The sequence below is a fragment of the Tenrec ecaudatus genome, chromosome 11 (genome assembly GCF_050624435.1).
Source record: "Tenrec ecaudatus isolate mTenEca1 chromosome 11, mTenEca1.hap1, whole genome shotgun sequence".
Classification (NCBI taxonomy): Eukaryota; Metazoa; Chordata; class Mammalia; order Afrosoricida; family Tenrecidae; genus Tenrec; species Tenrec ecaudatus.
The window spans coordinates 130,940,107-131,012,195 of NC_134540.1; positions in this window are offsets into that span (position 1 = coordinate 130,940,107).

Genomic DNA, 72,089 nt, shown 5'->3' on the forward strand with positions numbered 1-72,089 from the left:
ACCTAAACCTAATTCTAGGTCTAACGCTAACCATAGCCCTAACACTAACCCTAACCCTAACCTTAGGTATATCCCTAAACCTAACCCTTACACTAACCCTAACACTAACCCAAAAGCTAACCCTAACACTAGGTCTAACCCAACCTTAGACCTAGCCCTAAACATAACCCTTGGTCTAACTCTAAACCCTAACCCTAACCCTAAACCTAAACCTAACGGTAACCCTAAACCTAACCCTAGTCAAACCCTAGACCTAAACCTAAACCTACTCATAACCCTAACCCTAGGTCTAACCCTAAACCTAAACCTAGTCCTAAAAATAACCGTAACCCTAGGTGTAACCCTAAAACCAACCCTCACTGTAACCCTAGGTATAACTCTAACCCTAATCTTAACCCTTGGTCTAACCCTAACCCTAACCCTAACTTAACCCTAACCCTATCCCTATGTCTACGCCTAACACTAACACTAACCCTAAACCTAACACTAACTCTAGGTCTAACCCTAACCCTAACCCTAAAACTAACCCTAACCCTAACCCTAAGCCTAACACTAACCCTAACTCTAACCCTAGGTCTAACCCTAAGCCTAACTCTAACCATAAGCCTGGGTCTGAACCATACCCTCACCCTAAACCTAACCCTAACACTAACCCTAGGTTTAACCCTAACTCTAATCTTAACCCTAGGTCTAACCCTAAACCTATCCATTACCCTAGGTCCAACACAAACCCTAACCCTAACCCTAATCCTCACTCTTACCCTAATTCTTACTCTAACCATTACTATAGGTCTAAACCTACCCCTAACCCTAACCCTAAACCCAAAGCTAGGTCTAACCCTAAACCTAACCAATGTTAACTCTAACACTAACCCTAACCCTAGGTCTAACCCTAACCCTAACCGTAACCCTAAACTTAACCCTAGGTATAAACCTAACCCTAACATTCACCTAACCAGAGGTCTTACCCTAACCGTAAACCTAAGCCTAACTCTAGCCCTAAACAAGGGTCAAACCCTATCCCTCACCCTAACCCTAAACCAAACCCTAGTTCTAACCCTAACCCTAACACTATGTCTAAACCTAACCCTAAACCTAACCTTGGTCTAAGCCTAACCCTAACCCACCCAAACCCTAGGTCTAACCCGTAACCCAACCCTAAAACTAGGTCTAACCCTAACCCTAACCCTATCCCTAACCCTAAACCTAACCACAACCCTAACCTTAACCCTAACCCTAACACTACGTCTAACCATAAGCCTAACACTAACCCTAGGTCTAACCATAAACCGAACCATAACCCTAAATCTAACCCTAGGTATAACACAAAACCTAATCCTAACCCTACCCCTAGGTCAAACCCTAAACATAAACCTAACCCTAAACCTAAACCTAGGTCTAACCCTAAAACTAACCCTAATCCTATCCCTTACCCTAGGAATAATCTTAACCCTAACGCTAACCTTAACCCTAACCCTTACCCTAGGTCTAACCCTAATCCTAAACCTAGAACTAACCCTCACACTAACCCGAAACCTAAACCTAACCCTAAACCTAACGCAAACCCTAATCCTAACCCTAATCCTAAACTAAACCTAGGTCTAATCCTAGACCTAATGCAAATCCTAACCCTAACCCTAGGTCTAACCATTTCCCTAACCCTAACACTAACCCTAACCTTAACTCTAACCTTAAACCTAACCCTAAGCCTAGGTCTAACACTAACCTCAACCCTAACCTAACCCTCGCTCTAACCCTAACCCTAACTCTAACCAATAACCTATCCCTAATCAAAGTCTAATCCTAACCCTAACCCTAAACCTAACCCTAGCCCTAACCCTAACCCTTACCGTAACACAAGGTGTAACCCTAAACCTAAACCTAAGCCTAGCCCTAACCGTAACCCTAAAATTAACCCTAACCCTAACCCTAACCCTTGGTCTAACCTAACCCTAACCCTAACTTAACCCTAACCCTAACCAAGGGTGTACCTTAACACTAACACTAACCCTAAACCTAACCCTAACTCTAGGTCTAACCATAACACTAACTCTAACCCTAAATCTAACCCTATCTCTTGATCTAACCCTAAACCAAACCCTAACAACCCTAATCCTAATCAAAGGTCTACCTTAACACTAACACTAACCCTACCTAACCCTAACTCTAGGTCTAAACATAACACTAACTCTAACCGTAAACCTAACCATAATGCTAAAACTAACCCTAAGCCAAACCCTAACCCTAACACTAACCCTATGTCTAACCATAACCCTAAACATAAAACTAACCCTAACCCTAGGTCAAACCCTATCCCTAACCTAACCCTAACCCTAGGTCTAAACCTAATCCTAACCCTAACACTAACCCTAACAATAACCCTAACCCTAGTTCTAACCAAACCCTAACGCTAACCCTAACCCTGATCCGGACCCTAACCACAATCCTAACCTAAACCTTACCCTAGGTCTAACCCTAATTCTAACCCTATACCTAACCCTAAACCTAACCCTAGGTCTAACCCTAAATCTAATCCTAAACCTAACCCTAACCCTAAACCTGGCTCTTACCCTAACCCTAAGCCTAACCCTAACCCTACATCTAACCCTAACAATAACCTTAACCCTAAGTATAAGTCTAACCCTAACCCTCACCCTAACTCATGGTCTAACCCTAATCCTAACCAACCCTAACCCTAACAATAACCCTAACCCTAAATTTAACCCTAGGTGTAACCCTAACCATAACCCTTACCCTAAACCTAACCCTAAACCTAGATATAACCCTAATCCTAACCCTCGGTCTAAACCGAAACCTAAACCTAAAACTAACACTAGGTTTACCCCTAAACCTAATACTAACCCTAACCCTAACACTAACAGTAACCCTAATCATAGTTCTAACCCTAACCCTAACTCTACCCCTAACCCTAAACCTAACCCTAAACCTAGGTCTAACACTAACCCTAACCCTAACCCTAGGTCTAAACCTAACCCTAACCCTAACCCTAACCATAGGTATAACCCTAACCCTAACACTAACTCTATCCTTAACACTAACCCTAAACCTAACCCTAACCCTAGGTCTAACCCTAACCCTAACCCTAACCTTTACCCTAAGGCAACCCTAACCCAAGGTCTAACCCTAACACTAACCCTACATCTACCCCTAACCCAAATCCTAATCCAAGTTCTAAACCTAACCCTAACGCTAAACCTAAACCTAGGTCTAACCCTAACCCTAACCCTAAACATAAACCTAGGTCTAACCCTAACCTAACACTAACCCTAACTCTAACCCTAAACCTAACTCTAGGTCTAGCCCTAACCCTAGCCCTAACCCTAGGTCTAAACCTAACCCTAACACTAACCCTAACCCTAAGCCTAGGTATAATCCTAACCCTCACACTAACACTAACACGAACCCTAACACTAACCTTAAATCTAACCCTAGGCTAACCCTAAACTTAACCCTAACACTGACTCTAACCCTAGGTCTAACCGAAACCCTAAACCTAACCCTAACGTAGGTCTAACCCAAACCCTAACTCTAAATCTAATCCTAACCCTAACCCCAAACCTATCCCTAGGGCTAACCCTAGCTGATCCGTAACCTAACCTAACCCAAACCCTAACCCTAGGTCTAACCCTAACCGTAAACTTAACCGTATCACTAACACAAACCCCACACCTAGGTCTAACACTAACCCTAACCCTAAACCTAAACCTAACCCTACCCCTAACCCTAGGTCTAACCCTAAACCTAACCCTAGCCCTAACCCTTACCGTAACCCAAGGTCTAACCCTAACCCTAACCCTAAGCCTAGCCCTAAACGTAACCCTAACCTTAACCCTAAAACTAACCCTAACCCTAACCCTAACCCTTGGTCTAACCCTAACCCTAACCCTAAATTAACCCTAACCTTAACCAAAGGTGTACCTTAACACTAACACTAACCCTAAACCTAACCCTAACTCTAGGTCTAACCATAACACTAACTCTAACCGTAAACCTAACCATAATGCTAAAACAAACCCTAAGCCCAAACCTAACCCTAACACTAACCCTACGTTTAACCATAACCCTAAACATAAAACTAACCATAACCCTAGGTCTTACCCTAACTGTAACCGTAACCCTAACTCTAAACCTAAACTTAACCCTAGGTCTAACAAAAACCCTAACCCTAGGTCAAACCCTAACCCTAACCTAACCCTAACCCTAGGTCTAACCCTAATCCTAACCCTAACACTAAACCTAAACCTAACCCTGACCTTAACGCTAGGTGTAACCGTAATCCTAACTCTAATCCTAACCCTCACCCTAGGTCTAACTCTAACCCTACCCTAACTCTAACGCTAATGTTCACCCTAACCCTAAACCTTACCCTTACCCTAGGTCTAAACCTAACCCTAATCCTAACCCTAATCCTAACGCTCACCCTAGGTCTAACCCTAACCCTACCCTAACTCTAACCCTAATGCTCACCCTAACCTTATCCCTTACCCTTACCCTAGTTCTAATCCTAACCCCAACCCTAAAACTAATCCTAACCCTAATCCTAACCCTCACCCTAGGTCTAACCCTAACCCTAACCCTAACCCTAACCCTAGGTATAAACCTAAACCTAAACCTAACCCTAACCCTAACTCTAACACTAAACCTAACAGTAACCCTAATTCTCACCCTAACCCTAACTCTAACCCTTACCCTTACTCTAGGTCTAAACCTAACCCTAAACCTAATCCTAACCCTAACCCAAGGTTTAACCCCAACCGTATCCCAAACCCTAACCCTAAACCTAATCCTAACCTATCCCTAACCCTAACACTAACCCTAACCGTAACCCTAAACCTAACTCTAGGTGTAACCCTAAACCTAATCCTAACCCTAACCCTAGGTCTAACCCTAACCCTAACCATAACCCTAACTCTAACCCTTACCCTAGGTCTAAACCTAACCCTAATCCTAACCCTAAAGCTAGGTCTAACCCTAAACCTAACCCTAACCCTAGGTCTAAACCTAAACCAGCCCTAACCCTAAACCTAATGCTTTCCCTAGGTCTAACCCTAACCCTAACCCTCGGTCTACACCTAATTCTAATCCTAACCCTAACACTAGGTCTAACCCTAACCCAAACCTAACCCTAACATAACCCTAACCCTAGGTCTAACCCTAACCCTAACCTTAACCCTAACCCTAGGTCTAACCGTAAGCCTAACCCTAACCCTAGGCCTAACCCTAATCCGAACCCTACCCCTAATGTTCACCCTAACTCTAACCCTAAACCTAACCCTATCCCTAACCCTAAACCTAACTCTACCCCTCACCTTACTCCTAGGTCAATCCCTAACCGGAAATCTAACCCTAACCCTAAACCTAGGTCTAATCGTAACCCTAACCATAACCCTTAATCTAATTATAATCCTAACAGTATCACTAATCCTAGGTATAACCCTAACCCTAACCTACCCTACCCCTATCCCTAACCCTAGGTCTAACGCTAAATCTAACCCTAATCCTAACCCTAACCCTAGGTCTAATCCTAACCCTAACGCTAACCCAACCCTAGGTCTAACCCTAACCCTACACCTAACCCTAACCCTAACCCTAACCCTAAACCTAGACTTAACCCTCACCCTAACCTGAAATCTAAACCTAACCCTAAACTTAACCATAATCCTAATCTTAACCATAGGTCTAACCATAACCTAACCCTAATCCTAACTCTAACCCTAGGATTTATCCTAACCCTACCGCTAACCCTAACCCTAACCCAACCCTTAGGTCTAACCTTAACACTAAACCTAACCCTAGGTCTAACCCTAATCCTAACCCTAAAACTAACTCTAACCCCAATCCAAACCCTAAACCTAACACTAACCCTAACCCTAAACCTAAGTATAACCCTAAGCCTAACCCTAACCCTTGGCCTAACCCTAACCTTAACTCTAACTTAACCTTAACTCTAACCCTAACCCAAAGTCTAAACCTAACACTAACCCTACACCTAACCCTAACTCTAGGTCTAACCATAACCCTAACTCTAACCCTAAACCTAACCCTAACACTTAACCTAATACTAAGCCTAACACTAACCCTAACTCTAACCCTAGGTCTAAACCTAACACTAACCCTAACACTAACCGTAACCCTAGGTCTAAACCTAATATTAGCCCTAAACCTAACCTTAACCCTAAACCTAAATGTACGTCTAACCCTGACACTAACCATAACCATAACCCTAGGTCTAACCCTAAAACTAACCCTAACCCTAACACTAGGTGTAACCCTAACCTTAACCCTAACCCTAACTCTAACCCTAGGTCTAACCCTAACCTTAAACTTAGGTCTAACCCTAACCTTATCCCTAACCCTAGGTCAAACCCTATCCTAACCCTAACCCAAGGTCTAACCCTAATCCTAACCCTAACCCTAACGCTAACACTAACCCTAACCTTAGCCCTAGGTTTAACCCTAATCCTAACCCTATCCCTAGATATAACCCTAACCCTAACCCTAACACTAGGTCTAAACCTAACCCTAACCTAACCCTAACCCTAACCCTAACCCTAACACTAACACTAACCCTAACCCTAACCCAAACCCTAACGGTAACACTAATCCTAGCTCTAACCCTAACCCTAACACTACCACTCACCTTAAACCTAACCTTAGGTCTAACCCTAATCCTAACCCTAACCCTAGGTCTAATACTAACCTTAACGCTAAGCCTAAACCTAACCCCAACCCTAGGGCTAACCCTAACCGTAAACTTAACCGTATCACTAACACAAACCCCACACCTAGGTCTAACACTAACCCTAACCCTAAACCTAAACCTAACGCTACCCCTAACCCTAGGTCTAACCCTAAACCTAACCCTAGCCCTAACCCTTACCGTAACCCAAGGTCTAACCCTAACCCTAACCCTAATCCTAGCCCTAAACGTAACTCTAACCTTAACCCTAAAACTAACCCTAACCCTAACCCTAACCCTTGGTCTAACCCTAACCCTAACCCTAAATTAACCCTAACCTTAACCAAAGGTGTACCTTAACACTAACACTAACCCTAAACCTAACCCTAACTCTAGGTCTAACCATAACACTAACTCTAACCGTAAACCTAACCATAATGCTAAAACAAACCCTAAGCCCAAACCTAACCCTAACACTAACCCTACGTTTAACCATAACCCTAAACATAAAACTAACCATAACCCTAGGTCTTACCCTAACTGTAACCGTAACCCTAACTCTAAACCTAAACTTAACCCTAGGTCTAACAAAAACCCTAACCCTAGGTCAAACCCTAACCCTAACCTAACCCTAACCCTAGGTCTAACCCTAATCCTAACCCTAACACTAAACCTAAACCTAACCCTGACCTTAACGCTAGGTGTAACCGTAATCCTAACTCTAATCCTAACCCTCACCCTAGGTCTAACTCTAACCCTACCCTAACTCTAACGCTAATGTTCACCCTAACCCTAAACCTTACCCTTACCCTAGGTCTAAACCTAACCCTAATCCTAACCCTAATCCTAACGCTCACCCTAGGTCTAACCCTAACCCTACCCTAACTCTAACCCTAATGCTCACCCTAACCTTATCCCTTACCCTTACCCTAGTTCTAATCCTAACCCCAACCCTAAAACTAATCCTAACCCTAATCCTAACCCTCACCCTAGGTCTAACCCTAACCCTAACCCTAACCCTAGGTCTAAACCTAAACCTAAACCTAACCCTAACTCTAACACTAAACCTAACAGTAACCCTAATTCTCACCCTAACCCTAACTCTAACCCTTACCCTTACTCTAGGTCTAAACCTAACCCTAAACCTAATCCTAACCCTAACCCAAGGTTTAACCCCAACCGTATCCCAAACCCTAACCCTAAACCTAATCCTAACCTATCCCTAACCCTAACACTAACCCTAACCGTAACCCTAAACCTAACTCTAGGTGTAACCCTAAACCTAATCCTAACCCTAACCTTAGGTCTAACCCTAACCATAACCCTAACTCTAACCCTTACCCTAGGTCTAAACCTAACCCTAATCCTAACCCTAAAGCTAGGTCTAACCCTAAACCTAACCCTAACCCTAGGTCTAAACCTAAACCAGCCCTAACCCTAAACCTAATGCTTTCCCTAGGTCTAACCCTAACCCTAACCCTCGGTCTACACCTAATTCTAATCCTAACCCTAACCCTAGGTCTAACCCTAACCCTAACATAACCCTAACCCTAGGTCTAACCCTAACCCTAACCTTAACCCTAACCGTAGGTCTAACCGTAAGCCTAACCCTAACCCTAGGCCTAACCCTAATCCGAACCCTACCCCTAATGTTCACCCTAACTCTAACCCTAAACCTAACCCTATCCCTAACCCTAAACCTAACTCTACCCCTCACCTTACTCCTAGGTCAATCCCTAACCGGAAATCTAACCCTAACCCTAAACCTAGGTCTAATCGTAACCCTAACCATAACCCTTAATCTAATTATAATCCTAACAGTATCACTAATCCTAGGTATAACCCTAACCCTAACCTACCCTACCCCTATCCCTAACCCTAGGTCTAACGCTAAATCTAACCCTAACCCTAACCCTAACCCTAGGTCTAATCCTAACCCTAACGCTAACCCAACCCTAGGTCTAACCCTAACCCTACACCTAACCCTAACCCTAACCCTAACCCTAACCCTAAACCTAGACTTAACCCTCACCCGAACCTGAAATCTAAACCTAACCCTAAACTTAACCATAATCCTAATCTTAACCATAGGTCTAACCATAACCTAACCCTAATCCTAACTCTAACCCTAGGATTTATCCTAACCCTACCGCTAACCCTAACCCTAACCCAACCCTTAGGTCTAACCCTAACACTAAACCTAACCCTAGGTCTAACCCTAATCCTAACCCTAAAACTAACTCTAACCCTAATCCAAACCCTAAACCTAACACTAACCCTAACACTAACCCTAACTCTAACCCTAACCCTAAACCTAAGTATAACCCTAAGCCTAACCCTAACCCTTGGCCTAACCCTAACCTTAACACTAACTTAACCTTAACTCTAACCCTAACCCAAAGTCTAAACCTAACACTAACCCTACACCTAACCCTAACTCTAGGTCTAACCATAACCCTAACTCTAACCCTAAACCTAACCCTAACACTTAACCTAATACTAAGCCTAACACTAACCCTAACTCTAACCCTAGGTCTAAACCTAACACTAACCCTAACACTAACCGTAACCCTAGGGCTAAACCTAATATTAGCCCTAAACCTAACCTTAACCCTAAACCTAAATGTACGTCTAACCCTGACACTAACCATAACCATAACCCTAGGTCTAACCCTAAAACTAACCCTAACCCTAACACTAGGTGTAACCCTAACCTTAACCCTAACCCTAACTCTAACCCTAGGTCTAACCCTAACCTTAAACTTAGGTCTAACCCTAACCTTATCCCTAACCCTAGGTCAAACCCTATCCTAACCCTAACCCAAGGTCTAACCCTAATCCTAACCCTAACCCTAACGCTAACACTAACCCTAACCTTAGCCCTAGGTTTAACCCTAATCCTAACCCTATCCCTAGATATAACCCTAACCCTAACCCTAACACTAGGTCTAAACCTAACCCTAACCTAACCCTAACCCTAACCCTAACCCTAACCCTAACCCTAACACTAACACTAACCCTAACCCTAACCCAAACCCTAACGGTAACACTAATCCTAGCTCTAACCCTAACCCTAACACTACCACTCACCTTAAACCTAACCTTAGGTCTAACCCTAATCCTAACCCTAACCCTAGGTCTAATACTAACCTTAACGCTAAGCCTAACCCTAACCCCAACCCTAGGGCTAACCCTAACTCTAAACCTATCCCTAACCCTAACCCTAAACCTAGACCTAAACCTAACTCTAACACAAAACCTAAAACTAACCCTAAACCTAAATCTAACCCTAAACCTAACCCTAGGTATAACCCTAAACCTAACCCTAACCTTAGGTCTAATCCTAATCCTAACACTAACCATACCCTAACCCTAGGTCTAACCCTAAACCTAAACCGAACCCTAACCCAAAACCTAACCCTAACCCTAATACTAACCCTATCCCTAGGTCTAACCCTAACCCTAACCTTAGGTCTAACCCTAAACCTAACCTTAGTTTTAACCTAACCCTAGGTCTAAACCTAAACCTAAACCTAATTCTAACCCTAGGTCTAAGCCTAACCCTAATTCTAACCCTAACCCTAATCCTAGTTCTAACACTAACCCTAGGTGTAACCTAAACCCTAAACATAACCCTAGGTCTAACCCTAACCCTAACCATAACCCTAACCCTAATGCTAACGCTAACCCTAAACTAACCCTAACCGTAACCCAAGGTCTAACCCTAACACTAACCCTAAACCAAAACCCAGGTCTTACCCTAACCCTAACCCTAACTCTAACCCTAATCCTAAACCTAGGTCTAACAATAACCCTAAACCTAAACCTAGGTTTAACCCTAACCCTAACCCTAGATCTAAACCTAATCCTAACCCTAACCCTACCCCTAAACCTAAACCTAACCCTAGGTCTAATCCTAATCCTAAACCTAACCCTAAAGCTAATCCCAGGTCTAATCTAACCCTAAACCTAGGTCTAACCCTAACCCTAAACTTAATCCTAACCCTAGATCTAACCCTAAACCTAACCCTAACTCTAACCCTAATGCTAGATCTACCCCTAAACCTAATCCTAAACATAACCCAAACCCTAGGTCTAACCCTAACCCTAACCTTAATCCTAACCCTAGATCTAACCCTAAACCTAACCCTAACTCTAACCCTAATGATATATCTACCCCTAAGCCTAACCCTAAACATAACCCTAACCCTAGGTCTAACCCTAACCCTAAACCTAACCCTAACCCTAACCTTCTGTCTAACCCTATTCGTAACCCTAACCCTAACCCTAGTTCTAACCCTAACCCTAAACATAATCCTAACCCTAGGTCTAACCCTAACCATAACCATAACCCTAAACCAAACCCTAACACTAAACCTAACCCTAGGTCTAACGCTAACTCTAACCCTAACCCTAACCCTAGGTATAACCCTAACTCTAACACTAACCCTATCCCTAATACTAAACCTAAACCTAACCCTAACCCTAACCCTAACCATAACCATAACCATAACCCTAACCCAACCCTAACCCTAGGTCTAACGCTAACCCTGACCATAACCCTAAACCTAACCCTTACCTTAACCCTTAACCTAACCCTAAACCTAAGACTAACCCTAACCATAACCCTAACCTTAACCCTAACACTAACCCTAGGTCTAACCCTAACCCTAACCCTAACCTAACCCTAACCCTAACCCTAGGTCTAACCCTAACTCTAACCCTAACACTAACCCGAAACCTAGGTATAACTCTCACCCTAACATTAACCCTAACCCTAACACTAACTCTAATTCAAACCCTAACACTTAGTCTAACCCTAACACTAACCCTAAACCTGTGCTGTGCTTGCTAACTGCATAGTCAGCGGTTTGAAACCACCAGGACCTAAAAAAGGATTTCCACTAAACAGAAAATCTAGGGATCAGTTCTGCTCTCTCCACTTGATCGCTATATATTGGAATAGATTTAATAGCTGTAGATAATTATTAACCTCAAACAGAAACCCTATTGGTTCAAGGGTTTAACATCTGGATGCTAAATGCAAGTGTGGTGTTAGAAAAGCACCACACAACTCCTCAGGACAAAGATGAAGCTGGCTGCTCACATGAAGATCCCAGCTGATAAAATCCCATTGGGGTTTCCTACTATGTCCTGCAGAGTCACTTTCAATCAGAAGTCTCAACGAACGAGAAGGTGGCTATAAAGTAGAATCAGCAGGGTTATTGGGTAATAGAGACTGCAGGACATAGAGTACTAGGAATTTCAGAAGCCTACGGATTTGTGTGGAGACACTGAATGAGGCCAATGTGACTTAAACCGGGCTACCACTAAACAAGCGTTAACCAATCTGAGAAGCTCTAGTGTTTTCACTGGTCTCGGTTGTCTGAATTCCACTCACCTGGAACTTTTTTTTTTCACTTGTAGCTTTTGATTCTGTGTCTTCTCTTCTGCAGGCTAGTTTTTCAGAGTATTGACAGCTCTCTCTAGACTTTTGACAAACTCTTAATCTGCAGGTTTATGGTCTGGTGCTCGCTGTATGTTTTTCTATGGGAGGGAGAGGTGCACAGAATCAAAGGGTCTAATCAGGTGGTCTATGTGTCCTACTGTAGAAGTCAGACAGAACAGTCTGGTTACTGTCGTTGCCATCTGCCTGGGACTGAGTTTTTCTTGCATGAGAAGAATGATAGGGATAAAAATGATGTAAACACAAGTAGATATCTTTAATACATTGATCCCTGCAGATTTCAGCCTGTACATTGATCCTTTGTGGAGTCTTTACATACAGTCTCTCCTGACTCCAAAACAATTCTGAGTAGTCAGTGATTGTGAATGATTAGGAGGGCTCACTGCCTAAATAACAAACTTCCTAGTCCTGCGTGAGCACACTTACAACTCAAGCGGTGATTTAGTGTGCCTCAGTTTCCATGTTTGAAAAATGGGGTTGATAACCCTCCCGACATCATCCACATGTGGTTAGTCAAAAAATGTCTAATGACACCTATAGGTAATTTAAAGTTAAGGGGCTTGGCTACTAAGCAAAAGGCTGGATTTTAGAATCCATTCAGAGATCCCTCAGAAGAAAGGCCTGAGGTTACTTCCAAATTCTCAGCCCTGGGAAACCAATGGAGCAGAGTTCTATGAGAGACAGATTATCACCAAGAGTGGCAGCAGCCATGGGAAACCAATGGAGTAGAGTTCTATGAGAGACAGAGTGTTGCCAGGAGTGGGAGAAGCTAGATTGCCACATTTGTTCCCTATTTTAACACAATTGAGGAGGCCTCATGGTGGAATTGTTGTAAAATGAGCCTGCTAACCAAATGTTCAAAAATATGTAACCATTGGACCTATCTCAGGGGAAAGAAGAAGTCTGTTACGACCAGAAAAGTGTTACGGTCACAAGGGAAGTTCTACAATGTCCCATGGTGGCACTATAAATCACCCTCAACTGGGTTGCAGTGAGTGTTTAAGAGATCCACTTCCCTCTGGGTTAGACAGCAAGACTGCATGCAATCTGGATCCACCCTGCTCAAGTGTTTGGGTCAACATTAAGGAAACTGCTAGGCTTAAACTAACATCATTGTCTTCCTGCACACGTGACCAGTGGCCAGGTACCTAGCTCTCACCTCACCCATAGTTCTATGCTCACTCCTGCAGCATGATTCACTATTCACATGTGGATTGAAACCAAGAAAAGGAATGTAACTAAAGCTTTCCATTTTCAGCTGTTAATTCTGTGATAATATGCAGGCTCTAGATTTCACAGAACGTCTCCATCAACCAGGTTGCTGCTGCTGCTGCCTCCTAGGAAAGAATTTTATGAGTATTGCCACAATGGCCAGTCGGGCTTGCTGCTCAGGGGAGAGACTCTAGTCTCCCTTCCATTAAACCCTTTAGATAACATTTTTCCTCCACATATTTTCACCTGAGAGATGGTATCGGATGTCTACACACATTGATTTTCAGCCTTAGCACTCAACAGGAGAAATTCTACTCTATCAAAGAGGGTCACTAGGAGGCAACATGGACTCGATGGTAGTGAGTTTGGTTTGGTTTTGAGTCCTTACACAACACACTTGTGTAAGTGGATAACATGACGGGCTGCTAACTCTAAGTTCATCAGTTCGAACCACCGGATGCTTCTCTGGAGAAGAGGAGGCTTTCTATTTCCACAAAGATCTGCAATCTCAGAAAACCACAGAGACAGGTCTACTCTGATCCATAGGGACACTAAGCTTGAACCGAATCGATAGCAGTGATTTTTTGTTGGGCCCTCACACTGAGGAACACACGGTGTGTAGTGTGTTGTGCCTGCTAACTGCATGGTAAGTGGCTTTAAACCACCAAGACCAAAGGGAGGCTTTCCACTAACAAGAAAATCTAGGGACCAGTTCTGCTCTGTCCACTTGATCAATATATATCGGAATAGATTTAATAACAGTGGATGCATATAAATCTCAAAGAGAAACCCGAATGGTGCAGGGGTTTAACATTTGGATGCTAACTGCAAGTTTGGTGTGAGAAAAGCACTAGACAACTCCCCAGGACAGCGATGAAGCTGGCTACTCACATAAAGAACCGCAGCCTTGGAAATCCGGGTGGGGTTTCCTACTCTGTCCTGAAGAGTCACTCTGAATCAGATTTCTCAAAGAACGAGAAGGTGGCTATGAAGTAGAATCAGCAGGGTTATTGCGTAATGGAGACTGCAGGACACAGGGTACTAGGAATTTCAGAAGCCTACGGATTTGTGTGGGGTCACTGATTTGGGCAAATGTGACTTGAACCTGGCTACCAGTAAAACATCGTGAACCACTCTGTGAAGCTCTAGTGTTTTAATTGGTCTCGGTTGTCTGAATTCCACTAACCTGAAGCTTCTTTTTTTAATTTTTTTTCATTTGTACTTTTCAATTCTTTGTCTTTTCTTCTGCAGGCTAGTTTTTCAGGGTATTGACAGCTCTTTCTAGGCTTTTGACAAACTCTTAATATGCCGGTTTCGGATCTTGTGCTGGCTACAGTTTTGTCTATGGGAGAGAGAGGGGCACCGAATCAAAGGGTTTATTCAGATTGTCTATGTGTCCTACTGTAGAACTCAGAGGTAACAGTCTGGTTACTGTCGTTGCCATCCGCCAGGGACTGAATTTAGGTTGCATGAGAAGAATGATAGGGATAAAAGTGATGTAAACAAAAGCAGATATCTTTAATACATTGAGCCCTGCAGAATCCAGCCCGAACATTGATCCTTTGTGGACTTTCACATACATTCTTTCCTGACTCCAAACCAGTTCTGTGTAGTCGGTGATTGTGACTGATTAGGAGGGCTCACTGCCCAGAAAACAAACTTCCTAGTTCTGCGTGAGTGCTCTTACAACTCAAGCGGTGATTTAGTGTGCTTCCGTTTCCATGATTGAAAAATGGGGTTGATAATTCTCCCCACATCATCCACATGTGGTTAGTCAATTAAATAACTAATGACACATGTAGGTAATTTAAAGTTAAGGGGCTTGGCTACTAAGCAAAAGGCTAGCTATTTGAATCCATTCAGAGGTCCCTCAGAAGAAAGGTCTGGTGCTATTTCCAAACTCTCAGCCCTGGGAAACCAATGGAGCAGAGTTCGATGACAGACAGAGTATCGCCAAAGGAGGGAGCTGCCCTGGAAAACCAATGGAGCAGAGTTCTATGAGAGACAGAGTGTTGCCAAGAGTGGGAGAAGCTAGATTGCCACATTTCCCCCCTATTTTAACACAATTCTGGAGGTCTGTAGGTGGAACTGTTGTAAAATGGGGCTGTTAACCAAATGGTCAAACATATGTAACCATTGGACCCTATCTCAGGAGAAAGAAGAGTTCTATTACAACCAGAAAAATGTTCCGGTCACCAAAGCATACACAAGGGAAGTTCTACCATGTTCCATGGTGGCACTATAAATTACCCTCAACTCGGTCGCAGTGGGTGTTTAAGAGATGCACTTCCATCGGGGATAGGCAACAAGACTGCATGCAACCTGGATCCACCCTGGTCAGATGTTTGGGTCAACATTCAGGAAACTGCTAGGCTTCTACCAACACCATTGTCTTCCTGCAGACGTGACCAGTGGCCAGGTAGTTAGCTCTCACATCACCTATATTTCTTTGCTCACTCCTGCAGCATGATTCACTATTGCATGTGGATTGAAACCAAGGGAAAGGAATGTACCTCAAACTTTCCATTTTCAGCTGTTAATTCTGTTATAATATGCAGTCTCTAGATTACACAAAAGGTCTCCTCCATCAACCAGGTTGCTGCTGCTGCTGCCACCTAGGAAAAATGTTATGAGATTTGCCTCGATGGCCAGTAGGGCTTGCTTCTCAGGGGACAGATTCTAGTCACCCTTCCATTAACTGCCTTAGATAATATTTTTCCTCCACACGCCTTCACCTGGGAGATGGTAGAGGATGTCTACACTCATTGAGTTACAGCCCCCGCACCCTACACGAGCAGTTCTACTCTATCCAAGAGGGTCACTAGGAGGCAACATGGACTCGAAGGTAGTTAGTTTCGTTTGGTTTTGGGTGCTCACACAACACACTTGTGTAAGGGGATAACACGACGGGCTGCTAACTGTAAGGCCAACAGTTCAAACCACCGGATGCTTCTCTGGAGACAGAGGAGGCTTTCTATTTCCACAAATATCTGCAATCTCAGAAACCCACAGAGACCGCTCTACTCTGATCCACAGGGACAACAACCTCAGAACTGAATCGACAGTAGTTATTTTTTTGATGGGACCTCACACTGAGAAGAACAGGGGGTGTAGTGTGTTGTACCTGCTAACTGCATGGTCAGCGGTTTGAAACCAGAAGTAACAAGGTAAGGCTTCCCACTAAACAGAAACTCTAAAGATCAGTTCTGCTCTCTCTACTTGATCACTATATATCGGATTAGATTTAATAGCAGTGGATGAGTATAAAAGTTAAACAGAAAACCTATTGGTGCAGGGCTTTAACATCTGGATTATAAATGCAAGTTTGGTGTCAGAAAGCCACCTGACAACTCCCAGGACAAAGATGAAGCTGGCTGCTCCCATAAAGATTCGCAGCCATGGAAATCCTGGTGGGGTTTCCTACTCTGTCCTGCAGTCACTGTGAATCAGAAGTATCAACGAACGAGAAGGTGGGTATAAAGTTAAATCAGCAGGGTAATTGGGTAATAGGGACTGCAGGACACAGGATAGTGGGAATTTCAGAAGCCTAGGGTTTTGGGTGGAGACACTGATTGAGGCCAATGTGATTTGAACGTGGGTAATACTGAACCAGCATAAACAAATGTGTGAAGGTCTAGTGTTTTCCGTGGTTAGGTTGTCTGAATTCCACTCACCTGGAGCTTTTTATTTTTTTTTCCCTTGTCGCTTTTGATTCTTTGTATCCTCTTCTGTGGGCTAGTTTTTCAGGGTATTGACAGCTCTTTCTAGACTTTTGACAACTCTTAACCTGCAGGTTTCGGATCTGGTGCTGGCTACAGTTTTGTCTATGGGAGAGAGAAGGGCACAGAACCAAAGTGTCTTTCAGATGGTCTATGTGTCCTACTGTAGAAGTCACACAGAACAGTCTGGTTACTTTTGTTGCCATCCGCCTGGGGCTGAGTTTTGGTTGCATGAGAAGAATGATAGGGATTAAAGTGATGCAAACACAAGCAAGTATCTTTAATACAGGGATCCCTCCTGAATCCAGACTGAACATTGATCCCTTGTTGGGTCTTTACATACAGCCTCTCCTGACTCCAAAACAGTTCTGAGTAGTCGGTGATTGTGACTGAGTAGGAGTGCTCACTGCCTAGATATCAAACTTCCTGTTTCTGCATGAGCGCTCTTCCAACTCCAGCGGTGTCGTAGTGTGCCTCAGTTTCCTTGTTTGAAAAATGGGGTGGATAATTCTCCCCACATCCTCCACTTTGTGGTTAGTCAATTAAATAACTAATCACGCCTATAGGTTATTTAAAGTTAAGGACCTTGTCTACTAAGCAAAAACCTGGCTATTTGAATACATTCAGAAGTCCCTCAGAAGAAAGTCCTGGTGTAATAATTCCAAATTCTCAGCCCAGGAAAACCAAATGCAGCAGAGTTCTAGGACAGACAGGCAGTCACCAACAGTGGGAGCAGCTATATTGCCACTTTCCCCACTATTTTAACAGATCCAGCAGGCCTGGTGCTGGAATGGGTGTAAAATGGGGCTGCTAAAAATATGGTCAAAAATTTATAACCAGTGGCCTCTATCTCAGGAGGAAGACGAGGTCTACAACTCCCATTAAAGTGTCCCAACCACTAAAACGTACACAAGGGCTGTTCTACCTTGTTTTATGGTGGCACTAATAGTCACCATCAACTCGATGGCAGAGAGTGTTTGTGAGTTGCACTTCCATCTGTGTTAGGCAGCAATACTACATGCAACCTGGATCCAACTTGCTCAGATGTTTCGGTCAACATTCAGGCAACTGCTAGGCTTAAACCAACACCATTGTCTCCCTGCAGATGTGACCAGTGGCCAGGTAGCTAGCTCTGACCTCACTTATAGTTCTTTGCTCAATTCTACAGCATGATTCACTATTCTCATGTGGTTTGAAACCAAGGGAAAGGAATGTAACTCAAGCTTTCCATTTTCAGCTGTAAATTCTATGACACTATGCAGGCTCCAGATTACATAAAGGTTCTCAACCAACAAGATTGTTGCTACTGCTGCCACCAAGAAATATGTTTATGAGCATTGCCTCAATGGCCAGAAGGGCTTGCTACTCAGGGGACAGACTCTAGTCACCCTACCATTACCGTTAGGTAATATTTTTCCTCCACCGTCCTTACCTGGGAGATGGTTGAGGATGTCTACACGCATTAAGTTACAACCTCAGCACCCCACAGGAGCAGTTCTACTCTAACCAAGGCGGTCATACAGTCAACATGGACTAGAAGGTAGTAAATTTGGTTTGCTTTTGAGTCCACACACAACACACTTGTGTAAGTGGATAACACGACGGGCTGCCAACTCTAAGGTCAACAGATCGAACCACCGGATGCTTCTCTGGAGAAAGAGGAGGCTTTATATTTCCACAAAGATCTGCAATCTCAGAAACCCACAGAGACAACGCTATTGTGATCCACAGGGACACTAACTCAGAACTGAATCGATAACAGTGATTTTTTTGTTGGGACCTTACAATGAGGAGCACAGGGGTGTAGTGTATTGTGCCTGCTAACTGCATAGTCAGCGGTTTAAAACCACCAAGACTAAAGTGAGACTTTCCACTAACCAGATAATCTAGGGCGCAGTTCTGCTCTGTCCACTTGATCACTATATATCGGAATAGATTTAATAGCAGTGGATGAATATAAACCTCAAAGCGAAAACCTATTGGTGCAGGAGTTTAACATCTGGATGCTAACTGCAAGTTTGGTGTGAGAACAGCACCAGAAACTCCAGGGAGAAAGATGAAGCTGGCTGCTCACATAAAGATCCGCAGCCTTGGAAATCCTGGTGGGGTTTCCTACTCTGTCCTGAAGAGTCACTTGAATCAGAAATCTCAAAGAACGAGAAGGTGGCTATAAAGTAGAATCAGCAGGGTTATTGCATAAAGGAGACTGCAGGACACAGGGTACTAGGAATTTCAGAAGCCTACGGATTTGGGTGGAGACACTGATTCAGGCCAATATGACTTGTACCTGGCTACCACTAAACCAGTGTGAACCAGTCTGAGCAGCACTAGTGTTTTCATTGGTCTCAGATGTCTGAATTTCACTCACCTGGAACTTTTTTTCTTTTTTTCACTTGCAGCTTTCGATTATGTGTCTTCTCTTCTGCAGGCCAGTTTTTCAGGGTATTGACAGCTCTTTCTAGACTTTTGAAAAACTCTTATTCTGCAGGTTTCGGATCTGGTGCTGGCTGAAGTTTTGACTATGTTAGGGAGAAGGGCACAGAATCAAAGGGTCTATTCAGATGGTCTATGTGTCCTACTGTAGAAGTCAGACAGAAAGTCTGGTTACTGTCGTTGCCATCTGCCAGGGACTGAATTTTGGTTTCATGAGAAGAATGATAGGGATAAAAATGATGTAAACACAAGCAGATATCTTTAATACATTGATCCCTGCAGAATCCAGCCTGAACATTGATCCTTTGTGTACACTTTAGATATAGTCTCTCCTTACTCCAAAACAGTTCTGAGTAGTCGGTGATTGTGACTGTTAGGAGGGCTCTCTGCCTAGATAACAAACTTCCTAGTTCTGCATGAGCGCTCTTACAACTCAAGTGGTGATTTAGTGTGCCTCAGTTTCCATGTTTGAAAAATGGTGTGGATAATTCTCCCCACATTATCCACATGTGGTTAGTCAAATAAATAACTAATGACACATATAGGTAATTTAAAGTTAAGGGGCTTGGCTACTAAGCAAAATGCTGGCTATTTGAATCCATTCAGAGGTCCCTCAGAAGAAAGGCCTGGTGTTACTTCCAAACTTGCAACCCTGGGAAACCAATGGAGCAGAGTTCTATGACATACAGAGTATCGCAGAGAGTGGGAGCAGCCCTGGGAAAACAATGGAGCAAGTTCTATGACAGACAGAGTGTCGCCAAGGGAGGGAGCAGATAGATTGCTACATTTCCCCCTATTTTAACATAATTCAGGAGGCCTGGTGGTGGAATTTTTGTAAAATGAGGCTGATAATGAAATGTTCGAAAATATGTAACCAATGGATCTTATCTCAGCAGAAAGAATAGGTCTTTTACGACCAGAAAAGTGTTCCGGTCACCAAAGCATACACATGGGAAGTTCTAAAATGTCCCATGTTGGCACTATAAATCACCCTCAACTCGGTGGCAGTGAGGGTTTAAGAGATGCACTTCCATCTGGGTTAGGCAACAAGACTGCATGCAACTTGGATCCTCACTGGTCAGATGTTTGGGTCTAAATTCAGGAAACTGCTAGGCTTAAACCAACTCCATTGTCTTCCTGCAGATGTGACCAGTGGCCAGGTAGCTAGCTCTCACCTCACCTATAGTTATTTCCTCTCTCCTGCAGCAGGATTCACTATTCCCATGTGGATTGAAAATAAGGGAAAGGAATGTAACTCAAGCTTTCCATTTTCAGCTGTTAATTCTGTGATAATATGCAGACTCTAGATTACACAGAAGGTCTTCATCAAACAGGTTGCTGCTGCTGCTGCTACCTAGGAAATAATTTTATGAGAATTGCCTCGATGGCCAGTCGGGCTTGCTCCTCAGGGTACAGACTCTAGTCACCCTTCCAATATCCGCCATAGATAATATTTTTCCTCCACAATTCTTCACCTGGGATATGATAGAGGATGTCTACACTCATTGTGTTACAGCTCCCGCACCCCACAGGAGCAGTTCTACTCTATGCAAGAGGGTCACTAGGAGGGAACATGGACTCGAAGGTAGAGAGTTTGGTTTGGATTTGGGTCCTAACGCAACACACTTGTGTAAGAGGATAACACGACTGGCTGCTAACTCTAAGGTCACCAGTTCGAACCACCGGATGCTTCTCTGGAGAAATAGGAGGATTTCTATTTCCACAAAGATCGGCAATCTCAGAACCCTACAGAAACAGGTCTACTGTGATCCAGAGGGACACTAAGCTCTGAACTGAATCGATAGCAGTGATTTTTTTTTTGTTGGGACTTCACACTGAGCACCACAGGGGATGTAGTGTGTTGTGCCTGCTAACTGCATGGTCAGCGGTTTAAAACCACCAAGACAAAATGAGGCTTTCCACTAACCAGAAAATCTAGGGATCAGTTGTGCTCTGTCCTCTTGATCACTATATATCAGAATAAATTTAATAGCAGTGGATGAATATAAGCCTCAAAGAGAAATCCGAATGGTGCAGGGGATTAACATCTGCATGTTAAATGCAAGATGGTGTGAGAAAAGCACCAGACAAATCCCAGGACAGAGATGAAGCTGGCTGCTCACATAAAGATCCACAGCTTTGAAATCCAGGTGAGGTTTCTTACTCTGTCCTGAAGAGTCACTCTGAATCAGAAGTCTCAAAGAAAGAGAAGGTGGCTATAAAGTACAATCAGCAGGGAAATTGCGTAATGGAGACTGCAGGACACAGGGTACTAAGAATTTCAGAAGCCTAGGGATTTGGGTGGAGACATTGATTCAGGCCAATGTGAATTGAACCTGTCTACCACTAAACCAGCGTGAACCAATCTGAGAAGCTCTAGGGTTTTCATTGGTCTCGGGTGTCTGAATTCCACTCACCTGGAGCTTCTTTTTTAAATTTTTTTTCACTTGTAGCTTTCAATTCTGTGTCTTCTGTTTTGCAGGGTAGTTGTTCAGGGTATTGACAGCTCTTTCTAGACATTTGACAAACTCTTAATCTGCAGGTTTCGGATCTGGTGCTGGCAGCAATTTTGTCTATGGGAGGGAGAGGGGCACAGAATCAAAGGGTCTATTCAGATGGTCTGTGTGTCCTACTATAGATGTCAGACAGAACAGTCTGGTTATTGTCGTTGCCACCCGCCAGGGACTGAGTTTAGGTTGCATGAGAAGAATGATAGGGATAAAAGTGGTGTAAACAAAAGCAGACACATTTAACACACTGATTCCTGCAGAATCCAGCCTGAACATTGATCCTTTGTGGATTCTTTACATACAATCTCCCTGACTCCAAACCATGTCTTAGTAGTCGGTGATTGTGACTGAGTAGGAGGGCTCACTGCCTAGATAACAAACTTCCTAGTTCTGCATGAGCGCCCTTACAACTCAAGCGGTGATTCAGTGTGCCTCAGTTTCCATGTTTGAAAAATGGGGTTGATAATTCTCCCCACATCATCCACATGTAGTTACTCAAATAAATAACTAATGACACCTATAGGTAATTTAAAGTAAAGGGGCTTGGTTAGTAAGCAAAAGGCTGGCTTTTAGAATCCATTCAGAGGTCCCTCAGAAGAAAGGCTTGAGGTTACTTCCAAACTCTCAGCCCTGGGAAACCAATGGAGCCAAGTTCTATGACAGACAGAGTATGCCAAGAGTGGGAGAAGCACTGGGAAACCAATGGAGCAAGTTCTATGAGAGACAATGTGTCGCCAAGAGTGGGAGCAAGTAGATTGCCAAATTTCCCCAGATTTTAACACAATTCAGGAGTCCTGGTGGAGGAATTGTTTTAAAATGGGGCTGTTAACCAAATGGGCAAAAATATGTAACCATTGGACCCTATCTCAGGAGAAAGAATAGGTCTGTTACGACCAGAAAATATTACGGTCACCAGGAAAGTTCTAAAATGTCCCATTGTGGCACTATAAATCACCCTCAACTTGGTCGCAGTGAGGTTTAAGAGATGCACTTCCATCTAGGTTAGGCAGCAAGACTGCATGCAACCTGGATCTGCCCTGGTCAGATGTTTGTGTAAACATTCAGGCAACTGCTAGGCTTAAACCAACACCATTGTCTTCCTGCAGACGTGACCCGTGGCCAGGTAGCTAGCTCTCACCTCACCTATAGTCCTTTCCTCCCTCTTGAAGCATGATTCACTATTCCCATGTGGATTGAAACCAATGGAAAGGAATGTAACTCAAGCTTTCCATTTTCATCTGATAATTCTGTGATACTATTCTGGCTCTAGATTACACAGAAGATCTTCATCAACCAGGTTGCTACTGCTACTGCCACCTAGGAAAGAATATTATGAGAATTGCCTCGATGGCCAGTCGGGCTTGCTCCTTAGGGGAGAGACTCTAGTACCCTTCCATTAACCCCGTTAGATAATATTTTTCCTCCACAATTCTTCACCTGGGAGATGGTAGAGTTTGTCTACTCTCATTGAGTTACAGCCTCAGCACCCCACAGGAGCAGTCCTACTCTATGCCAGAGGCTCACTAGGAGGGAACTTGGTCTCGAAGGTAGTGAGTTTGGTTTGGATTTGGGTCCTAACACAACACACTTGTGTAAGTGGATAACACGATGTGCTGCTAACTCTAAGGTCAACAGTTCGAACCACCGGGTGCTTCTCTGGAGAAAGAGGAGGATTTCTATTTCCACAAAGATCTGCAATCTCAGAAACCGACAGAGACAGGTCTACTGTGATCCAGAGGGACACTAAGCTCTGAACTGAATCGATAGCAGTGATTTTTTTTGTTGGGAGCTTACACTGAGGAGCACAGGGGGTGTAGTGTGTTGTGCCTGCTAACTGCATGGTTAGTGGTTTAAAACCACCAAGACCAATGAGGCTTTCTACTAACCAGAAAATCTAGGGATCAGTTGTGCTCTGTCCTCTTGATCCCTATATATCAGAATAGATATAATAGCAGTTGATGAATATAAACCTCAAAAAGAAACCCGAATGGTGCAGGGAATTAACATCTGGATGATAAATTAAAAATATTTTTCCTCCACAAATCTTCACCTGGGAGATGGTAGAGGATGTCTACACTCATTGACTTACACCCTCAGAACCCCATAGGAGCTGTTCTACTCTATGCCAGAGGGTCACTTAAAGGGAACGTGGACTCGAAGGTAGTGAGTTTGGCTCGGATTTAGGTCCTAACACAACACACTTTGTAAGTGGATAACACGACGGGCTGCTAACTCAACTGTTTGAACCACCAATGCTTCACAATCCTGAAAAAAAGTTTATTGCACGACGAATAAATTACTTGAACCTTCATTTTAGAACTGTCATGTGAGAAGACAGATATTCGTTGATTAGGAAACTGTTCACAAATTGTGACGAATTCAGTTACAATGTTACGGATATTAATCGAGAATCAGGGAGGGTAACTGCTTCCCTTTGCAGTGTTGTTCTCTGCGTGAAGCATAACGACAAGAGGGCGGGACTGGGATTGAAATTCCATAGGGTATGTTTGTAAGAGTCATACACCCACATAGAGTAATGTGTACCTTCTGAGAATTGAATTGCATCCAATCAAAGCACCTCAGATTTATTTCTGGAACAGTCTCCAGTGACTGCATGCCCAATTAATTTCTTTGGGAAAAGTTTTTGATTGGAAATAGTAGGCGTTGACATAAAAATATGTAACTTTAAACCAAGTGGTGTTTTGGAGCAGAGAAATAAGAGCTAGAGTGACAAAGCATTTTGGGCAGTATTGATTCATAAGGCTTCTCCGGGAAATTCATAACCTGACACTGATATTGCTCACATACAGGATGACAGGGAGGAAGATTCTGGCCCTGAGCACTTTGATCTCTATACTCGTTGCTCTATTACGTGACAGTATGAATTAGCAAGCTCCACCAAGGTGCCTGTTCACTCGAGCACCTGTTATGGGAGTAGATGTTGACCAAAATAATCTTTTGTCGTTCATACAAATTTTTTTTGGATTGATGAGGTCATTGAAAAGTTACTACAGAAGAAACCAGTTCAAGAACCTCAAACTGCCACTTGACTTCAATACTGTTCAAGAAGAAGATATAAGGATTTAGTGCACAACGATTACATATGGAAAGTTCTTTGTCTGATCATGATTCATGGTTTGGTGGCACTAGCCTGAAGAAATGGTATTGAACTATGAATAAATTCCTGGAATCTTCATTTTGTAACCGTCATGTGAAAAGACTGATGTTCATTGATAACGAAATTGTTCGCTGCAAGAAAATTGACAAATTTAGTTACAATATTACTGTTATTATTAGAGAACAATGGATGCTATGTGCTTTCCTTTGCAATGTTGTTCTCTGAGTGAAGCATAATCCCAGGAGGGCGGGACTGGGCTGGAAATTCTATAGGGTATATTTGTAAGAGTCATCACACACATAGGGTAGTGTGTACCTTTTGAGAATTGAATTGCATCCAACCAAAGCACCTCAGATTTATTTCTGAAATAGTCTCCAGTGACTGCTTGCCCTCTTAATGTCTTTGGGAAAAGTTTCTGACTGGAAATTGTAGTCCTTGAGCCAAAAAATGGAATTTTAAACCAAAAGATGTTTTGGAGCAGAGAAATAAGAGGTAGAGTGACTCAGCATTTTGCGCAGTATTGATTCATAAGGCTTTTTCGGGAAATTCATAAGGTGACACTGATATTGCTCACATACAGGATGACAGGGAGAAAGATTCTGGCCATGAGCTCTTTGATCTCTATACTCGTTGCTCTATTATGTGACAGTATGTCCTAGCCAGCTCCACCAAGGTGCCCATTCACTCGAGCACCTGTTATCGGAGTAGATGTTGAACAAAATAATCTTTTGTCTTTAATACAATTTTTTTTCTGATTCATGAGGTCATTGAAAAGTTACTAAGGAATTAACCAGTTCAAGAACCTCAAACTGCCACTTTACTTCGAAACTGTTCAGGAAGCAGAAATAAGGATTCAGTGCACAACGGTTACATTTGGAAAGTTCTTTGTCTGATCCTGATGCATGGTTTGGTGGCACTAGCCTGAAGAAATTTTGTTGAACCATGAATAAATTCCTGGAATCTTCATTTTGTAACCGTCATGTGAGAAGACTGATGTTCGTTGATTATGAAATTGCTTGCTGCAAGAAAAATGACAAATTTAGTTACAATATTACGGTTATTATTAGAGAGCCATGGAGGCTATTTGCTTCCCTTTGCAGTGTTGTTCTCTGAGTGAAGCATAACCACAAGAGTGCGGGACTGAGCTGGAAATTCAATAAGGTATGTTTGAAAGAGACATGCATCACCATTGAGTAGTAGTGTGTACCTTTTGAGAATTGAATTGTATCCAAACAGAGCACGTCAGATTAATCCCTGGAGTTGTCTCCAGTGACTTCTTGCCCTATTAAAGTCATTGGGAAAAGTTTCTGTTTGGAAATTTTAGTCCTTGACATCAAAAAATCCAATTCAAATCGAAGAGGTGTTTTGGACCAGAGAAATAAGTGTGACAGTGACTCATCATTTTGTGCAGTATTGAAAAACCAAAACCCAGAAGCCAAGGAAACACTCTAAAGGCCATAATCACTCCAGCCAACACCCAAGAGACCCTAAGAGTCATAAACGTTTTAAAAGCCTTGAGAAAAAGCTTAGAAGTCCTAAATAAACCCCTTAAATGTAAGACAAACCATATGAACTGTCCTTAAATATTCCCCAACTTCCCTCAAAAAAACCTCTAAATATAACCCCAAACCCAAAGAAAGCACACAACTCAAACACTAAGAAATATTCACCCTTTAAACACCCTAAAGTCTGATTCGCCCTCAGTCCCGGGGGAGCAGCCAGGCGGCAGCTGGTCCTGGAGACCCAGCGCGGACCCAGAGGGAGCAGTGCGGAGGCCATGCTCAGGTCCCCGGCTGTGATGAGCAGCTCAGGACAAAAGCGCGCTAGCCAAGGGGACATGAATGCTGGGGCCAGCCTAGGCCCTGAGGAAATGGGGGCGCTGCTGAGGAACCCGCCAGAGCGCGGTTGGGGTCTAGACCTTCAGGAAAGTGGAACTTAATAGCGGGGGGGAAGGCGGTGCCTGAGCAAGCTGAGGCTCGCTGAGAAAGGGTGGGGATGGGGGCTGTCGGAAGTACTCCCCCGTGATTGGAGGATGGCAGGGAAATTGAACACAGTTGAGCGTGGGCAGCTGACAAACTGGGAACCCCTGGCAGAGTCACTGCCTTGTCTCCCTCCTCTTGCCTCTGGAAGCAGCCCCGACGAGCTCCGCCCCATTATGCCTTCTCATTGGCTAAGCTGAAAAGAACTCCGGCATGCCCCTTGTTTCCATGGGGTCACTTGACTGGCAGATGTATTGACCAATAAGCGTGCTCAACTCTGGTGAGATTGTTGGCTGATGCTCCCTTGGATTTCTGTTTGTGCCTTGGACTCAGCTTCAGGCTGTGGGTAGTCGCGCACTCACCCCCCAGGTCTCTGAGGAGTACTGATTACCCTCTTTTCTATTGCGCTGAGTGGTGGGTGAGGGTGGGTAAGGTGCTCCTCGAAAAGTGCCCCCTTAAAGGGACAGGAGAATTTGCGGGGGTCCTACGTAGTCTGAGGACCTTGTGGGGGCCGAGGGGGGTTCGCTGTATTTACAGAGGCGAAACATACCCCAGGGACCCGGGTGAGTGTGTGCGCAGACCAGGTGGCGGAGCACAAAAGTTACGTTTGGAAAGTTCTTCTTTTGGTCATAATTCAGTGTTTGATGGCACAAGCCTTAAAAAAAGGTTATTGGACCACGAATTAATTACTTGAACCTTCATTTTGGAACTGCCATGTGAGAAGACTGATATTCGTTGATTAGGAAATTGTTCACAAATTGTGACCAATTCAGTTACAATGTTATGGATATTACTCAAGAGCCAGGGAGGGTAACTGCCGCCCTTTGCAGTGTTGTTCTCTGAATGAAGCATGACCACAAGAGGGCGGGATTGGGCTGGAAATTTTATAGGGTATATTTGTGAGAGTCATACACCCACATAGAGTAGTGCATACCTTTTGAGAATTGAATTGCATCCAACAAAAGCACCTCAGATTTATTTCTGGAACAGTCTCCAGTGACTTCTTGCCCTATTAATGTCTTTGGGAAAAGTTTCTGACTGGAAATTGTAGTCCTTGACATCAAAAAATATAATTTTATACCAAAAGATTTTTAGAGCAGAGAAATAAGAGCTAGAGTGACTCAGCATTTTGGGCAGTATTGAATGATAAGCCTTCTTCGGGAAATTCATAACCTGACACTGATATTGCTCACATGCAGGATGACAGGGAGGAAGATTTTGGCCATGAGCTCTTTGATCTCTATACTCGTTGCTCTATTAGGTGACAGTATGAATTAGCCAGCTCCCCCAAGGTGCCTGTTCACTCGAGCACCTGTAATGGGAGTAGATGTTGAACAAAATAATCTGTTGTCGTTCATACAATTTTTTTTTTCGGATTGATGAGGTCATTGAAAAGTTACTACGGAAGAAACCAGTTCAAGAACCTCAAACTGCCACTTGACTTTCAAACTGTTCAAAAAGCATAAATAAGTATTCAGCGCATAACGGTTACATTTGGAAAGTTCTTTGTCTGATCCTGATGCATGGTTTGGTGGCACTAGCCTGAAGAAATTTTGTTGAACCATGAATAAATTCCTGGAATCTTCATTTTGTAACCGTCATGTGAGAAGACTGATGTTCGTTGATTACGAAATTGTACGCTGCAAGAAAAATGACAAATTTAGTTACCATATTACGGTTATTATTAGAGAGCCATGGAGGCTATATGTCTCCCTTTGCAGTGTTGTTCTCTGAGTGAAGCATAACCACAAGAGGGCGGGACTGGGCTGGAAAATCAATAGGTGAGGTTTGAAAGAGACATACCTCCACATGGAGTAGGAGTGTGTACCTTTTGAGAATTGAATTGCATCCAACCAGGGCACGTCAGATTTATCCCTGGAATTGTCTCCAGTGACTGCTTGTCCTATTGATGTCTTTGGGAAAGGTTTCTGTTCGGAAATTTTAGTCCTTGACATCAATAAATGTAATTGAATATCAAAGAGGTGTGTTGGACCAGAGAAATAAGTGTGACAGTGACTCATCATTTTGTGCAGTATTGAAAAACCAAAACCCAGAAGCCAAGGAAACACTCTATTAGCCATAATCACACCGGGCAACACCAAAGACACCCTAAAACTCTTAAAAGCCTTGAGAAAAAGCTTAAAAGTCATAAATGATAACCTCAAATGAAAGACAAACCATATGAACCATCCTTAATTATTCCCCAACTTCCCTCAAAAAAAAAAAACTCGAAGGATAACCCCAAACCCAAAGAAAGCAAACAACTAAAACACTAAGAAATATTTACCCTATAAACAACCTAAAGTCTGATTCGCCCTCAGTCCCGGGGGAGCAGTCAGGCGGCAGCCCATCCTGAAGATCCAGCGCGGACCCCGCGGGTGCAGGACAGAGGCCATGCTCAGGTCCCTGGCTGTGCTGAGCAGCTCAGGACCAAAGTGCGCCCGCCAAGGGGCCCGAATGCTTGTGCCGGCCTAGGGTCTTAGGAAATGGGGGTGCTGCTGAGGAACCCGCCAGAGGAAGGTTGGGGTCTAGAGCTTCAGGAAAGTGGGACTTCAGAGCTTGGGAGGAGGTGCCAGGACAACCAGAGTCTCCCTGAGAGAGGGTGGGGATGGGGGCCATCGAAAGCACTTCCCTGTGCTGGGAGGATGGCAGGGAAATTGAACACAGGTGAGCTGGCGCAGCTGGCAAGCTGCGAACCCCTGGCAGAGTCACTGTCTTGTCTTCTGGAAGCAGCCCTGGCGGGCTCCACCCCCAATATGCCCTCTCATTGTCTAAGCTGAGAAGAACTCCCGCCCCAGGCGTGCCCCTTGTTTCCATGGGGTCACTTGACTGGCAGATATATTGACTAATAGGCGTGCTCATCTCTGGTGAGCTTGTTGGCAGGTGCTCCCTTGGATTTCTGTGTGTGCCTTGAACTCAGCTTCAGGCTGTGTGTAGTCACGCACTCACCCCCCAAGTCTCTGAGGAGTACTGATTACCCTCTTTTCTATTGCGCTGAGTAGTCGGTGGGGGTGGGTAAGGTGCTTCTTGAAGAAGTGCCCCCTTACAGGGACAGGAGCATTTGCGGGGGTCCTACCTGGTCTGAGAACCTTGTGGGGACCCAGTGGGAGTCGCTGTATTTACAGAGGCGAAACATTCCCTAGGGACCCGGGTGAGTATGTGCGCAGACCAGGGGGCAGAGCACTAAAGTGACGTTTGGAAAGTTCTTCTTTGGGTCATAATTCAGTGTTTGATGGCACAAGCCTTAAAAAAAGGTTATTGGACCACGAATAAATTACTTGAAACTTCATTTTGGAACTGCCATGTGAGAAGACTGATATTTGTTGATTAGGAAATTGTTCACAAATTGTGATGAATTCAGTGACAATGTTATGGATATTACTCGAGAGCCAGGGAGGCTAACTTCTTCCCTCTGCAGTGTTTTTCTCTGAGTGAAGCATAATGCCAAGAGGACGGGAGGGGCTGGAAATTCTATAGGGTATATTTGTAAGAGTCATACACTCACATAGAGTAGTGTGTACCTTTTGAGAATTGAATTGCATCCAACCTAAGCACCTCAGATTTATTTCTGGAACAGTCTCCAGTGACTGCTTGCCCTATTAATGTCTTTGGGAAAAATTTCTGACTGGAAATTGTAGTCCTTGGCATCAAACAATGTAATTTTAAACCAAAAGATGTTTTGGAGCAGAGAAATAAGAGCTAGAGTGACTCAGCATTTTGGGCAGTATTGATTCATAAGGCTTCATCTGGAAATTCATATCCTGACTCTGATATTGCTCACATACAGGATGACAGGGAGGAAGATTCTGGCCATTAGCACTGTGATCTCTATACTCGTTGGTCTATTACATGACAGTATAAATTAGCCAGCTCCACCAAGGTGCCCATTCACTCGAGTACCTGTTATGGGAGTAGATGTTGACCAAATTATTCTTTTGTCGTTCATACATTTTTTTTTTCGGATTGATGAGGTCATTGAAAAGTTACTACGGAAGAAACCAGTTCAAGAACCTCAAACTGCCACTTGACTTCAAAACTGTGCAAGAAGAAGATATAAGGATTTAGTGCACAATGGTTACATTTGGAAAGTCCTTTGTCTGATCATGATTCATGGTTTGGTGGCACTAGCCTGAAGAAATGGTGTTGAACCATGAATAAATTCCTGGAATCTTCCTTTTGTAACCATCACGTGAGAAGACTGATGATCGTTGATTATGAAATTGTTCGCTGCAAGAAACATGACAAATTTAGTTACTGTATTATGGTTATTATTAGAGATCCATGGAGGCTATATGCTTCCCTTTGCAGTGTTGTTCTCTGAGTGAAGCATAACCACAAGAGGGTGGGACTGGGCTGGAAATTCAATAGGGTACGTTTGAAAGAGACATACATCCACATTGTGTAGTAGTGTGTACCTTTTGAGAATTGAATTGCATCCAACCAGAGCATGTCAAGTTTTTTTTATTTCTCCTCTTTTATCTTTTTATTTTATTTTTTAACATTTTATTAGGGACTCATACAACTCTTATCACAATCCATACATATACATACATCAGTTGTATGAAGCACATCCATACATTCCCTGCCCCAATCATTCTCAAGGCATTTGCTCTCCACTTAAGCCCCTTGCATCAGGTCCTCCCTGGAGTTGTCTCCAGTGACTGCTTGCCCTATTAATGTCTTTGGGAAAAGTTTCTGTTTGGAAATTTTAGTCCTTGACATCAAAAATTCTAATTGAAAATCAAGAGGTGTTTTGGACCAGAGAAATAAGTGTGACAGTGACTCATCATTTTGGGCAGTATTGAAAATCCAAAACCCAGAAACCAAGGAAACACTCTAAAAGCTATAATCACACCAGGCAACACCCAATACACCCTAAAACTTTTAAAAGTCTTGAGAAAAAGTTTAGAAGTCCTAAATAATCACCTTAAATGAAAGACAAACCATATGAACCATACTTAATTATTCCCCAACTTCCTTAAAAAAAAACTCGAAAGATAATCCCAAACCTAAAGAAAGCAAACAACTAAAACACTAAGAAATGTTTACCCTATAAACACCTTAAAGTCTGATTCGCCCTCAGTCTCAGGGGAGCAGCCAGGAGGCAGCCGGTCCATGAGACGCAGGGCGGGCCCAGCGGGATCAGTGCTGAGGCCATGCTCAGTTCCCTGGCTGTGCCAAGCAGCTCAGGACCAAAGTGGGCCCGCCAAGGGGCCCGAATGCTGGGGCCGGCCTAGGGTCTTAGGAAATGGGGGTGCTGCTGAGGAACCCGCCAGAGCAAGGTTGGGGTCTAGACCTTCAGCAAAGTGGAAATTCAGAGCAGGGGAGGAGGTGCCAGGGCAACCAGAGGCTCCCTGAGGGAGGGTGGGGATGGGGCCGTCGGAAGCGCTTCCCTGTGCGGGGAGGATGGCAGGGAAATTGAACACAGGTGAGCTGGGGCAGCTGACAAGCTGCGAACTCCTGGCAGAGTCACTGTCTTGTCTCCCCTGTCTTGCTTCTGGAAGCAGCCCTGGCAGGCTCCACCCACAATATGCCCTCTCATTGGCTAAGCTGAGAAGAACTCCCGCCCCAGGCGTGCCCCTTGTTTCTTTCTTTCTTTTTTTTTTATTGCAGCTTTTTATTTTATTTTTTTAAACGTTTTATTAGGGGCTCATACAACTCTTCACAGTTCATACATACACATACATAAATTGTATAAAGCACATCTGTACATTCTTTGCCCTAATCATTTTCTTTTCTTTCTTTCTTTCTTTTTCCCTTTTCTTTTTTTACATTTTATTAGGGACTCATACAACTCTTATCACAATCCATACATATACATACATCAATTGTATAAAGCACATCCATACATTCCCCGCCCCAATCATTCTCAAAGCAATTGCTCTCCACTTAAGCTCTTTGCATCATGTCCTCTTTTTTTCCCCTCCCTCCCCGCTCTCCCCTCCCTCATGTACCCTTTGTAATTTATACATCGTTATTTTGTCATATCTTGCTTTATCCGTGTCTCCCTCCCCCCCCCCCCTTCTCTGCCGTCCCTCTCCCAGGGAGGAGGTCACACGTGGATCCCTGTAATCAGTTCCCCCTTTCCAACCCACTCACCTTACACTTTCCCAGCATCGCCCCTCACACCCTTGGTCCTGAAGGTATCATCCACCCTGGATTCCCTGTGCCTCCAGCCCTCATATGTACCAGTGTACAACCTCTGCCCTATCCAGCCCTGCAAGGTAGAATTCGGATCATGGTAGTTGGGGGGAGGAAGCATCCAGGATCTGGGGGAAGGCTGTGCTCTTCGTCGGTACTACCTTGCACCCTGACTGACCCATCTCCTCTCCTAAACCCCTCTATGAGGGGATCTCCTGTGGCCGACACTTGGGCCTTGGGTCTCCACTCTGCACTTCCCCCTTCATTCAATGTATATATATATATATATATATATATATATATATATATATATATATATATATATATATATATATATACACACATACACACACATATTCTTTTTTTTTTTTTTTTGCATGATGCCTTATACCTGGTCCCTTTGGCACCTCTGATCGCACTGGCTGGTGTGCTTCTTCCATGTGGGCTGTTTTGCTTCTCAGCTAGATGGCCGCTTATTTATCTTCAAGCCTTTAAGACCCCACACACTATCTCTTTTGATAGCCGGGCACCATCAGCTTTCTTCACCACATTTACTTGTTCACCCACTTTGGCTTCAGCAGTTGTGGCGGGAGAGTGAGCATCATAGAATACCAATTTATTAAACGAAAGTATTCATGCATTGAGGGAGTGCTTGAGTAGAGGCCCAAGGTCCTTCTGCCACCTTAATATTAAACTTATAAATGTAGACAATTAGATCTATTTCCCCATCCTCATATATATGTTTGCATGTACACGTCTTTGTCTAGACCTCCATAAATGCCCCTTGACTCCCAGCTCCTTCCTCCCTATCCCTTGAATTTCCTCCTGCCCCACCACCATGCTCCGTCCCCACCTGGGCTACAGCTATACCTCTTCTCTACGCAACCTTAGCCTTGATCGTTCCCCATCAGGCCTGTCACTCCCCCCTCACTACCATTTTGGGTCCCCTGTTGTTCCCTTGTCCCTGTGTTTATGAACACCACTTCCTTACCCTCCTCCCCCTCCCCCACCCGGATCTGTCTGTCCCCCCGGAACTGTGTGTCCTATTGTTTTTCCTCCAGATATTTCATCCAGCCTGTCCTATTCAGACAGACCTGTGGAGACACTAACATGCACGAAAACAAGACAGAGGAAAACAAAGCAACAGTATACAACCAGACAATAAAACAACAAAAACAAACCACTGACAAAGAACAAAACAAAACACTTCACAAAAGAAAGGCTTGTAGTGTGTTCAAGGATCGTTTGCTGGCCCTTAGGAGCGTTTTTCAGTCCAGTCTGTTGGGAAACCACGCCCTGGCCCCAAAGTCCACTTTCAGCATTCCCTAGGGACCTTGCCACTCCATTCCCTTGCTGTTCCACTGCACTCCCCCAGTGCTTTGCCTTGGTGTGTTGGGATCAGGTCAGGTGCAATTCCCACACTGTGTCTCCGGTGATGTCCCCTGTATCGCCCTTAGTCACTGAGGGGCACCATGTCTCATAGTAGGGCCAGCCATGTTGTTCTCTCTGTGGACTGGCTGCTCTACTCAGGAACATCATCCTCACAGCCTCGTGGGCCAGGCTGTGTTCCACTGTCTCCTCCTGCCCCTTCATCTGCTCCCATGTGCTCTGATCAGATATGTCCATCTCCCGGAGCTGCAAAATCAATGTCATCCTTTGAAACAAATTCTTTTCGGGGGAGGGGCAGGAATCCACTTAATTTTGCGGGCTGGGCCCTACTCCATGCCGGGATATTGCATTTACACCTTGCGACACTGGGTTGAAGTCTCGTCCCACTTTCTCTGTGGAGATATAAACAATACCCTCCCCTTGGGTGGATTAGTGCCCCATGCCCCCACTTCCCTTTTCTTCCTTATATTCATCCTTTTATTTTCCTTTCCCCAGCTCCTCCATTGTTGTCTACCATGTGCATCTCTGGTTTTGATCTGGTCTCTGCCATACTACACAGTCTTCACCCCAGAACTGTTTGTATACAGTAGCTTTTCCCCTATGCGACTTTTGCATTAAAATTTTTTTAATATATTTTTTTCGTGTGCCTTTCATTTTTTTTTATTATAACAATTTATTGGGACTCATACAATTCTTTTCACAGTTCATACATATACATACATCAATTGTATAAAGCACATCTGTACAGTCTTTGCCCTAATCATTTTTTTCTCTTTTCTTCTTTTACATTTTATTAGGGACTCATACAACTCTTACCACAATCCATACATATACATACATCAATTGTATAAAGCACATCCATACATTCCCTGCCCCAATCATTCTCAAGGCATTTGCTCTCCACTTAAGCCCCTTGCATCAGGTCCTCTTTTTTTTTCCCCTCCCTCCCCATTCCCCACTCCCTCATATGCCCTTGGTAATTTATACATCGTTGTTTTGTCATATCTTGCCCTATCTGGAGTCTCCCTTCCCCCCTTCTCTGCTGTCCCTCTCCCAGGGAAGAGGTCACATGTGGATCCTTGTAATCACTTCCCCCTTTCAAACCCACTCACCCTCCACTCTCCCAGCATCGTGTCCCTCACACCCTTGGTCCTGAAGGTATCATCCACCCTGGATTCCCTGTACCTCCAACCCTCATATGCACCAGTGTACAGCCTCTGTCCTATCCAGCCCTGCAAGGTAGAATTCGGATCATGGTAGTTGGGGGGAGGAAGCATCCAGGATCTGGGGGAAAGCTGTGTTCTTCATCGGTACTACCTCACACCCTAATTAACTCATCTCCTCTCCTAAACCCCTCTATGAGGGGATCTCCATTGGTCGACACTTGGGCCTTGGGTCTCCACTCTGCACTTCCCCCTTCATTTAATATGATATATATACATATATATACATACATATATATATACACGTACATACACACACTTATATCTTTTTTTGTTGCATGATGCTTTTTTTTAATACTTACCTCAGCGGGCTCATGTTGTACTTGTCCTTTTGTGCCTGACTTACCTCGCTTAGCATGATTTCCTCCAGTTCTTCCCATGCCGCTATGTGCCTCATACGTTCATCACTGCTTTTTAGTGATGCGTAGTACTCCATTGTATGTATATACGACAGTTTTTTAAGCCAATCGTCAGTTGATGGAAATTTGGGTTGTTTCCAACACCTTGCAATTGTGAACTGTGCCACAATGAATACTGGAGCACAGATGTCTGATCTTGGTTTGTTCCTTGCCTCTTCTGGGTATATGCCCAGTAGGGGGATTGCTGGGTCATATGGTAACTCTATTTCCATCTGTTTTAGGTATCGCCAGATTGATTTCCATAGTGGCTGTACATACTTACAGGCCCACCAGCAGTGGATGAGAGTTCCTGTCTCCCCACAGCCCCTCCAACACTTGTTGCTTTCTGATTTTTTGAATTGGGCTACCTTTGAGGGTGTCATGTGGTACCTCATTGTTGTTTTAATTTGCATTTCCCTTATGGCTAAAGATCGGGAACATTTTCTCATATGTTTGTTGGCCATTCGGATTTCTGTCCCTGTAAAATTTCTGTTCAAGTCCTTTGCCCTCCTTTCAAGTGGGCTATTGTTTTTTTTTTTTCTTTTTGGAAGCTATCAGAGTATTGTAGATTTTAGTAATAAGACCTTTGTCTGATGTGTCATTGCTAAAGATGTTTTCCCAGTCTGTGGAATCTCTTATTACTCTCTTGGTGAATTCTTTAGATGTACACAGGTGTTTTATCTTCAGTATATCCCATTTGTCGATTTGTGCCTCCTCTGTGTTTGTGTCCTTCCCTATTTCTGATAGCCTGTGTATACCCTGTGCCAAAGTTCTCAAGTTGGTCCCAATTCCCTCATTGATGGCCCTAACATTTTGGGGTTTAACTTCAAGGTCTGTGATCCACCTTGAGTTTATTCTTGTGCATGGAGTGAGATAAGTGTCTTGCTTCATTTTTCTGCATGTGGATATCCATTTTTTTCCCAGCACCACTTGTTAAAGAGGGCATTGGCTTCCCATTTGATATATTTGGGGCCCTTATCATAGATCAGCTGTGTGTATGCTGATGCTTTTATTTCTGTGTTTTCAGTTCTCTTCCATTGGTCTGAGTATCTGTCATTGTACCAATACCATGCAGTTTTGAGAACTGTGGCTGCATAGTATGTGCCAAAGTCAGGTAAAGCAAGCCCTCCCACGGTGTCCTTCTTCTTGAGGAGTTCTCTGCTAATTCTGGGCTTCTTCCCTCTCCATATGAAGTTGGTAATCAGTTTTTCCATTTCTTTGAAGAAAGATGATGGTAATTGTATCGGGATGGCATTAAACTTAAGTAGTGCTTTTGGCAGAACTGACATCTTAACTATATTAAGTCTCCCAATCCAAGAGCATGGAATATTCTTCCATTTGTTGAGGTCGCTCTTGGTTTCTTGTAATAGTGTTCTATAGTTTTCCCTATATAGATCTTTTGTTTTTTTAGTCAGGTGTATCCCTAGATATTTCAATTTGTGTTTGGCTATTGTGAAGGGTACCACCTTTTTGATCTCTTCTTCTGTGGTCTTATCTGATGTGTATAACAGTCCGATGGACTTCTGTTTGTTGATCTTGTATCCTGCTACTCTGCCAAACTCCTCTATTCCTTCCAGTACTCCCCTTGTGGAACTTTTGGGATTTTCCACATATAGAATCATATCATCTGCAAATAACGATAGTTTCACCTCTTCCTTCCCCAGATGTATACCTTTGATGTCACTTCTTTGCCTTATGCTGTTAGCTAAAACCTCCAGCACGATATTAAATAGGAGTGGGGACAAGGGGCATCCTTGTCTGGTCCCCTTTTTCAGTGGGATTGTGTTAGTCATTTCTCCATTGACTACCACTTTGGCTGTTGCTTTTTCATATATAGCTTGTATTGTCTTCAGGAAGTTTCCTTCCATTCCTATCTTCGCTAGTGTCTAAAACAGGAATTGGTGTTGGATGTTGTCGGATGCTTTTTCTGCGTCTATTGATATAATCATGTGATTCTTATACTTTTTCATGTCAATGTGAAGAATAATACTAATGGTCTTTCGTATGTTGAACCATCCTTGCATCCCTGGTATGAATCCCACTTGGTCATGGTGAATTATTTGTTTTATATACTTTTGTATTCTGTTGGCTAGTATTCTGTTAAGGATTTTTGCATCAATGTTCATTAGGGATATTGGTCTGTAGTTCTCGATTCTTGTGGGATCCTTGCCCGGTTTGGGTATCAGAGTTATACTAGCTTCATAGAAGGAGTTTGAGAGTTTGCCATCTTTTTCTATGTTCTGGAAACGTTTGTGTAGGATTGGTATTAGTTCTTCCCTGAATGCTTGGTAGAATTCTCCAGTGTAGCCATCTGGTCCAGGGGATTTTTTTTGTTGGTAATCCCTTGAGAACCTTTTCTATTTCTTCTATTGCTATGGGTCTGTTGAGATTCTTGATGTATGCCGAGGATTGTGTAGGGAGGGATTGTTTTTCCAGGAATTTGTCCATGTCTTCCAAATTGTTGAATTCATTGGAGTACAATCCTTCATAGTACTGTGTAACTATCCTTTTGATTTCATTAGGGTCTGTTGTAATGACCCCTCTTTCATCCCTTATTCTTGCTATTGAGGTTTGTTCCCTCTTTTCTTTGGTTAGGTTTGCCAATGGTCTATCGATCCTGTTTATCCTTTCAAAGAACCAACTTTTAGCGATATTAATTTTCTCCATAGTTTTTTTATTTTCCCTCTCCTGAATCTCAGCCCTGATTTTTATAATTTCTTTTCTTTTGCTATTAGTAGGGTTGTCCTGCTGACTCTGCTCTAGTTTTTGTAAATTTTGTGTCAGCGTATCCATCATGATTCTCTCTTCCTTTCTTAGGTGTGCTTGTATTGCTATGAACCTTCCTCTGATGACTGCCTTTGCTGTGTCCCATAAGTTTTGGTACGTCGTGTGCTCATTTTCGTTGGTTTCTAGAAATTTCCTGATTTCATCTCTGATCTGCACCAGTATGCACTCCTTTTGCAGTAGAGAGTTATTCATTCTCCAATTATTTGCTCTTATTTTCTTTTTCTTCTTTTGTTGATTTCCAGTCTGATTGCACAGTGGTCAGAGAGAGAGGTCTGTATTATTTCAATGTGCTTAAATTTATGTAGGTTTGCCGTATGCCCCAGCATATCTTCGAATATGTGCCATGGGAACTTGAAAAGAATGTGAATTTTTTATATTTGGATGAAAGGCTCTGTAAATATCTATTAGGTCAAATTGTCTAATTGTGGAGATTAGCTCTCTAGTCTCCTTGTTGAGTTTCTTTCCCTGTGATCTATTTTTCTCAGTGAGTGGTGTGTTGAAGTCGCCCACTATAATTGTCGAGTCTGTGATTTCTTTCTTAATCTTTTGGAGTGTTTGGTTGACGTATTGAGCTGGTCTCTCATTCGGGGAATATATGTTTACAATGCTTAGCGGTTCATTGTCTATGATTCCCTTGAGCATTATATTGTGTCCCTCCTTATCTCTTTTTATGGTTTGCACTTTGAGGTCAATTTTATCTGAGATAAGGATTGCAACCCCTGCTTTTTTTTGTATTGCTGTTTGCTTGGTAGATCCTTCTCCGGCCTTTGATGCTCAGCCTATTTTTGTCTGTAGCTTTGAGATGTGTCTCCTGTAGGCAGCAAATTGATGGGTTGTGTTTTCTAAGCCATTCTGCTAGTCTCAGCCTTTTAATGCCTGAGTTCAGGCCATTGATATTCAGAGTTATTATCTCAATGTGGGGACTCTGTGATGACATTTTATACCTTTTGTGTTGGGAGTTTTCCTACATTCTTTTATCATTAGTATGTGTTTTGTGTGTGTTTCATTCTTGACTTCTTTCCATCCTTAAGCCATTGCTATCTTGGGGCCTGTTTTCTCTTTGTTGTGGTCTGGGTGAAGTTGTTCTATGTGATGGTCTCTTATTTGTGCTTGGTGAGTGTTGATCTTCTGCTCATACTGAGTCGGCGAGGATCTTTTGTAAGGCTGGGTTTGTTGTAACGTATTTTTTGAGTTTTTCCTTGTCTGGGAAGACTTTTACTTCTCCATCGATCTTGATCGATAATTTGGCTGGGTAGAGTATTCTTGGATTTGCGTTGTTTTCCTTCAACTTTTGGAATATGTTACTCCACTCTCTCCTTTTTTTTCATTGTTTCTGCTGATAGGTCTGAACATATCCTTATGTGGTGACCTTTATATGTGATTTCTTTTTTTGCCCTAGCTGCTCTCATGATTTTCTCCTTTTCCTCAAAGTTGGATAGTTTAACTATTATGTGCCTTGGTGATTTCTTCTTGGGGTCCCGTCGTGCTGGTGTTCTTTCAGCCTCCTGGATGGGTGCTTGGTTTTCATTCATTAGGCTGGGGAAGTTTTCCTCCAAGAATTCTCTCGCTACTGTTGAAAATGACTTCTTTGTTGTGTCTTCCTCCGGTAGGCCAATAATTGTAATGTTGTTCCTCTTCATAGCATCAGACATTGCTCTAAGGTTTTCTTTGGCTTCTCTGATGCTTTTATTAGATTTTTGTTCACGTTTATTAAAGTCTGCTTGGTTGTCCTCCAAGACACTGATGCGGTTCTCTGATTCCTCCAGTCGATTCTCAAGGAACATGATTTTGCTATTGTTTTTCGTTATTTCCTGCCTAAGCTCCTGTATTTCCCTTTGGTGTATGGCTTTTATCTCCTTTATCGTTTCATCCTTTTTCTGTATTGTTTCCTTCATATCCTGCATGACTCCAAGCAGCATTCTGAGAGTTTCTTTGAATGGCTTCTCAATGTCTGCTTCTCCTATGTATGTTGCTATGTTCAGCACATCTTCTGCCTTTGTCTTTTGTTTCTCCTGTTTTTTTCGTTGAGGTCGTTGGGGCTGATGGCTGTTTGCATTGAATTGTTTTTTTGGGACCAGGTGCCATTTTCTAGTCTCTCTCTGGAAGACTTATAGGAATGCTTCTTCGAACTGCCTACAGCTGATTTTGCTAGGTTATTAACCTACCACTTTATCTTCCTGTGGCTTCCCTATCAGGGGAGTGCCCCAGATGGCAGGTCAGCTGCCTGCCCCAGTGTTGCAGGGGCTGGGCTGAAGTTCCTGCTATTGGTTTGAATATTGATAAGTGTTGGCTGAGCTGCCTTATGTCCCCAGGTATACAGGCAGGAACTCCCTGGTGAGGAGTGAGAGGAGTATCCCCTGGAGAGCAAGCAGGCCTTTCCCTAGCCTTGGGCTATCTATGCAGGGTGGAGCTAACCTAGCTGGGTGTGGCCCAGGCGCAAATGCCCTAGGGCAATGGGAGTGTCCCGTAAGTCTGCAATGGAGTGTGAGAGAGCAGTTCAGGAACAAGAGGGGGAGCAAAATTAAACAGTGAGACCGCACTGTGTTGGGGTACAGGGAAGAGAGGGAAGGAAAAGCATCTATGCAGCTGAGTCCCACACCCTGCCTGTGGACCTGCAAGGGCCCACTCCCTACCCCAAGCCCCAAAGGCAATCTGCAGCTGAGTCCCAAGAAGAGTCACAAGAAAGCTGCTGAGCAGCCCCCAGAGAAGTGGGGGTGCAGAGAGCAGAGATGTTAACCGGCACCGTCGTGTAGCTGAAACTTGATCCCTGCCTATGGAGCTGTGGGGGTTTGGGTTCAGTCCCTCCTCAGCCCACGCGGCGCGGCAAGCTGTGGCTGTGCCCCGAAAAAGCCCCTGCACAGCCCTCCAAGGCTGCGTGGGAATATAGAGCAGAGACGCAAACAGAAGCAACAATGCAGCAGAACACCAATCCCTGCCTGTGGAGCCTCAAGGGCCCTGTCCCTGCCCCGAGGCAGGCAGGGGAAAAACTGTGGCTGCGCTGAGGCCAAACCCTGCTACAGGCTCCAAAGGTCCCGGCTTGGGCAGACACAGTGGCCAAGCTTGGGTGGAGCCCTAGCTGGCTTCCACTGAGGTAAGCCAAAAGCCCCCAGCCCCTCAAAACCCCATGGATCTGAGCCTACTTATCTTTATGATGCACCTCATGCGATCCAGTGGCGTTGAATTTCCCTGTGAGCAACTCTCCTGGGCTGGATTCTGTGGAGTCCCTCTGGTATGTGTTACTCCGTCGCCATCTTCCCGTGCCCCTTGTTTCCATGGAGTCACTTGACTGGCATATGTATTGACCAATAGGAGTGCTCATCACTGGTCAGATTGTTGGCAGGTGCTACCTTGGATTTCTGTCTGTGCCTTGAACTCAGCTTCAGGTTGTGTGTAGTCGCACACTCACCCCCCAGATCTCTGAGGAGTACAGATTGATCTCTTTTCGATTGCACTGATCCGTCGGTGGGGGTGGGTAAGGTGCTTCTTGAAGAAGTGCCCCCTTAAAGGGACAGGAGCATTTGCGGGCGACATACCTAGTCTGAGAACCTTGTGGGGGCCCATGGGGGTCGCTGTATTTACAGAGGCGAAACATTCCCCAGGGACCCGGGTGAGTGTGTGCGCAGACCAGGTGGCGGAGCACAAAAGTGACGTTTGGAAAGTTCTTCTTTTGGTCATATTTCAGTGTTTGATGGCACAAGCCTGAGAAAAAGGTTATTGGACCACGAAAAAATTACTTGAACCTTCATTTTGGAACTGTCATGTGAGAAGACTGATATTCGTTGATTAGGAACTTGTTCACAAATTGTGACCAATTCTGTTACAATGTTATGGATATTACTCGAGAGCCAGGGAGGGTAACTGCTTCCCTTTCCAGTCTTGTTCTCTGGGTGAAGCATAACCACCAGAGGGCGGGACTGGACTGGAAATTCTATAGGGTATATTAGTAAGAGTCATACACTCACATAGAATAGTGTGTACCTTTAGAGGATTGAATTGCATCCAACCAAAGCACCTCAGATGTATTTCTGGAACAGTCTCCCGTGTGTGCTTGCCTTATTAATGTATTTGGGAAAAGTTTCTGACTGGAAATTGTAGTCCTTGACATCTAAAAATGTTATTTTAAACCAAAAGGTGTTTTGGAGCAGAGAAATAAGAGCTAGAGTGACTCAGCATTTTGGGCACTATTGATTGATAATGCTTCTTCGGGAAATTCATAACCTGACTCTGATATTACACATACAGGATGACAGGTTGGAAGATTCTGGCCATTAGCTCTTTGATCTCTATACTCGTTGCTCTATTACAAGACAGTATGAAATAGCCAGCTCCACCAAGGTGCCCGTTCACTCGAGCACCTGTTTTGGGAGTAGATGTTGACCAAAATAATCTTTTGTTATTCATACAATTTTTTTTTCGGATTGATGAGGTCATTGAAAAGTTACTACGAAAGAAACCAGTTCAAGAACCTCAAACTGCCACTTGACTTTCAAACTGTTCAAGAAGCAGAAATAAGTATTCAGCGCACAACGGTTACATTTGGAAATTTCTTTGTCTGATCATGATTCATGGTTTGGTGGCACTAGCCTGAGGAAATGGTATTGAACCATGAATAAATTCCTGGAATCTTCATTTTGTAACCGTCATGCGAGAAGACTGATGTTCGTTGATTATGAAATTGTTCGCTGCAAGAAAAATGACAAATTTAATTACAATATTACGGTTATTATTAGAGAGCCATGGAGGCTATATGCTTCCCTTTGCAGTGTTGTTCTCTTAGTGAAGCATAACCACAAGAGGGCGGGACTGGGCTGGAAATTCAATAGGGTATGTTTGAAAGAGACATATATCCACATTGAGTAGTAGTGTGTACCTTTTGAGAATTGAATTGCATCAACCAGAGCACATCAGATTTATCCCTGGAGTTGTCTCCAATGACTGCTTGCCCTATTAATGTCTTTGGGAAAAGTTTCTGTTTAGAAATTTTAGTCCTTGACATCAAAAATTCTAATTCAAAATCAAAGAGTTGTTCTGGACCAGAGAAATAAGTGTGACAGTGAGTCATCATTTTGTGCAGTATTGAAAAACCAAAACCCAGAAGCCAAGGAAATACTCTAAAATCCATAATCACACCAGGCAGCACCCAAGACACCCTAAGAGTCAAAAAACTTTTAAAAGCCTTGAGAAAAAGCTTAGAAGTCCTAAATAAACACCTTAAATGAAAGACAAACCATATCAACTGTCTTTAAATATTCCAAATTCTCTCAAAAAAACTATAAAGATAACCCCAAACCCAAAGAATGCAAACAACTCAAACACTAAGAGATGTTTACCCTATAAACACCCTAACGTCTGATTCGCCCTCAGTCCAGGGGAAGCAGCCAGGCGGTAGCCGTTCCCGGAGATTCAGAGCTGCCCAGGCGGGCACAGAGCAGAGGCCATGCTCAGGTCCAAGGCTGTACTGAGCAGCTCGGGACCAAAGCGCACCCGCCAAGGGGCACGAATGCTGGGGCCGGCCTAGGGCCTGATGAAATGGGGTCGCTGCTGAGGAACCCGCCAGAGCGCAGTTGTGGTCTCGACCTTCAGGAAGGTGGAAGGAACATAGAGGGTGGAATGCGGGGTGGAGGGCCAGGGCAACTGGAGGTTCCCTGAGAGAGGGTGGGGATGGGGGTGGTGGGAAGCGCTCCCCCGTGTGGGGAGGGTGGCAGGGAAATTGAACACACGTGAGCATCAACAGCTGACAAGCTGGGAACCCCTGGCAGAGTCACTGTCTTGTCTCCGCCCTCTTGCCTCTGGAGCCGCCCTGGCGGGCTCCTCCCCCACTATGCCCTCTCATTGGCTGAGCTGAGAAGAACTCCCGCCCCAGGCTTGCCCCTTTTTTCCATGGGCCACTTGACTGGCAGATATATTGACCAATAGGCGTGCTCATCTCTGGTGAGATTGTTGGCAGGTGCTCCCTTGGATTTCTGTCTGTGCCTTGGACTCAGCTTCAGGCTGTGGGTAGTCACGCACTCACCCCCCCACCCACCCGGACTCTGAGGACTACCGATTACCCTCTTTTCTATTGCGCTGAGTGGTGGGTGGGGATGAGTAAGTTGCTTCTCGAAGACGTGCCCCCTTAAAAGTACAGGAGCATTTGCTGGGGTCCTACCTAGTCTGAGAACTTTGTGGGGGCCCAGAGGCCTGGGTCGCTGTATTTACAGAGGCGAAACATTCCCCAGGGACCCGGGTGAGTGTGTGCGCAGACCAGGTGTCGGAGTACAAAAGTTACGTTTGGAAAGTTCTTCTTTTGGTCATAATTCAGTGTTTGATGGCACAAGCCTGAGAAAAAGGTTATTGGACCACGAATAAATTACTTGAAACTTCATTTTGGAACTGCCATGTGAGAAGACTGATATTTGTTGATTAGGAAATTGTTCACAAATTGTGACGCATTCAGTGACAATGTTATGGATTTTACTCGAGAGCCAGGGAGGTTAATTGCTGCCCTTTGCAGTGCTGTTCTCTGAGTGAAGCATAACCACAAGAGGGCGGGACTGGACTGGAAGTTCTATAGGGTATATTTGTAAGAGTCATACACCCACATAGAGTAGTGTGTACCTTTTGAGAATTGAATTGCATCCAACCAAAGCACCTCAGATTTATTTCTGGAAGAGTCTCCAGTGACTGCTTGCCCTATTAATGTCTTTGGGAAAAGTTTCTGACTGGAAATTGTAGTCCTTGACAACAAAAAATGGAATTTTAAACCAAAAGATGTTTTGGAGCATAGAAATAAGAGGTAGAGTGACTCAGCATTTTTGGCAGTATTGATTCATAAGTCTTCTTCGTGAAATTCATAACCTGACTCTGATATTGCACACATACAGGATGACAGGGAGAAAGATTCTGGCCATGAGCTCTTTGATCTCTATACTCGTTGCTCTATTAAGTGATAGTATGAAATAGCCAGCTCCACCAAGGTGCCCGTTCACTCGAGCACCTGTTTTGGGAGTAGATTTTGACCAAAATAATCTTTTGTCACTCATACAATTTTTTTTGGATTGATGAGGTCATTGAAAAGTTACTACGGAAGAAACCAGTTCAAGAACCTCAAGCTTCCACTTGACTTTCAAACTGTTCAAGAAGCATAAATAAGTATTCAGCGCACAACGGTTACATTTGGAAATTTCTTTGTCTGATCATGATTCATGGTTTTGTGGCACTAGCCTGAGGAAATGGTATTGAACCATGAATAAATTCCTGGAATCTTTATTTTGTAACCGTCATGTGAGAAGACTGATGTTCATTGATTATGAAATTGTTCGCTGCAAGAAAAATGACAAATTTAATTACAATATTACGGTTATTATTAGAGAGCCATGGAGGCTATATGCTTCCCTTTGCAGTGTTGTTCTCTTAGTGAAGCATAACCACAAGAGGGCGGGACTGGGCAGGAAATTCAATAGGGTATGTTTGAAAGAGACACACATCCACATTGAGTAGTAGTGTGTAATTTTTGAGAATTGAATTGCATCCAACCAGAGCACATCAGATTTATCCCTGGAGTTGTCTCCAATGACTGCTTGCCCTATTAATGTCTTTGGGAAAATTTTCTGTTTGGAAATTTTAGTCTTGACATCAAAGATTCTAATTCAAAATCAAAGAGGTGTTCTGGACCAGAGAAATAAGTGTGACAGTGACTCATCATTTTGTGCAGTATTGAAAAACCAAAACCCAGAAGCCAAGGAAACACTCAAAGCCATAATCACACCAGGCTGCAACCAAGACACCCTAAGAGTCAAAAAACTTTTAAAAGCCTTGAGAAAAAGCTTAGAAGTCCTAAATAAACACATTAAATGAAAGACAAACCATATCAACTGTCCTTAAATATTCCCCAAATTCCCTCAAAAAAAAAAAAACTATAAAGAAAACCCCAAACCCAAAGAAAGCAAACAACTCAAACACTAAGAAATGTTTACCCTATAAACACCCTAACGTCTGATTCGCCCTCAGTCCAGGGGAAGCAGACAGGCGGTAGCCGGTCCAGGAGACTCAGCGCTGGCCAGGTGGGCACAGATCAGAGGCCATGCTCAGGTCCAAGGCTGTACCGAGCAGATCACGTCCAAAGCGCACCCGCCAAGGGACACGAATGCTAGGGCCGGCCTTGGTCCTGAGGAAATGGGGGCGCTGCTGATGAACCCGCCAGAGCGCAGTTGTGGTCTAGACCTTCAGGAAGGTGGAAGGACATAGAAGGGTGGGGCGGGGTGGAGGGCCAGGGCAACTGGAGGTTCCCTGAGAGAGGGTGGGGATGGGGGTGGTGGGAAGCGCTCCCCCGTGTGGGGAGGGTGGCAGGGAAATTGAACACAGGTGAGCTTGTGAAGCTGACAAGCTGGGAACCCCTGGCAGAGTCACTCTCTTGTCTCCCCCCTCTTGCCTCAGGAGCAGCCCTGGCGGCCTCCGCCCCCCTATGCCCTCTCATTGGCTAACCTGAGAAGATCTCTTGCCCCAGGCGTGCCCCTTGTTTCCACGGGCCCACTTGACTGGCAGATATATTGAACAATAGGCGTGCTCATCTCTGGTGAGATTGTTGGCAGGTGCTCCCTTGGATTTCTGTCGGTGCCTTGGACTCAGCTTCAGGCTGCGGTTAGTCTCGCACTCAACACCCAGGTCTCCGAGGAGTACCAATTACGCTCTTTTCTTGCGCTGAGTGGTGGGTGAGGGGAGGTAATTTTCTTCTCTATGAGGTGCCCCCTTAAAGGGTCAGGAGCATTTGCTGGGGTCCTACCAAGTCTGAGAACCTTGTGGGGGCCCAGAGGCCTGCGTCGCTGTATTTACAGAGGCGGAACATTCCCCAGGGACCCGGGTGAGTGTGTGCGCAGATCAGGTGTCGGAGTACAAAAGTTACGTTTGGAAAGTTCTTCTTTTGGTCATAATTCAGTGTTTGATGGCACAAGCCTGAGAAAAAGGTTATTGGACCACGAATAAATTACTTGAAACTTCATTTTGGAACTGCCATGTGAGAAGACTGATATTTGTTGATTAGGAAATTGTTCACAAATTGTGACGCATTCAGTGACAATGTTACAGATATTATATTAGAGCCAAGGAGGGTAACTGCCGCCCTTTGCAGTGTTGTTCTCTGTTCGAAGCATAACCACCGGAGGGCGGGACTGGAATGGAAATTCTATAGGGTATATTTGTAAGTGTCATACACCCACATAGTGTAGTGTGTATCTTTTGAGAATTGAATTGCATCCAAACAAAGCACCTCAGATTTATTTCTGGAATAGTCTCCAGTGACTGCTTGCCCTATTAATGTCTTTGGGAAAAGTTTCTGACTGGAAATTGTAGTCCTTGACAACAAAAAATGGAATTTTAAACCAAAAGATGTTTTGGAGCATAGAAATAAGAGGTAGAGTGACTCAGCATTTTTGGCAGTATTGATTCATAAGTCTTCTTCGGGAAATTCATAACCTGACTCTGATATTGCACACATACAGGATGACAGGGAGAAAGATTCTGGCCATGAGCTCTTTGATCTCTATACTCGTTGCTCTATTACGTGACAGTATGAAATAGCCAGCTCCACCAAGGTGCCCGTTCACTCGAGCACCTGTTTTGGGAGTAGATGTTGACCAAAATAATCTTTTGACATTCATACAATTTTTTTTTTCAGATTGATGAGGTCATTGAAAAGTTACTACGGAAGAAACCAGTTCAAGAACCTGAAACTGCCACTTGACTTTCAAACTGTTCAAGAAGCAGAAATAAGTATTCAGCGCTTAACGGTTACATTTGGAAAGTACTTTGTCTGATCTTGATAAATGGTTTGGTGTAACTAGCCTGAAGAAATGGTATTGAACCATGAATAAATTCCTGGAATCTTCATTTTGTAACCGTCATGTGAGAAGACTGATGTTTGTTGAATATGAAATTGTTCGCTGTAAGAAAAATGACAAATTTAATTACAATATTACAGTTATAATTAGAGAGCCATGGACGCTATATGCTTCTCTTTGCAGTGTTGTTCTCTGAGTGAAGCATAAGCACCGGAGGGCGGGACAGGACTGGAAATTCCATAGGGTATATTTGTAAGGGTCATACACTCACATTGATTAGTGTGTACCTTTTGAGAATTGAATTGCATCCAACCAAAGCACCTCAGATTTATTTCTGGGATAGTCTCCAGTGACTGCTTGCCCTATTAATGTCTTTGGGAAAAGTTTCTGACTGGAAATTGTAGTCCTTTACACCAAAAAATGTAATTTTAAACAAAAATATGTTTTGGAGCAGAGAAATTTGTGACTGAGTAGGAAGGCTCACTGCCTAGATAGAAAACTTACTAGTTCTTTATGAGCGCTCTTCCAACTCAAGCGGTGATTTCTGTGCCTCCGTTTCCATGTTTGAAAAATGGGGTTGATAATTCTCCCCACATCATCCACATGTGGTTAGTCAAATAAATATCTAATGATATCTAGAGGTAATTTAAATTAAGGGGCTTGGCTACTAAGCAAAAGGCTGGCTTTTAGAATCCATTCAGAGGTCCCTCAGAAGAAAGGCCTGAGGTTACTTCCAAAATCTCTGCCCTTGGAAAGCAATTGAGCAGAATTCTATGAGAGATAGAGTATTGCCAGGAGTGGGAGCAGCCCTGGGAAACCAATGGAGCAAGTTCTATAAGAGACAGAGTGTCGCCAAGAGTGCGACCAACTAGATTGCCACATTTTTCCCAATTTTAACACAATTCAGGAGTCCTCGTGGAGGAATATTTGTAAAATGGGGCTGTTAACCAAATGGTCAAAAATATGTAACCATTGGACCCTATCTCAGGAGAAAGAATAGGTCTGTTACGACCAGAAAAGTGTTACGTTCACAAGGGAAGTTCTAAAATGTACAATGGTGGCACTATAAATCACCCTCAACTCGGTGGCAGTGAGTGTTTAAGACATGAACTTCCATCTGGGTTTGGCAGCAAGACTGCATGCAACCTGGATCCAACCTGCTCAGATGTTTGGGTCAACATTCAGGCAACTGCTAGGCTTAAACCAACACCGTTGTCTTCCTGTAGATGTGACCAGTGGCCCGGTAGCTAGCTCTCACCTCACCTATAATTCTTTCCTCCCCCATTTGCTGAATAATTCACTATTCCCATGTGGATTGAAACCAAGGGAAAGAAATGTAACTCAAGCTTTCCATTTTCATCTGTTAATTCTGTGATACCATGCTGGCTCTAGATTACACAGAAGATCTTCATCAACCAGGGTGCTACTGCTGCTGCCACCTAGGAAAGAATTTTATGAGAATTGCCTCGACGGCCAGTCGGGCTTGCTCCTTAGGGAAGAGACTCTAGTCACCCTTCCATTAACCCCCCTATATAATATTTTTCCTCCACATGTCGTCACCTGGGAGATGGTACAGGATGTCTACACTCATCGACTGACAGTCTCAGAACCCCACAGGAGCAGTTCTACTCTATAAAAGAAGGTCACTAGTAGGCAACATGGACTCAAAGGTAGTTAGTTTTGTTTGGTTTTGGGTGCTCACACAACACACTTGTGTAAGGGGATAACACGACGGGCTGCTAACTCTAAGGTCAACAGTTCGAACCACCGGATGCTTCTCTAGAGGACGAAGAGGCTTTCTATTTCTACAAACTCTGCAATCTCAGAAACTGACAGAGACCGGTCTACTGTGATCCAGAGGGACACTAAGCTCTGAACTGAATCGATAGCAGTGATTTTTTGGTTGGGACCTCACAATGAGGAGCACAGGGGGTGTAGTGTGTTGTGAATGCTAACTGCATGGTCAGTGGTTTAAAACCACCAAGACCAAAGTGAGGCTTTCAAATAACCAGAAACTCTAGGGATCAGTTCTGCTCTGTCCTCTTGATCACTATATATCAGAATAGATTTAATAGCAGTGGATGAATATAAACCTCAAAGAGAAACCCGAATGGGGCAGGTTTTAACATCTGGATGCTAACTGCAAGTTTTGTGTGAGAAAAGCACCAGACAACTCTCCAGGACAGCGATGAAGCTAGCTGCTCACATAAAGCTAGCTGCTCACATAGCTGCCTTGGAAATCCGGTTGGCGTTTCCTACTCTGTCCTGAAGAGTCACTCTGAATCAGAAGTCTCAAAGAAAGAGAAGGTGGTTATAAAATAGAAACAGCAGGGTTATTGTGTAATGGAGACTGCAGGACACCGGGTACTAGGAATTTCAGAAGCCTAGGGATTTGGGTGGAGACTCTGATTCAGGCCAATGTGAATTGAACCTGTCTACCACTAAACCAGCGTGAACCACTCTGAGAAGCTCTAGTGTTTTCATTGGTCTCGGTTGTCTGAATTCCACTCCCTGGATCTTCTTTTTTAATTTTTTTTTTCACTTGTAGCTTTCGATTGTGTGTCTTCTCTTCTGCAGGATAGTTTTTTAGGGTATTGACAGCGCTTTCTAGACATTTGACAAACTCTTAATCTGCAGGTTTCGGATCTGGTGCTGGCTGCACTTTTGTCTATGGGAGGGAGAGGGGTACAGAAACAAAGGGTCTACTCAGATGGTCTATGTGTCCTACTAGGGAAGTCAGACAGAATAGTCTGGTTACTGTCGTTGCCATCCGTCAGGGACTGAGCTTAGGTTTCATGAGAAGAATGATAGGCATAAAAGTGATGTAAACAAAAGTAGATATCTTTAACACACGGATCCCTGCAGAATCCAGCCTGAACATTGATCCTTTGTGGACTGTTTACATACAGTCTCTCCTGACACCAAAGCATGTCTGAGTAGTCGGTGATTGTGACTGAGTAGGAGGGCTCACTGCCAAGATAACAAACTTCCTAGTTCTGCATGAGCGCTCTTACAACTCAAGCGGTGATTTAGTGTGTCTCAGTTTCCATGTTTGAAAAATGGTGTTGATAACTCTCTCTACATCATCCACATGTGGTTAGTCAAATAAATAACTAATGACACCTATAGGTAATTTAAAGTTAAGGGGCTTGGCTACTAAGCAAAAGGCTGGCTTTTAGAATCCATTCAGAAGTCCCTCAGAAGAATGGCCTGAGGTTACTTCCGAACTCTCAGCCCTGGGAAACCAATGGAGCAGAGTTCTATGACAGACAGAGCATTGCCAAGAGTGGGAGCAGCCCTGGGAAACCAATGGAGCAAGTTCTATGAGAGACAGACTGTTGCCAAGAGTGGGAGTAACTAGATTGCCACATTACCCCCTATTTTAACACAATTCAGGAGTCCTGGTGGAGGAATTGTTGTAAATTGGGGCTGTTAACCAAATGGTTAAAAATATGTAACCATTATACCATATCTCAGGAGAAAGAATAGGTCTGTTATGACCACAAAAGTGTTACAGTCACAACGGAAGTTCTAAAATTTCCCATAGTGGCACTATAAATCACCCTCAACTCGGTGGCCGGAAGGGCTTAAGAGATGCAATTCCATGTGGGTTAGGCAGCACGACTGCAAACAACCTGGATCCACCCTGCTCAGATGTTTGGGTCAACATTCAGGCAAGTGCTAGGCTTAAACCAACACCCTTGTCTTCCTGTAGACGTGACCAGTGGCAAGGAAGCTAACCCTCTTCTCACCTATAGTTTGTTCCTCCCTCTTGCAGCATGATTCACTATTCCCATGTGGATTGAAACTAAGGGAAAGGAATGTAAATCAAGCTTTCCATTTCGATCTGTTAATTCTGTGATACCATGCTGGCTCTAGATTACACAAAAGATCTTCATCCACCAGGTTGCTACTTCTGCTGCCACCTAGAAAGAATTTTATGAGAATTGCCTCGATGGCCAGTCGGGCTGGCTATTTAGGTGAGAGACTCTAGTCACCCTTCCATTATCCCCTTAGATAATATTTTTCCTCCACAAGTCTTCACCTGGGAGATGGTAGAGGATGTCTACACTTATGGACTTACAGCCTCAAGACCCCACAGGAGCGGTTCTACTCTATGCCAGAGGGTCGCTCGGAGAGAACATGGATGCAAAGTTAGTGAGTTTGGTTTGGATTTGGGTCCTAACACAACACACTTGTGTAAGTGGATAACACGACGGGCTGCTAACTCTAAGGTCAACAGTTCGAACCACCGGATGTAGAAAGAGGAGGCTTTCTATTACCACAAAGATCTGCAATCTCAGAAACCGACAGAGACAGGTCTACTGTGATACAGAGGGACACTAAGCTCTGAACTTAATCGATAGCAGTATTTTTTATTGGGACCTCACACTGAAGAGCACAGGGGGTGTAGTGTGTTCTGCATACTAACTGCATGGTCAGCGGTTTAAAACCACCAAGACCAAAGTGAGGCTTTCCAGTAACCAGAAAATCTAGGGATCAGTTCTGCTTTGTCCTCTTGATCACTATATATCGGAATAGATTTAATAGCAGTGGATGAATATAAACCTCAAAGAGCAACCCTATTGGGGCAGGGGTTTAAAATCTGGATACTAATTGCAGATTTGGTGTTAGAAAAGCACCAGACCTCCCCTGGACAGCGATGAAGCTGGCTGCTCACATAAGACCCGCAACCTTGTAAATCCGGGTGGTGTTTCCTACTCTGTCCTGAAGAGTCACTCTGAATCAGAAGTCTCAAAGAAAGAGAAGGTGGCTATAAAGTAGAATCAGCAGGGTTATTGGGTAATGGAGACTGCAGACACAGGGTACTAGTAATTTCAGAAGCCTAGGGATTTGGGAGGAGACACTGATTCAGACCAATGTGAATTGAACCTGTCTACCACTGAACCAGCGTGAACCACTCTGAGAAGCTCTAGTGTTTTCATTGGTCTTGGTTGTCTGAGTTCCACTCTCCTGGAGCTTCTTTTTTTAATTTTTTTTCACTTGTAGCTTTTGACTCTGTGTCTTCTGTTTTGCAGGCTAGTTTTTCAGGTTATTGACAGCTCTTTCTAGACATTTGACAAACTCTTAATCTGCAGGTTTTGGATCTGGTGCTGGCTGCAGGTTTGACTATGGAAGGGAGAGGGGCACAGAATCAAAGGGTCTATTCAAATGGTCTATGTGTCCTACTATAGAAGTCAGACAGAACAGTCTGGTTACTGCCGTTGCAATCCGACAGGGACTGAGTTTAGGTTGCATGAAAAGAATGATAGGGATAAAAGTGAAGTAAACCAAAGCAGATCTCTTTAACACACTGATCCCTGCAGAATCCAGCCTGAACATTGATCCATTGAGGACTCTTTGCATACAGTTTCTCCTGACGCCAAACCATGACTGAGTAGTCGGTGATTGTGACTGAGTAGGAGGGCTCACTGTCAAGGTAGCAAACTTACTAGTTCTTTATGAGCGCTCTTCCAACTCAAACGGTTATTTCGTGTTCCTCAGTTTCTATGTTTGAAAAATGGGGTTGATAATTCTCCCCACATGATCCACATGTGGTTAGTCAGATAAATAACTAATGACACGTGTAGGTAATTTAAAATTAAGAGGCTTGACTACTAAGCAAAAGGCTGGCTTTTAGAATGCATTCAGAGGCCCTCAGAAGAACGGCCTGTGGTTACTTCCAAACTCTCAGCCCTAGGAAACCAATAGAACAGAGTTCTATGACAGACAGAGTATTGTCAAGGGTGGGAGCAGCCCTGGGAAACCAACGGAGCAAGTTCTAAGAGAGACAGAGTGTCGCCAAGAGTGGGAGCATCTAGATTGCCACATTTCCCCCTATTTTAACACAATCCAGGAGTCCTCGTTGAGGAATATTTGTAAAATGGGGCTGTTAACGAAATGCTCAAAAATATGTAACCATTGGACCCTATCTCAGGAGAAAGAATAGGTCTGTTACGACCAGAAAAGTGTTACGGTCACAAGGGAAGTTCTAAAATGTCCATGGTGGCACTATAAATCACCCTCACCTCGGTGGCATTGAGGGTTTAAGAGATGCACTTTCATTTGGGTTAGGCAGCAAGACTGCATGCAACCTGGATCCACTCTGCTCAGATGTTTGGGTCAACATTCAGGCAACTGCTAGGCTTAAACCAACACCGTTGTCTTCCTGCAGACGTGACCAGTGGCCCGGTAGCTAGCTCTCACCTCACCTATAATTCTTTCCTCCCTCTTGCAGCATGATTCACTATTCCCATGTGGATTGAAACCAAGGGAAATGAATGTAACTCAAGCTTTCCACTTTCATCTGATAATTCTGTGATACTATGCTGGCTCTAGATTACACAGAAGTTCTTCATCAACCAGGGTGCTATTGCTGCTGCCACCTAGGAAAGAATTTTATGAGAATTGCCTCGATGGCCATTCGGGCTTGCTCCTTAGGGAAGAGATCTAGTCACCCTTCCATTAACCCCTTTAGGTAACATTTTTCATCCACAAGTCTTCACCTGGGAGATGGTCGAGGATGTCTACACTCATTGACTGACAGTCTCAGCACCCCACAGGAGCTGTTTTACTCTATGGAAGAGGGTCACTAGGAGGGAATATAGACTCGAAGGTAGTGAGTTTGGTTTGGATTTGGGTCCTAACACAACAAACTTGTGTAAGTGGATAACAAGACGGGCTGCTAATTCTAAGGTCAACAGTTCGAACCACCGGATGCTTCTCTGGAGGAAAAGGAGGCTTTTTTTCACCACAAAGATCTGCAACCTCAGAAACCGACAGAGTCAGGTCTAATGTGATCCAGAGGGACACTAAGCTATGAAGTGAATCGATAGCAGTATTTTTTTGTTGGGACCTCACAGAGGAGCACAGGGGGTGTAGTGTGTTCTGCCTGCTAACTGAATGGTCAGCGTTTTAAAACCACCAAGACCAAAGAGAGGATTTCCACTAACCAGAAAATCTAGGGATCAGTTCTGCTCTGTCCTCTTGATCACTATATATAAGAATAGATTTAATAGCAGTGGATGAATATAAACCTCAAAGAGAAACCCTATTGGGGCAGGGGTTTAACATCTGGATGCTAACTGCCATGTGGGTGTGGGAAAACACCAGACACCTCCCCAGGACAGCAATGAAGCTGTCTGCTCACATAAAGATCTGCAGCCTTGGAAATCCGGGTGGGGTTTCCTACTCTGTCCTGAAGAGTCAGTCTGAATCAGAAGTCTCAAAGAAAGAGAAGGTGGCTATAAAGTAGAATCAGCAGGGTTATTGGGTAAAGGAGACTGCAGGACACAGGGTAATAGGAATTTCAGAAGCCTAGGGATTTGGGTGGAGACACTGATTCAGGCCAATGTGAATTGAACCTGTCTACCTCTAAATCAGTGTGAACCACTCTGAGAAGTTGTAGTGTTTTCATTGTTCTCGGTTGTCTGAGTTCCACTCACCTGGATCCTCTTTTGTCTATTTTTTTTCACTTGTAGCTTTCAATTCTGTGTCTTCTGTTTAGCTGGCTAGTTTTTCAGGGTATTGACCGCTCTTTCTAGACATTTGACAAACTCTTAATTTGCAGGTTTTGGATCTGGTGCTGGCTGCAGTTTTGACTATGGAAGGGAGAGGGGCACAGAATCAAAAGTCTATTCAAAAGGTCTATGTGTCCTACTATAGAAGTCAGACAGAACAGTCTGGTTACTGTCGTTGCAATCCGCCAGGGACTGAGTTTAGGTTGCATGAGAAGAATGATAGGGATAAAAGTGAAGTAAACCAAAGCAGATATTTTTAACACACTGATCCCTGCAGAATCCAGCCTGAACATTGATCCTTTGAGGACTCTTTGCATACAGTTTCCCCTGACTCCAAACCATGACTGAGTAGTCGGTGATTGTGACTGAGTAGGAGGGCTCACTGTCAAGGTAGTAAACTTACTAGTTCTTTATGAGCGCTCTTCCAACTCAAACGGTTATTTCGTGTGCCTCAGTTTCTATGTTTGAAAAATGGGGTTGATAATTCTCCCCACATGATCCACATGTGGTTAGTCAAATAAATAACTAATGACACGTGTAGGTAATTTAAAATTAAGGGGCTTGGCTACTAAGCAAAGGCTGGCTTTTAGAATCCATTCAGAGGCCCTCAGAAGAACGGCCTGTGGTTACTTCCAAACTCTCAGCCCTAGGAAACTAATAGAACAGAGTTCTATGACAGACAGAGTATTGTCAAGGGTGGGAGCAGCCCTGGGAAACCAACGGAGCAAGTTCTAAGAGAGACAGAGTGTCGCCAAGAGTGGGAGCAACTAGATTGCCACATTTCCCCCTATTTTAACACAATCCAGGAGTCCTCGTTGAGGAATATTTGTAAAATGGGGCTGTTAACGAAATGCTCAAAAATATGTAACCATTGGACCCTATCTCAGGAGAAAGAATAGGTCTGTTACGACCAGAAAAGTGTTACGGTCACAAGGGAAGTTCTAAAATGTCCATGGTGGCACTATAAATCACCCTCACCTCGGTGGCATTGAGGGTTTAAGAGATGCACTTTCATTTGGGTTAGGTAGCAAGACTGCATGCAACCTGGATCCACTCTGCTCAGATGTTTGGGTCAACATTCAGGCAACTGCTAGGCTTAAACCAACACCGTTGTCTTCCTGCAGACGTGACCAGTGGCCCGGTAGCTAGCTCTCACCTCACCTATAATTCTTTCCTCCCTCTTGCAGCATGATTCACTATTCCCATGTGGATTGAAACCAAGGGAAATGAATGTAACTCAAGCTTTCCACTTTCATCTGATAATTCTGTGATACTATGCTGGCTCTAGATTACACAGAAGTTCTTCATCAACCAGGGTGCTATTGCTGCTGCCACCTAGGAAAGAATTTTATGAGAATTGCCTCGATGGCCATTCGGGCTTGCTCCTTAGGGAAGAGATCTAGTCACCCTTCCATTAACCCCTTTAGGTAACATTTTTCATCCACAAGTCTTCACCTGGGAGATGGTCGAGGATGTCTACACTCATTGACTGACAGTCTCAGCACCCCACAGGAGCTGTTTTACTCTATGGAGGAGGGTCACTAGGAGGGAATATAGACTCGAAGGTAGTGAGTTTGGTTTGGATTTGGGTCCTAACACAACAAACTTGTGTAAGTGGATAACAAGACGGGCTGCTAATTCTAAGGTCATCAGTTCGAACCACCGGATGCTTCTCTGGAGGAAAAGGAGGCTTTTTTTCACCACAAAGATCTGCAACCTCAGAAACCGACAGAGTCAGGTCTAATGTGATCCAGAGGGACACTAAGCTATGAAGTGAATCGATAGCAGTATTTTTTTGTTGGGACCTCACAGAGGAGCACAGGGGGTGTAGTGTGTTCTGCCTGCTAACTGAATGGTCAGCGTTTTAAAACCACCAAGACCAAAGAGAGGATTTCCACTAACCAGAAAATCTAGGGATCAGTTCTGCTCTGTCCTCTTGATCACTATATATAAGAATAGATTTAATAGCAGTGGATGAATATAAACCTCAAAGAGAAACCCTATTGGGGCAGGGGTTTAACATCTGGATGCTAACTGCCATGTGGGTGTGGGAAAACACCAGACACCTCCCCAGGACAGCAATGAAGCTGTCTGCTCACATAAAGATCTGCAGCCTTGGAAATCCGGGTGGGGTTTCCTACTCTGTCCTGAAGAGTCAGTCTGAATCAGAAGTCTCAAAGAAAGAGAAGGTGGCTATAAAGTAGAATCAGCAGGGTTATTGGGTAAAGGAGACTGCAGGACACAGGGTAATAGGAATTTCAGAAGCCTAGGGATTTGGGTGGAGACACTGATTCAGGCCAATGTGAATTGAACCTGTCTACCTCTAAATCAGTGTGAACCACTCTGAGAAGTTGTAGTGTTTTCATTGTTCTCGGTTGTCTGAGTTCCACTCACCTGGATCCTCTTTTGTCTATTTTTTTTCACTTGTAGCTTTCAATTCTGTGTCTTCTGTTTAGCTGGCTAGTTTTTCAGGGTATTGACCGCTCTTTCTAGACATTTGACAAACTCTTAATTTGCAGGTTTTGGATCTGGTGCTGGCTGCAGTTTTGACTATGGAAGGGAGAGGGGCACAGAATCAAAAGTCTATTCAAAAGGTCTATGTGTCCTACTATAGAAGTCAGACAGAACAGTCTGGTTACTGTCGTTGCAATCCGCCAGGGACTGAGTTTAGGTTGCATGAGAAGAATGATAGGGATAAAAGTGAAGTAAACCAAAGCAGATATTTTTAACACACTGATCCCTGCAGAATCCAGCCTGAACATTGATCCTTTGAGGACTCTTTGCATACAGTTTCTCCTGACTCCAAACCATGACTGAGTAGTCGGTGATTGTGACTGAGTAGGAGGGCTCACTGTCAAGGTAGCAAACTTACTAGTTCTTTATGAGCGCTCTTCCAACTCATCGGTGATTTCGTGTGCCTCAGTTTCCATATTTGAAAAATGGGGTTGATAATTCTCCTCACATCATCCACATGTGGTTAGTCAAATAAATATCTAATGATATCTAGAGGTAATTTAAATTAAGGGGCTTTTCTACTAAGCAAAATGCTGGCTTTTAGAATCCATTCAGAGGTCCCTCAGATAAAAGGCCTGAGGTTACTTCCAAACTCTCAGCCCTGGGAAACCAATAGAGCAGAGTTGTATGACACACAGAGTATTGTCAAGGGTGGGAGCAGCCCTGGGAAACCAATGGAGCAAGTTCTATGAGAGACAGAGTGCCGCCAAGAGTGGGAGCAACTAGATTGCCACATTTCCCCCTATTTTAACATAATTCAGGAGTCCTCATTGAGGAATATTTGTAATATGGTGCTGTTAACCAAATGGTCAAAAATATGTAACCATTGGACCCTATCTCAGGAGAAAGAATAAGTCTGTTATGACCAGAAAAGTGTTACGGTCACAAGGGAAGTTCTAAAATGTCCATGGTGGCACTATAAATCACCCTCAACTCAGTGGCATTGAGGGTTTAACAGATGCACTTCCATTTGCGTTAGGCAGCAAGACTGCATGCAACCTGGATCCACTCTGCTCAGATGTTTGGGTCAACATTCAGGCAACTGCTAGGCTTAAACCAACACCGTTGTCTTCCTGCAGACGTGACCAGTGGCCCGGTAGCTAGCTCTCACCTCACCTATAATTCTTTCCTCCCTCTTGCAGCATGATTCACTATTCCCATGTGGATTGAAACCAAGGGAAACGAATGTAACTCAAGCTTTCCACTTTCATCTGATAATTCTGTGATACTATGCCGGCTCTAGATTACACGGAATATCTTCATCAACCAGGGTGCTATTGCTGCTGCCACCTAGGAAAGAATTTTATGAGAATTGCCTCGATGGCCATTCGGGCTTGCTCATTAGGAAAGAGACTCTATTCACCTTTCCATTAACCCCTTTAGATAACATTTTTCATCCACAAGTCTTCACCTGGGAGATGGTAGAGGATGTCTACACTCATTGACTCACAGCCTCAGCACCCCACCGGAGTAGTTCTACTCTATGCAAGAGGGTCACTAGGAGGAAAGATAGACTCGAAGGTAGTGAGTTTGGTTTGGATTTTGGTCTAACACAACACACTTGTGTAAGTGGATAACACGACGGGCTGCTAACTCTAAGGTCAACAGTTCTAACCACCGGATGCTTCTCTGGAGAAAGAGGAGGCTTTCTATTACCACAAAGATCTACAATCTCAGAAACCGATGAGACAGGTCTACTGTGATCCAGAGGGACAATAAGCTCTGAACTGAATGATAGCAGTATTTTTTTGTTGGGACCTCACACTGAGGAGCAGAGGGTGTGTAGTGTGTTTTGCCTGTTAACTGAATGGTCAGCAGTTTAAAACCACCAAGACCAAAGAGAGGATTTCCACTAACCAGAAAATCTAGGGATCATTTCTGCTTTGTCCTCTTGATCACTATATATCGGGATAGATTTAATAGCAGTGGATGAATATAAACCTCAAAGAGAAACCCGAATGGTGCAGGGGTTTAACATTTGGATGCTAACTGCCAGTTTGGTGTGGGAAAAGCACCAGACACCTCCCCAGGACAGCGATGAAGCTGTCTGCTCACATAAAGATCTGCAGCCTTGGAATCCGGGTGGGGTTTCCTACTCTGTCCTGAAGACTAAGTCTGAATCAGAAGTCTCAAAGAAAGAGAAGGTGGCTATAAAGTAGAATCAGCAGGGTAATTAAGTAAAGGAGACTGCAGGACACAGGGTACTAGGAATTTCAGAAGCCTAGGGATTTGGGTGGAGACACTGATTCAGGCCAATGTGAATTGAACCTGTCTACCTCTAAATCAGCGTGAACCACTCTGAGAAGTTGTAGTGTTTTCATTGTTCTCGGTTGTCTGAGTTCCACTCACCTGGATCCTCTTTTGTCTATTTTTTTTCACTTGTAGCTTTCAATTCTGTGTCTTCTGTTTTGCAGGCTAGTTTTTCAGGGTATTGACCGCTCTTTCTAGACATTTGACAAACTCTTAATCTGCAGGTTTTGGATCTGGTGCTGGCTGCAGTTTTGTCCATGGAAGGGAGGGGGGCACAGAATCAAAGGGTCTATTCAGATGGTCTATGTGTCCTACTATAGAAGTCCGAAAGAAGAGTCTGGTTACTGTCATTGCAATCCGCCAGGGACTGTGTTTAGGTTGCATGAGAAGAATGATAGGGATAAAAGTGTAGTAAACCAAAGCAGATCTCTTTAACACACTGATCCCTGCAGAATCCAGCCTGAACATTGATCCTTTGTGGACTCTTTGCATACAGTTTCTCCTGACTCCAAACCATGACTGAGTAGTCGGTGATTGTGACTGAGTAGGAGGGCTCACTGCCTAGATAGCAAACTTACTAGTTCTTTATGAGCGCTCTTCCAACTCATCGGTGATTTCGTGTGCCTCAGTTTCCATGTTTGAAAAATGGGGTTGATAACTCTCCCCACATCATCCACATGTGGTTAGTCAAATAAATAATTAATGACACCTATAGGTAATTTAAAGTTAAGGGGCTTGGCTACTAAGCCAAAGGCTGGCTTTTAGAATAGATTCAGAGGTCCCTGAGAAGAAAGGCTTGAGGTTACTTCAAAACTCTCAGACCTGGGAAACCAATGGAGCAGAGTTCTATGACAGACAGAGTATTACAAAGAGTGGGAGCAGCCCTGGGAAACCAATGGAGCAAGGTCTATGAGAGACAGAGTGTCTCCAAGAGTGGGAGCAATTAGATTGCCACATTTCCCCCTATTTTCACACAATTCAGGAGTCCTGGTGGAGGAATTGTTGTAAAATGGGGCTGTTAACCAATTGGACAAAAATATGTAACCATTGGACCCTGTATCAGGAAAAAGAATAAGTCTCTTACGACCAGAAATGTGTTATAGTCACAAGGGAAGTTCTAAAATGGCCCATGGTGGCATTATAAATTACCCTCAACTCGGTGGCAGTGAGTGTTTAAGAGATGAACTTCCATCTGGGTTAGGCAGCAAGACTGCATGCAACCTGGATCCAACCTGCTCAGATGTTTGGGTCAACATTAAGGCAACTGCTAGGCTTAAAGCAACACCGTTGTCTTCCTGCAGACGTGACCAGTGGCCCGGTAGCTAGCTCTCACCTCACCTATAGTTCTTTCCTCCCTCTTGCAGCATGATTCACTATTCCCATGTGGATTGAATCCAAGCGAAAGGACTGTAACTCAAGTTTTCCATTTTCATCTGTTAATTCTGTGATACCATGCTGGCTCTAGAATACACAGAAGATCTTCATCAACCATATTGCAACTGTTGCTGCCTCCTAGGAAAGAATTTTATGAGAATTGCCTCGATGGCCAGTGGGGCTTAATCCTTAGGGGAGAGACTGTAGTCACCCTTCCATTAACCCCTTAGATAATATTATTCATCCACAAGTCTTAACCTGGGAGATGGTAGAGGATGTCTACACTCATGGACTTACAGCCTGAAGACCCGCCAGAGCAGTTCTACTCTATGCCAGAGGTTCGCAAGGAGGGAACATGTATTCAAAGGTAGTGAGTTTGGTTTGGATTTGGGTCCTAACACAACACACTTGTGTAAGTGGATAACACGACGGGCTGCTAACTCTAAGGTCAACATTTCGAACCACCGGATGCTTCTCTGGAGAAAGAGGAGGCTTTCTATTTCCTAAAGATCTACAATCTCAGAAAGCGACAGAGACAGGTCTACTCTCATCCAGAGGGACACTAAGCACTGAACTGAATCGATACCAGTGATTTTTCAGTTGGGACTTCACGCTGAGGAGCACTGGGGGTGTAGTGTGTTGTGCCTGCTAACTGCCTGGTCATCGGTTTAAAACCACCAAGACCAAAGTGAGGCTTTCCACTAACCAGAAAATCTAGGGATCAGTTCTGCTCTGTCCTCTTGATCACTATATATCGGAATAGAGGTAATAGCAGTGGATGAATATAAACCTCAAAGAGAAACCCGAATGGTGCAGGGGTTTAACATCTGGATGCTAACTGCAAGTTTTGTATGAGAAAAGCACCCGAAAATTCCCCTGGACAGTGATGAAGGTGGCTGCTCACATAAAGATCCGCATCCTTGGAAATCTGGGTGGGGTTTCCTACTCTGTCCTGAAGAGTCACTCTGAATCAGAAGTCTCAAAAAAGAGAAGGTGGCTATAAAGTAGAATCAGCAGGGTTATTGTGTAATGGAGACTGCAGGACACAGGGTACTAGGAATATCAGAAGCCTAGGGATTTGGGTGGAGACACTGATTCAGGCCAATGTGAATTGAACCTGTCTACCAAAAAACCAGTGTGAACCACTCTGAGGAGCTCTAGTGTTTTCATGGGTCTCGGTTCTCTGAATTCCACTCACCTGGAGCTTTTTTTAAAAATTTTTTTTCACTTTTATCTTTCAATTCTGTGTCTTCTCTTCTGCAGGCTAGTTTTTCAGGGTACTGACAGCTCTTTCTAGACTTTTGACAAACTCTTAATCTGCAGGTTTCAGATCTGGTGCTGGCTGCATTTTTGTCTATGGGATGGAGCGGGCCACAAAATCAAAGAATCTATTCAGATGGTCTATGTGTCCTACTATAAAAGTCAGACAAAACAGTCTGGTTACTGTCGTTGCTTTCCGCCAGGGACTGAGTTTAGGTTGCATGAGAAGAATGATAGGGATAAAAGTGATGTAAATAAATGCAGATATCATTAACACACTGATCCCTGCAGAATCCAGCCTGAACATTGATCCTTTGTGGACTCTTTACATACAGTCTATACTGACTCCAAAGCATGTCTGAGTAGTCGGTGATTGTGACTGAGTAGGAGGGCTCACTGCCTAGATAACAAACTTCCTAATTCTGCATGAGCTCCCTTACAACTCAAGCGGTGATTTAGTGTGCCTCAGTTCCCATGTTTGAAAAAATGGGGTTGATAACACTCCCCATATCATCTACATGTGGTTAGTAAAAAAAAAAAAAAAACTAATGACACCTTTAGGTAATTTAAAGTTAAGGGGCTTGGCTACTAAGCAAAAGGCAGGCTTTTAGAATCCATTCAGAAGTCCCTCAGAAGAAAGGCCTGAGGTTACTTCCGAACTCTCAGCCCTGGGAAACCAATGGAGCAGAGTTCTATGACAGACAGAGTAATGCCAAGAGTGGGAGCAGCCCTGGGCAATCAATGGAGCATGCTCTATGAGAGGCAGAGTGTCGCCAAGAGATGGAGCAACTAAATTGCCACATTTTCCCCTTTTTTACCACAATTCAGGAGTCCTGGTGGAATAATTGTTGTAATATGGGGCTGTTCATCAAAAGGACAAAAATATGTAAACCATTGGACCCTATTTCCGGAGAAAGAATAGGTCTGTGACGACCAGAAAAGTGTTACGGTCACAAGGGAAGTTCTAAAATGTCCCATGTTAGCACTATATATCACCCTCAACTCGGTGGCAGTGAGAGTTTAAGACATGCACTTCCACCTGGGTTAGGCAGCAAGACTGCATGCAATATGTATCCACCCTGCTCAGATGTTTGGGTCAACATTCAGGCAACTGCTAGGCTTAAACCAACACCATTGTATTCCTGCAGACGTGACCAGTAGCCAGGTAGCTAGCTCTCACCTCAACTATAGTTCTTTCCTCCCTCTTGCAGCATGATTCACGACTCCAATATGGACTGAAACCAAGGAAATGAATGTAACTCAAGCTTTCCATTTTCATCTGTTAATTCTGTGATACTCTGCTGGCTCTAGATTACACAAAATATCTTCATCTACCAGCTTGCCCCTGCTACTGCCACCTGGGAAAGAATTTTATGAGAATTGCCTCGATGGCCAGTCGGGCTTGCTCCTTAGGGCAGAGACTCTAGTCACCCTTCCATTAACCCCCTTCGATAATATTTTTCCTCCACAAATCTTCATCTGGGAGATGTTAGAGGTTGTCTACACTCACTGACTTACAGCTCCAGCACCCCACAGGAACAGTTCTACTCTAGCAAGAGGGTCACTAGGAGGGAACATGGACTCGAAGGTAGTGAGCTTGGTTTGGATTTGGGTCCAAACACAACACACTTGTGTAAGTGGATAACAAGACGGGCTGCTAACTCTAAGGTCAACAGTTCGAAACACCGGATGATTCTCTGGAGGAAGAGGAGGCTTTCTATTTCCACAAAGATCTGCAATCTCAGAAACCGACAGAAACAGGTCTACTGTGATCCAGAGGGACACTAAGCTCTGAACTGAATCGATAGCAGTGATTTTTTTTGTTGGGACATCACACTGAGGAGCACAGGGGGTGTAGTTTGTTGTGCCTGCTAAATGCATTGTTTAGAGACTTAAAACCACCAAGACCAAAGTGAGGTTTTCCACTAACCAGAAAATCTAGAGATCAGTTCTGCTCTGTCCTCTTGATCACTATATATCGGAATAGATTTAATAGCAGTGGATGAATATAAACCTCAAGGAGAAACACAAATGATGCAGGTGATGCTAACTGGGAGTTTGGTGTGAGAAAAGCACCAGACAACTCCCCAGGACAGCGATGAAGCTGGCTGCTCACATAAAAATCCGCAGCCTTGGAAATCCGGTTGGGGTTTCCTACTCTGTCCTGAAGAGTCACTCTGAATCAGAAGTCTCAAAGAAAGAGAAGGTGGCTATAACGTAGAATCAACAGGGTTATTGCGTAATGGAGACTGCAGGACACAGGGTACTGGGAATTTCAGAAGCCTAAGGATTTGTGTGGAGACACTTTTTTAGGCCAATTTGAATTGAACCTGTCTACCACTAAACCATCGTGAACCACTCTGAGAAGCTCTAGTGTTTTCATTGGTCTCGGTTTTCTGAATTCCACTCACCTGGAGCTTCTTTTTAATTTTTTTTTTCACTTGTAGCTTTCGATTCTGTGTCTTCCCTTCTGCAGGCTAGTTTTTTAGGGTATTGAAAGCTCTTTCTAGACATTTGACAAACTCTTCATCTGCAGTTTTCGGTTCTGGTGTTGGCTGCATTTTTGTCTATGGGAGGGAGAGGGGCAAAGACACAAAGGGTCTATTCAGATGGTCTATGTGTCCTACTACAGAAGTCAGACTGAAAAGTCTGGTTACTGTCGTTGCCATCCGTCAGGGACTGAGTTTAGGTTCCATGAGAAGAATGATAGGGATAAAAGTGATGTAAACAAAAGCAGATATCTTTAACACACGGATCCCTGCAAAATCAAGCCTGAGCATGGATCCTTTGTGGACTCTTAACATACATTCTCTCCTGACTCCAAAATGTGTCTGAGGAGTTGGTGATTGTGACTGAGTAGGAGGGCTCACTGCCTAGATAACAAACTTCCTAGTTCTGCATGAGCGCTCTTACAACTCAAGCGGTGATTAGTGTTTCTCAGGTTCCATGTTTGAAAAAGAGATTGATAACTCTCCCCACATCATCCACATGTGGTTTGTCAAATAAATAACTAATGACACCTATAGGTAATTTAAAGTTAAGGGGCTTGGCTACTAAGCAAACGGCTGGTTTTTTGAATCCATTCAGAGGTCCCTCAGAAGAAAGGACTGAGGTTACTTCCAAACTCTCTCTTCTGGAAAACCAATGGAGCAGAGTTCTATGACAGACAGAGTATTGCCAAGAGTGGGAGCAGCCCTAGGAAACCAATGGAGCAAGTTCTATAAGAGACAGAGTGTCTCCAAGAGTGGGTGCAACTAGATTGCCACATATCCCCCTATTTTAACAAAACAGGAGTCCTGGTGGAGGAATTGTTGTAAAATGGGACTGTTAACCAATTGCACAAAAATATGTAACCATTGGACCCTATCTCAGGAGAAAGAATAGGACTGTTTTGACCAGAAAAGTGTTACGGTCACAATGGAAGTTCTATAATGGCCCCTGGTAGCACTATAAATCACCCTCAACTCGGTGGCAGTGAGGGTTTAAAAGATGCGCTTCCATCTTGGTTAGGCAGCAAGACTGCATGCAACCTGGATCCACCCTGGTCAGATATATGGGTCAACATTCAGGCAACTGCTAGGCTTAAACCAACACCATTGTCTTCCTGCAGACGTGACCAGTGGCCAGATAGCTAGCTCTCACCTCACCTATAGTTCTTTCCTCCCTCTTGCAGCATGATTCACTATTCCCATGTGGATTGAAACCAAGGGAAAGGAATGTAACTCAAGCTTTCCATTTTCATCTGTTAATTCTGTGATACTATGCTAGCTCTAGAATACACAGAAGATCTTCATCAACCAGGTTGATACTGCTGCTTCCACCTAGCAAAGAATTTAATGAGAATTGCCTCGATGGCCAGTAGGGCTTGTTCCTTAGGGGAGAGACTCTAATCACCCTTTCATTAACCTCGTTAGATAATATTATTATTCCACAAGTCTTCACTTGAGAGATGGTAGAGGATGTCTACACTCATGGACTTACAGCCTCAAGACCCCCAGGAGAAGTTCTACTCTATGCCAGAGGGTGGCTCGGAGGGAACATGGATTCGATGTTAGTGAGTTTGGTTTGGATTTGGGTCCTAACACAACACACTTGTGTAAGTGGATAACACGATGGGCTGCTAACTCTAAGGTCAACAGTTCGAACCACCGGATACTTCTCTGGAGAAAGTGGAGGCTTTCCATTTCCACAAAGATCTGCAATCTCATAAAAAGACAGAGACAGGTCTACTGTGATCCAGAGGAACAATAAGCTCTGAAGAGAATCAATAGCAGTGATTTTTTTTTGTTGGGACCTCACACTGAGGATCACAGGGGGTGTAGTGTGTTGTGCCTGCTAACTGCATGGTCAGCGGTTTAAAACCACCAAGACCAAAGTGAGGATTTCCACTAACCAGAAAATCTAGGGATCAGTTCTGTTCTGTCCTCTTTATCCCTATATATCGGAATAGATTTAATAACTGTGGATGAATATAAACCTCAAAGAGAAACCCGAATGGTGCAGGGTTTTAACATCTGGATGCTAACTGCAAGTTTTGTATGAGAAAAGCACCAAAAACTCCCCAGGACAGCGATGAAGCTGGCTGCTCACATAAAGATCCGCAGCCCTGGAAATGCGGATGGGGTTTCCTACTCTGTCCTGAAGAGAAATTCTGAATCAGAAGTCTCAAAGAAAGAGAAGGTGGCTATAAAGTAGAATCAGCAGGGTTATTGCATAATGGAGACTGCAGGAGACAGGTTACTAGCAGTTTCAGAAGCCTAGGTATTTGAGTGGAGACACTTATTCAGGCCAATGTGAATTGAACCTCTCTACCAATAAACCAGCGTGAACCACTCTGGGAAGCTCTAGTGTTTTCATTGGTCTCAGTTGTCTGAATTCCACTCACCTGGAGCTTAATTTTTAATTTTTTTTCCCTTTTAGCTTTCGTTTTTGTGTCCTCAATTTTGCAGGTTAGTTTTTCAGGGTATTCACAGCTCTTTCAAATCATTTGACAAACTCTTAATCTGCAGGTTTCAGAACTGGTGCTGGCTGCATTTTTGTCTATGGAAGGGAGACGGGCACAGAATCAAAGGGTCTATTCAGATGGTCTATTTGTCCTACTTTAGAAGTCAGGCAGAACAGTCTGATTACTGTCGTTGCCATCCGCCAGGGACTGAGTTTAGGTTGCATGAGAAGAATGATAGGGATAAAAGTGATGTAAACAAAAGAAGATATCTTTAACATACTGATCCCTGCAGAGTCCAGCCTGAACATTGATCCTTTGTGGACTCTTTACATACAGTCTCTCCTGACTCCAAAATGTGTCTGAGTAGTCGGTGATTGTGACTCAGTAGGAGGGCTCACTGCCTAGATAACAAACTTCCTAGTTCTGCATGAGCGCTCTTACAACTCAAGTGGTGATTTAGTGTGCCACAGTTTCCATGTTTGAAAAATGGGGTTGATTATTCTCCCCACATCATCCACATGTGGTTAGACAAAGAAATAACTAATGACACCTAGAGGTAATTTAAAGTTAAGGGGCTTGACTACTAAGCAAAAGGCTGGCTTTTAGAATCCATTCAGATGTCCCTCAGAAGAAAGGCCTGAGGTTACTTCCAAACTGTCAGCCCTGGGAAACCAATGGAGCAGAGTTCTATGACAGACAGAGTATTGCCAAGAGTGGGAGCAGCCCTGGTAAACCATTGGAGCAAGTGCTATGAGAGACAGAGTGTTGCCAAGAGTGGGAGCAACTAGATTGCCACGTTTTCCCCTATTTTAACACAGTTTAGGAGTTCTGGTGGAGGAATTGTTGTAAAGTGGGGCTGTTAACAAATGGTCAAAATTATGTAACCATTGGACCCTATCTTAGGAGAAAGAATAGGTCTTTTATGACTAGAAATGTGTTACGGTCCCAAGGGAAGTTCTAAAATGTCCCATGGTGGCACTATAAACCACCCTCAACTCGGTGTCAGTGAGGGTTTAAGAGATGCAATTCCATCTGGGTTAGGCAGCAAGACTGCATGCAACCTGGTCCACCCTGCTCAGATGTTTGGGTCAACATTCACGCAAGTGCTAGGCTTAAACCAACACCATTGTCTTCCTGCTGACGTGAACAGTGGCCAGGTAGCTAGCTCTCACCTCACCTATAGTTCTTTCCTCCCTCTTGCCGCATGATTCACTATTCCAATGTGGATTGAAAGCAAGTTAAAGGAATGTAACTCAAGCTTTCCATTTTCATCTGATAATTCTGTGATACTATGCTGGCTCTAGGTTACACAGAAGATCTTCATCAACCAGGTTGCTACTGCTGCTGCCACCTAGCAAAGAATTTTATGAGAATTGCCTCGATGGCCAGTCGGGCTTGCTCCCTAGGGGAGGGACTCTAGTCACCCTTCCATTAACCCCCTTAGATAATATTTTTCCTCCACAAGATTTCACCTGGCTCACGAGGCTGTGAGGATGATTTTCCTGAGTAGAGCAGCCAGTCCACAGAGAGAACAACATGGCTGGCCCTACTATGAGACATGATGCCCCTCAGTGACTAAGGGCGATACAGGGGACAGCACCAGAGACACAGTGTGGGAATTGCACCTGACCTGATCCCACCACACCGAGGCAAATCACTGGGGGAGTGCAGCGGAACAGCAAGGGAATGGAGTGGCAAGGTCCCCAGGGAATGCTGAAAGTGGACTTTGGGGCCAGGGCGTGGTGCCACAACAGACTAGACTGGAAAACGCTCCTAAGGGCCAGCAAACAATCCCTGAACTAACTACAAGCTTTTCTTTTGTGAACTGTTTTGTTCTGTTATTTGTCAGTGGTTTGGTTTTGTTGTTTTGTTGTCTGGTTGTATACTGCTGCTTTGTTTTCCTCAGTCTAGTTTTCGTGCATGTTAGTGACTCCACAGGTCTGTCTGAATAGGACAGGCTGGATGAACTATCTGGAGGAAAAACAATGGGACCGACAGTTCCGGGGGGACTTGGGGTGGGGGGGTAGGGGAGGGAAGGAAGTGGTGTTAACAAACCCAGGGACAAGGGAAAAACATGGGACCCCAAATGGTAGAGAAGGGGGAGTGGCAGGCCTGGTGGGAAATGATCAAGGGTAAGGTTGCTTAGAGAAGAGGTATACTCTAGCCCAGGTGGCGATGAAGCATGGTAGTAGGGCAGGAGGAAGGTCAAGGGAGATGGAGGAAAGAGCTAGGAGTCAAAGGGCATTCATGGAGGTCTAGACAAAGACATGTACATGCAAATATATATAGGAGGATGGGGAAATAGATCGATGTGTCTATATTTATAGGTCAAGTATTAAGGTGGCGGAAGGACCTTGGGCCTCTACTCAAACACTCCCTCAATGCATGAATACCTTCTTTTATTAAATTGGAACTCTATGATGCTCACTCTCCCGACACAACGGCTGGAGCCAAAGTGGGTGAACAAGTAAATGTGGTGAAGAAAGCTGATGGTGCCCGGCTTTCAAAAGAGATAGTGACTGGGGTCTTAAAGGCTTGAAGATAAACAAGCGGCCATCTAGCTCAGAAGCAACAAAGTCCACATGGAAGAACACACCAGCCTGTGTGATCGAGTGGTCCCAAAGGGATCAGTTACCAGGCATCAAAGAACAAAAAATCATATCATTGACTGCACACCTCCATGATAGGATCACTGAAGACAAATGGGTGCATGAGCAAATGTGGTGAAGAAAGCTGATAGTGCCCGGCTATCAAAAGAGATAGTGTCTGGGGTCTTAAAGGCTTGAAGGTGAACAAGCGGCCATCTAGCTCAGAAGCAAATAAGCCCACATGGAAGAAGCACACCGGCCAGTGCGATCACGAGGTGCACAAGGGACCAGGTATAAGGCATCATGCAAAAAAAAAAAAAAAGATATAAGTGTGTGTATGTATGTGTATATGTGTGTATATGTATATATGTATGTGTATATATGTATATATATATCATATTAAATGAAGGGGGAAGTGCAGAGTGGAGACCCAAGGCCCAAGTGTCGGCCAATGGAGATCCCCTCATAGAGGGGTTTAGGAGAGGAGATGGGTTAATTAGGGTGTGAGGTAGTATCGATGAAGAACACAGCTTTCACCCAGATCCTGGATGCTTCCTCCACCCAACTACCATGATCCGAATTCTACCTTGCAGGGCTGGATAGGACAGAGGCTGTACACTGGTACATATGAGGGTTGGAAGTACAGGAAATCCAGGGCGGATGATACCTTCAGGACCAAGGGTGTGAGGGACGATGCTGGGAGAGTGGAGGGTGAGTGGGTTGGAAAGGGGGAACTGATTACAAGGA